A 72,089-nucleotide genomic window follows, 5' to 3' on the forward strand; every position below is an offset into this window, starting at 1 on the left:
AACTGATAAGTTTGTGCTAATTGTAGTTGATTAGCAAAAGGCGGTAAACTAATTTTTAATGAATTCAAAAAAATTGCTTATGTAAATAGTTCCTTAAAACTTCATATGTTTTTGTATTGATGGTTATAAACACGCAACCGCAAGTACCTTCATCAAGCTTAACTCATATAATCAAATGAATTGTTAAGCTGCTAACTTATCCATTATTAAATTATATAAAATGACAATTAAAAACACATATTAGCAATGAAGTAAATGGATTCTTGTGATTTTTCAACGAAGATAACAATAACAGATGCATAAATTAATCAATTTCATAGAGTGGCATCAAAATTCACTATCAACAGCAACACCTCATTTGCTTCCATTTTAATAAAAAAAGTTTATTTATAATTATCAATTCTACTATCATTTATTAAAACAAGAGAATGCGCAGCATATAGTAGCAAATAGAGAGCAGGTGTGGACAAATCCATGAAGAATGAAAACATAATGGAAATTTAAAACAACCAGGACACGGTTTAAGTAGCAATTCAGGTCCGGCCACCGACCGTCGGAGCTTTGGAAAGAAGAGATTATCCCCCGATTTCTATGATTTTCATAAACTTCAAATCTCTCACACCAATAAATAAAAAACTTCAATTCAATTAATAATCAACATCAACAAATCAATTACAAAATTGAAATCAATTTCAATCTATTAATTGGAATTTTGAAATCAACCACTTTGTACCGATCTAGATAATATTAACCTGTAATGTTGAAATCGACCACCAGCTGCACCATCTCGATCACCGGCAGTCCGATCATTGCCGCTCGAACCCAGTGGCCCAACCACCAACCAACCACACATATACACCAACCCAAACTCTAATCATTAAGAATAGATTATATAAGGACTAGAAACATGAGAAAGAGGACAACCAAACAATAATAGAATCACAACAGCTCGCCGACCAACTATTGCCGACCATGAATGGATGTACAGTGCCGTCCATAGTAGGCTTTCAGAGGAGAAAAAAAGGAATTGATTGTGTGTATTACACAAACAATGGTAATATACAAGTGAGGGATAAAATAGGAATAAAAATATAAAAAGGTAGACATGAAAAGAATATTTTAAAATTGGAGAATTTTTGCAAGAAAAAAAAAAGTTGAGTCACTAACGTAAACTTTTGAGATTTTGAGGGATATGGTGTAATTTTCTCAAAAATAATTCAAGGAGTTAGTTGTACAAAAATAAAAATTTAATAACCATAATATAAAAAACAAAAACATTAAAGAATAACTTTATCAAATAATGAGAGAGGCAGTTGTCTGTTCAACTCAAAGGACGGGGCCCATCCGAAATGTAGCATTCTATTTTTTTAAGAATATGTTTCAGTCGATATCAGACAACAATAAGTGATGAGATATCATGGTCAGAAAATAAAAATAAAATTTTGTAAATAAAAAAAAATTGAACATTTTGAGCAATAAATCAAAACATAAGGTAAATAGTGGTACAACTCAGAATTTTAACTCTGAATAATTGCCAAATTCTGCCGACACCATCTAAACATTCTGGTTTTTGTCATATCAAAGATGGGTCTTCCAGCTTGAATAACCAATATTAACATTTATAAAATCATACAAAATCTTCCGGAAAATTGATGATCATAAACAGTCTAAATAATATTAATTTATCTTTCTGGTACGCACTAAAACTGGTAATCCGCCATTAAAAGTTGCAGTTAAATTAGAGGAGAATTTTGGTGTTTGATGAGACAGTTCTAATTCAAAATCAAATCGTCTAAGCAATGAAATAGCAACACATTTAACTTCTAATAGAGGCATTTCTTTACCTAAACAAACCCTTAAATCTGCTTGAAAAATTGGATATTTGAAAGGGTTTCATTAAAAAATATACCATTTCTCAACCATCTTTCTGGCTTGAATTCCGAGCAATCCTCGCCCCATAATTCTTCCATTCGTCCCATTGCATACGTACGGATGATATGTAACCCTAGTTCCTTTCTTTACCAAATTTCCATCCAGTAACACATCATCTTCTTCACAAAACTTTGAATCAAATTGAATTGGTGGGTACAGTCTCATACTTTCATAAACTGTTGCTTGTAGATAACGAAGGAACTGAATTCATATTCAATAAGCTAGCCCGGGCAACCTCAAATTCTGATCGTAATTTCATCAAAAATTAATCTCTCCTACTATCTTCATGAACCTCTTGAAGACCGATTAAGGCCCCCTTTGGTGCTTTAGAATAGATAATACCAGAACATTCGCTCCACAAATAAAGAAATCTAGAATAATATTACTAGATAGATAGATTGCCTTGATTATAGTTACTAATCTCAAATTCAAGTTGAAAGCGGCGTGCCGTATTATCTTGATGATATACGCGCTTCAGATAATTCTACATATCTTGAGCTGTTTCAAAGGAGCGTAAATTGTTTCCCATATGACTTTCAACTGATGCTAAAAACCAAGAGATGATCCGAGCATCTGTTGCCTCCCATTGATTTAGTTCATTCGAATCTTTAGGAGCAAAAGACGACCCATCAATTTGACTCCAAAATTTTTTTCCTTTTAAAAACATTCTGAATTGAAATTCCTATGCGGCATAGTTCTTTCCTGTAAACATGATAGCCAAATTCTCACCAGAAGTTCTTCCAAAATTATTTTCGGTAGACATTCTCAAAAAGAATGAGAAATTTAAATAAAAAATGTTGATCCAAAGATTAATCAACCTAAAAGAAACAAATTTAAAAGAAACCGAAAATCTCAAAACAAAAATGTTGATTAATGATAATTAACGCAAAATCTAGAACAAAAATTAAAATCAAAACTACTAATTTTATGAAGTAGGTTCTGATACCATAACAAAGTTTGTGTGATTGAATGAATAATTTCATTTCATCAAGTGTAGAGAATTTATAATCACGCATTGGAGTAATGGCCAAATATAAAACTTGAAGTAGTGGCCAAGTATAAGATTTGGAGTAGTGTGGCCAAGTAAATATCTATACTAATAATTACAAGATCTATACTAATAATTACAATTTATAACAAACTAATTAAATATTATATTTATTCTTAATATTAGTGATAGTGGGACAAAAGAAATTTGATGGGTGCATAAGTAATACTCCATTTATTTTGAAATAGTTGTCGCTTTAGCAATTTTCACACAAATTAAGAAATCAATATATATGTCTAAAATTATAAGTATCTTTACTAAATGGCTTAATTACTTAAAAAACCTCCACCTTGTAATATTTTTTCGTTTATACCATGACCTAGGAAAAAGTTCATTTGTACCCTTTTTTTTTGTTTTCAACTCTACCCTAAAGCACTAAATTGAACTTTTTTTATCTAGAAAAAGCTTAAAATAATCCTTCATATTTTTACTTATTTGTATTTTTTCAAATAGAAAAAAGATGATATAACCCTTCTATTTAATTATTTTTAATATTTTCATTCTATAATTAATTAAATTGTTAAAAAAAAATTTTGGGGTGCAATTGAAAACGAAAAATCAAAAAAGGGGTACAAATGAACTTTTTCCTAGGTCAGGGTATAAATAAAAAATTGTTTTAAGGTGGGGTTTTTTTAAGTAATTAGGCCTTACTAAATTAACCCTTCTTGAAACTTGTTAACATTAATTAGTATGACTCTTTATTTGTATTTTTATATTCTTTCAATGAATTGATGAGGGATATATGTGGAAAAATAGCAATAAATGTTTTTTTGGTATTTTAAAGTGACAAGTATTATGGAACAAAAAAATCTCTCAAAGCGATAACTATTTTAGAATGGAGGGAGTATAAAGTTTAGTGCAATCTGCGTGTCGGTCAACTATGCTGATTATTACAGGCAACAGTTGCATAATTTTCTTGTTTTTATAATAAATCTATGAATATTTATGATAGAAAATACTTCATATTTGTTTAAATTTTTATCATTAAAATTCTTTGTAAAATACAAATGCATCATTAGTTGGGGTGTGCATGGACCGTTAACCGATCCATGAAAGTAATTTGTAAACCGGTACATAGTAGTACGTTTTTTAAACTTAAAAACTTAAACCTAAAATTTTAAACGGTTAATCATTTAAAACGGTTTGGTTTTTTGGTTTTGCGGATTTTAACGATGTAAACATTAGAAAAATTAGATATGAAAAAAATAAAATTTTAAATATAGTTTAAGACTTAAAATTTAATTCTCATTCGATTTAATCGTAGATTTATATATACATCTTATATATTCCTAATTCAATTAGATAAATATTTTATTAAAAAAGATGAAATTGTTTCAAAGTATTTTATATGTATTTTTCTAAAATAAAAATAAATTCCCAAATAAAATAATTATTAAATATATGTGTGTTTAGTATTTTTATGTGTGTAGATCATAACATGTATGTGATTTGAATCATCAAAAACATATGTGTGTGTGTGTGTATATATATATATAAATTTATAAAAATATATATTATTTATAAACCGGTTAACAACGGTTTTTAAAATTTTAAAACCTAAACTTAAACCATTAACCATAAAAATTAAAAATATAAATCTAAATCTATATTTCTGGACCGGTTAACTATATTTTTCGGTTCAGTATTACGGTTTTAATTTGATTAATCGATTTGACCGATTTTTTTGCTATCCCTAATCATTAGTTTATTGCATAATCAACGTGGTATAACCGGTGTTTTAAATAATTATTAATTTTTATGAACTTTAAATGATGGACTTAAGTGGCAATATGCCCCCTCAACTTATAAGTAATGGGCAATTAACACATAAATTAATTTTGTGGGCAAATTAGTACACGAACTTGGTGATTATTGACAATTTGCCACATTTTGGTAATTTGCCCCCTCAATTTGTAAATTAATTGTCTCTTAAATTGGCAATTTACCCCCTTAACTTGTAAGTTACTTTGTCAAAATGGGTTAATTGTCCATAATCACTAAATTCGTATATTGATTTGCCAATAAAATTAATTTAGGTGTTAATTGTCCATTAATTACAAGTTGAAGGGTCAAATTGCTACTTAAGTGTTAAATGATGCTTCCTATTTTGAGCAACAAATACTAGCTTTGCAAATGTATGGTGGAGATGTACTTTCTAATTATAACTGTACACAATACCATTTATAGGAAGATAGTATATAAAAAATTGGCGCACGTGTTGTATATCAGAAAATGAAAAAAATGTATAGATGAGGTGCAAGATAGGTTTGGGTATATGGCAGCGGCCACATGGTCTATACAGCGTTACATCCTTATCCATTTTCAAAATATTATCATTATCCAATTTTTCATTCAATCATTTATGTAGAGTGATAATAGTATCAGTGCAAGTGAGCCTCGGCCCAGTTGACAACGCTCACATTTCATCTTTCTGAGAGAGCGGGTTCGACCCATCCTTCGGACAGCCAGCATGCTGATTTATATATGAATAATAATGCGGATTCAGTACTAGAGCACTTAACTTATGATGATCAACACATTAAATTAATGAGACACAAAGAAAGACAAACATAACTCACCTACCTGATATTCATCAAAAAAAAAAAAACTCACCTACCTCATATTAATACGTACCATATACAAACTCACCAGTCACCACAACAACAATGAGTGCTCATTTCTAAATTTTTAACAATTAAAAGAGACATATATCCGCAGTCACATTTTATGAAGTTCACATGCCCATTACGAACACCATTCGTTTGTCAACACAGTAGCGATAAATTTGGGGATAAAAATTTGCCAAGTTTTTATTTTATATTCTGAAATTTATATAGTATAATTTATGAAAATGAAATAAAAATTTAATTCCCATATCAAACTAAATTTATGTTGATTATAATCGTTGTATAAGGCGGCGTATCAGATATTAGTTGACATAATAATCGATGTAGCCGGAGCGGAATTAGAAATTCTAGTATCTGGGGTTGAATTATACAAAAAAATTATTCAGGGAGTTAGTTGTACAAAAGTACAAATTTAATAACCATAATATAAAAAACAAATAAATTAAAGAATAATTTTATCAAAAAAGGAGAGGCAGTTGTCTGTTTAACTCAAAGGACCCATCCGAAATGTAGCATTCTATTTTTTTAAGAATATGTTTCAGTCGATATCAAACTACAATAAGTGATGAGATACCATTGTAGAAAATAAAATAAAATTTGTAATATCATTCTGATACAAATTAAAAAAATTAAGCAATAAATCAAAACATAAGGTAAATAGTGGTACCACTCAGAATTTTATCTCTGAAAAACTGCCTAATTCTGCCGACACCATCCTAATATTCTGGTTTTTGGTGTTGGCCAATAAATCATAATAGATATGGGTTTTCCAGCTTGGATAACCAATATCAACATTAATTAAATCATATAAAATCATACAAAATCTTCCGGAAAGTTGATGATTATGAACAGCGTAAGCTTCGGCTCAGTAGAGTGATTCCTCGTCGTCAAAATATTAGTCTACCTTTCTGCTGGTACGCACCAAAACTGGTAACCCGCCGCTAAAAGTTGCAGTCAAACCAGGGGAGAATTTTGGTGTTTGATTCGAAGCTTCTAATTCAAAATCAAATCGTCTAAGCAATGAAATAGCAACACATTTAACTTCTAATAAAGCCATTTCTTTGCCTAAACAAACCCTTAAACCTGCTTGAAAAACTGGATATTTGAAAGGGTTTTCATTAAAAAATATACCATTTTTCAACCATCTTTCTGGCTTGAATTCCAAGCAATCTTCGCCCCATAATTCTTCCATTCGTCCCATTGCATACGGATGATACGTAACCCTAGTTCCTTTCTTCACCAAATTTCCATCCGGTAACACATCATCTTCTTCACAAAATTTTGAGTCAAATTGAATTGGTGGGTACAGTCTCATACTTTCGTAAACTGTTGCTTGTAGATAATGAAGATCTTTCATTAATTCATAGCTTGTGTGTTCTTGATTCGGACCGAGAACTCGCTCTGCCTCCGATAATATGGCTGATCTTACTTCAGGGTGGTTTGCAATTAGCCAGAAGAAGCTTGTTAAGACAGAAGCCACCGTGTCGCGGCCGGCTAAAAGGAAACTTATGACAATATCTCTAAGGTAAGTATCATCGTTAATAGTATGCATAAACCGAGACAAAAGATCTTTTTGTAATACATATCCAATTTTTCTCTTTTGTTTAATCACTTCTTGAGCTAAGGTGTTGATCTTTTGAATAGCTTCTTTCATTTTCTTTTCCGTTCCTATGTTTAATTTCCTTTTGATCTTCCAAACGAGTGGACAAACCGCCATGGCTCTTTCTGCAGATAATTTTGATGCTAAATCAAAAGCAATAGCGAAATCTGAAATCGGTAGAGTGATTTCTAAGCATCTCGGGTCTAATCCGAATGAAAATCGACATATACTATCGAAAGAAAAACGTCGAAAAACGTCTTGTAAATCCAAGATTCGAGCACAATCATCATCTGCAACGGAAGATAGAAGTGGGACAAGACGATCTTCAATCTCGGAATGAAAAATCTCGTATGCGTACGCTTTTATTGAGAATTTATCGAGTTCGAGACTCGCCATTTTTCTCTGAAACCTCCATGAATCGCCATCTACGTTGAATATCCCTTGGCCAAGAAAATCACCCAAGATTGTAGAGAAAGGTTTGCCTTTTGGGAAGTTATGAAATCTTGTTTTGAGAATATACTCAATGTTTTCTTGATTGGCTGTAATAGTATTACCAAGAACATGAATATGAATTGTTTTTGTGGGAGAATTTTTCAAAAGATGAACATACCAATCACAAAGATTAGTAAATTCTTTAGTCCAACTCAAAGTGAGATAAGCTTCGCATATTTCACAGTTGCACCAGAGATTTGACCTTACTGAGTAGAGTAAAAGAAAAACAAGAAGGAAAATGATGATAGCTAGTAAAACAAACCTAACGGTTGCATGCAGAGGTTGCGAGAACCTGCACGAAGCTTCGAGCTCCATTAATGGATATTGATTTGCCATTTAAAAAAGAAAATATCAAAGAGAGAGAATGAGAGATTGACAAGGATCAGGAAGAGGAAGCAGGTGAAACAAAACTAGTGTAGTAAAATGGAGCGAGTATTCTACACAATGGTTAGGCACGTTGTCTTATATCAAGTCAATGAATGTTTGCGATTTAGAAGTATATAATTATTATTTTAATATTATAAACGTTTCATTGGTTTATCGTATAAATTATTTGACACAATTATTGCGTTGAATATTTATTCCGTAAAAAAAGTTTTTATATGTATAAGATTCCATTTGGGTAGAAATGATTCAATTTTGTGTTTCAACAGAATCAAAATAGACTGGCCAATTAAACTTATTTGCCTGACTGAAGGTTTCAATTTTTTTCCCTTTTATATAATGGAATTACAATTCAACCTAATTGAACTGAAAATTCAACCAAAACTGAAATTTTAAAATCCAAACCGATAGAACCATCGTTATATAGTTCAACCAGTAGAATCATTTGTTGAACCATTTAGGTCAAATAAATCTATTTATAATCTTATATAATATATAAAAATATTAATTTTTTATACATATTATATATAACTCTTTTATAATAATGAAAAAAATACAATCAGATTTTACATATAAAATTTTATAATCTTAAAAAAATAAATGATAATAACATTTATAAAAACCACCGATCTTTTATGGGTCAAACAATTCATCAATCAAATGGTCTTTTTCGGTTCAACCTGATTGAACCATTTTTTTTTGGAATAAAGAAGCTATATTATTAACATATCAAAAGCAATTACAGGCGTAAAAAATGCCGGAAAGTTATGAAATCATTCCTGTTGGTCTGACATAGAATGAGAGACTTGCGCTAACAGATGCGCACCTCATTCGAAGACCGTCTTATAAAAATAAAACAAAAATTACTAAATCGCTTCGCTGGAGTAATACACTCATCTAAAAGAGGATCAATTCCGGATTTTAATGGCAAACGTAGGATTGAGATAACGTCCAAAGCATCTGTTGGTCCAAATTGAGCGCAATGTATGGGAGAATACATTCATGAGATCCAGAATGTGAACCATATAACCGTGGGCCGGACACCACATTAAACCCAAAACCCTAAGATAATGGGTTAGGTAGTCCATCCCACTTATATATTCCACATTCTACTCATATCTTTCCAATGTGTGATTTCCATCACACTTAATATTCAACAATCTTCCCCTTAAGTGTGATACCATTCCACATTGGATCGCTCAACTTACCTCGAAACTAGACTCCAACCCTTTCGGGATAGAAGACCAGGAGTCACCAAGTTCCACCCAGCCGAACCGGGCTCTGATACCAATTGTTGGTTCAAGTTGAGCTCAATGTATGGGAGAATACATTCATGAGACCCAGAATGTGAAGCATATAACCGTGGGCCGGACACCACATTAAACCCAAAACCCTAAGGTAATGGGTTAGGTAGTCCATCCCACTTATATATTCCACATTCTACTCATATCTTTCCAATGTGGGATTTCCATCACACTTAATATTCAACAGCATCCGACTCGGCGATAACATTCTTTTTCCCCTTAACCAGTTCAAAGCTTCCTTGATGGCAATTAGCTCAGCTGTTCTAGCAGTCGAAGAACACTAACGCAACTGTCCTTTCTTGGAGCAGTCTACCACCATCGTCTCTGACAACGTATGAAACGCCTATAAGGCTTTCATCTGGAAAAAACAGCAGAGTCAACATTAGCTTTTAGCCACCCTCTAGGAGGAGCTCTCCATACAATCAAACCATCATCTTTCCCAAACTAGAAGACAACTGCTGTCTATTTTTTTTTAAACAAATTGCCACGCAGCTAAATCACTAGCTGCTGAATTAACGATCAGCTCCGGAAAACCCCACTTATCATTCCAGACGACTTTGTTACAGTGCAACCATAATTTCCAGCAAACCATCGCCACATCATTCTTCTCGTTGTTATTTTTGGAACTGAAAGTTTAAAACAGCCACGTTTTTATGTGTCCTCATTATTTTACATTTTAAAATAAGTTTCAAGTAATAATTGTTATTTGATATTAAGGATTATATAATTATTTTCAAAAAATAAATCTAAAACTCTCAACTCATATTACGACCATTATTACACGTATGTTTATACTTACAGGCGAAACTACAAAAAGTCCTGAGGATAAAAAATTTTAATTTTTTTATTTAAAAAATAGACAAAATTTGTGATAAAATTAGGATTAGAAAAGAGGTCAAGCAAGATTCTCCGAAGGCCAAATATAGATTAAATGATCAGATAATATTTAATTAGGATTAAAAAACAATTCAAATTCTGGGACTGCCTGCATTAAACTTTTCTAATAAAGTTGTTCGGTTGTCAAAGCTGGCATTTCCATACTAAAATCTTTTCATATATATTTATGGACCCTTCTTAATTTATATGTATATACACACATCATATGTATTAATGGATGTTATTTTGTAAAGTATATGGTCCCCTTCGTCATGGCATGTTAAGGATCCTGCCAAAATAATTTTTTCATTTAATTTTCTGAAGCAAGATGATCTCTATCTACCCCAAATCGCACGTGTATATTTTTTTTATCTCTAACTAGCCTGCACTTATTTCTTCGTATGTAAAATTTAAAATATAATATAATTTTAAAATGGTCTAATTACTTAAAAAATGTGCACGTTGAATTTTTTTTTATTTATATTCACATGTTAAAAAACCAATGGTACCTATTTTTGAAATTTTATGTTTCATCCCCAAAAACATTAAATATACTTTTTTCATTTGAAAAAAATTTAAAATAATTCTTCAGTTTTAATTTATATACTAATTACATGTAAATATTATTAATTATACAAACACACCTTCTTCCTTCTAACAAAAATAATTGTTTAATTTATATTAAAAATACAATTTACATAAAATTATATATTTTTTTATTGGTTTCTTCTTTGAAGGAGGAGACCGAGCTGCACCTCCTTCATGGGAGGAGCAGCATCATATGCTCCTCCTTCGTGGGAGGAAGAGTAGATCGTGCTCCTCCTTCCATGGAGGTGGAGCAGATTGCGCTTCTCCTTCCATGGAGGAGGAGCAGATAGATAGATAGAAGAGCTCGTACTCCTTCCATGAAGGAGAAGGAGAATGAGAATCGGAAAAAAAAAATTAATTTTCTATAAAGATGGATTCGTTAATCAGAAAATATATAGTGGTGAGTCAAAAGTGTTTTTTAATTTTTTAATAAATGTTTTAAAAGTATCTAATTATTATAATTTATTTGAAGATTTTTAAAGTTGAAGGACTTGTTTGTATTTTTTTCAAATAGAAAAATATATGATAGAACCCTTCGATTTAATAGTTTTTAATGTTTTCATCCTTAAATTAATTAAATTGTTAATTGTATCCTTGTTGTGGGTAGAGAATGTGATATTCCGTAAAATTTTGAAATTTAAGTTGCGAGTTCCGGTAACATTTTAGTAGTTTACGTAATTTAATCTTGTTTTGTGATTGGATTTGAAAATGGGTTAATTCTAGTCCGGGTTTCGAAAAGGGTTAATTGAAGTCCGGGTTTCGAAAATATATAAAAAAAAAAGTCCGGGTTGAATTTCGGTCCAACCAGAATTGGTTGGATCAGGTCTTGAACCGAGACCTGGTCTCATACGAGAATGCAGGTCCCGTACGAGACCCGCAGGTCTCGTACGAGACCTGTTCTTATTAGGAGACCTGCTAACGAGAAGCAAGGGGGCAGTTTTGCCCCCTGATTTCTCGGGATCCTTTCGGTTTTTGAACTCAAATCCTAAATCATATATCTACACCACACTTTGAAGTAAACCCTAGCCGAATTATTTTGCTCTCAAGACCCTCACATCTTCTCCATTCTTCCTCTCATTCCATCGCAAAAATTCAAGTAAGTTGCTAAGATTATTTCAGTTTTGTTAGAAATCGACCTCTCCGTATTTTGATCCGTACGTAATCATTTCAGATCCAAATTCAGTTTCGAAACGTTCCGGTGGAAGAAGACTCACGTATCTACAAATCCCAATTTTTGTTTCGTAAAACGGTATGCTATATTCCTCGTATTAGCTGCCGCCGTGTTACCGTTTTCTGGATATATTCTGTTTTGGTTCTAAATCGACCTCTTTGAATTTCAATCCGTTTGACAGCCGTTCAGAGATCGAAATCAATTCCGTTCGTTTTCCGTGAAAGTAGACTCGCGCATCTACGTTTCTACACCTTTCGTTCGTCAAACGGTATGTAAACGAACCCGTAGTAATCGCCGCCGTCTTACCGTATTGTTTTGTTTAAAACTGTGAATATATTAAAGAAGCTACTACCGAATGATTGTTTCCTCTAGGGTGATGTCTATTGCTTCTAAGGGTTATAGATTCATGTTTTTGGTTGCCTAAATCATTGATCTCGAACCATTGAATTTCTAGTTTGTGATCTTCGTTGTTTGTTTAGATCGGTTTCTACGTTCTTAAAAAAAACTTGATATTGATTTTCCTTGTTTTGGATTTGATTAAGTTATGGATTCATTAATGTTAGGATAAAAGCTAGTAAAAGAAAAGTGAGATAGATTAACATGGAGTTGAATGGTGAGGCTTGGATTCGATATTTTGAGTTCTGCATATTTGAAATGTATGGTTGGGTTTGATATTGGGTGAGGAATTGAAGAAGATGATGAGGTGTTCTTATCCTATTGGCCCATTTGAATTTGTTTTGGCTAAATGGTGACTTTGGTCACTAAAATTTTGTGTCTTAAATATAATGATTCCTAAGCTTGTTTTGGTAACTAATTGATATTGATTTTTGATTTCAATTTACGAAATTGGTTTCGACTTGTTAATTAGCTTTTTAAATAATAATATTATTTATAAATTGAAATTACTTTGGGATTTAATATTTTTAAATTTAATTAATATTAAACTTATTATGGATTATATATGATTTTATAATTGACTATATTAAATAAGAATTTGGGGATTTCATTTGATTTTAAAGTTGTCAAAATTAGTTATATTATTTTAAGACCTAAAGATAATATTCGTGTTATTTAAAAATTAAATTAATTATTATTATTAATTATCATTTAATTGTTAAATTGATATTTTTGGCTTAGAATGCCTTTGGAATTAAATTTATATTTTTGCTTTATTTTGTTATTTAATTATTTGATATATTTGCCGGTAATATTTAATTACTTGGGTTTCAAGCTATTGAGTTCTATTTTGATATTAATTAATATTTTATTTAATAATAATTATAAACTGTGGTTTATAACTCTGGTTTTATGGTTGGGTCGGTTTGGACTTGCGTCACCGACATGTGGGTTTAGCTTGGTAGTTTTGAAAAACTCGGCTAACTCTCACTATTTGAGGAATTGATTTTATTTATCAATTAAATATTATTTTAATAATATTTTCGGATTGGATTTAAATGCGAACTCAATAGTCTTGAATTAATTACGGCATTCAATTTATTTGAGAATTATGTTTCTCAGTGATTTATCTGGTTATTTAATTGTGCTAGTCCTACGTGGTGTCTAGTGATCTTAGAGTTAGGGGTCGTACGAATATTAACCTATTTATTATTTTCGACCCGTCGACTGCTCGTGTTTCGGAGTCTACGCAGGGTTAGCTGTTTGCCAAGATCACGTAGATAAGCAAGCAGTGAGTTTGTAGTGCTATTTACCGCTTTATTAAGTACCGCATCATATTTTAATATTATAAATGTTTGTGAACTGTTTTTTACGGATTATGGATCTGGATTGAAACGAGCTACTCGATAGGCTTATATCGAGACTGTGTGCACCGGTAAGTACTCTGGGAAACGGCAGATTAAAGTCTTGCTTACGCTGGTATATATATATATGACGAGGATTTGTTCCCGTCCACTCTGGGTTTATCGGTATGCTATGTCATACTTACGCTGGGATCATTTCAATACTGTTTTCCATAATCATACTATATTAGTATAAACTGTTTTGATTTAAGAGTTTTAAACTTAATAAATGTAAATAGTATTGCGAACTCATCTCAGTATATCTGACCCCGTTGTTTTCCCAAATTTTCCAGGTTTATGATTTGAAAGCTGGTCCACTCTGATTATTTTGATTCCTCGGAGGTTTTTGTGTTATTAAACTAGTTTTCGTTTTCGAACTCTTAAACCGCATTAGAACTAGTTTATATATTACATTTGTTATTACATTTGGGATTGTCGATTATACCGATTATTTATTATTAGCATGTTCACACTGGAATATTTTATTATTATTTTTAAGGCATGCTGTGGAATATTTCAGATACTTAAGTTATTTATACTAGAACTGTATTATAGATTGCTAGACTTAGGTTGGAGTCTCGGTTGCCCCCGAACAGTTTTCTGCAGGTTTAAATGTTTATTTGATTTCCGCGAGGCTTGCTACGGGTTTTTGTACAACCATACCCATACTCTAGCGCCGGTCACGATTCATGAAATTGGGTCGTGACAGAGAAGAAACCTAAAAATTCAAAAATGGGTACAATTGATTTTTTTCAACGTGTGGGTATAAACGAAAAAACAAAGTTTAACGTGTGTAATTTTTAAGTAATTAAGTCTTTTAAAAAAATATAAATAGTTTCAAGAAATTAAAACATTATAATTAGTAAAATAATAAAATAAAATAATTTTAAAATGCATATTCCAATAATTTTACTAATTAATTTTTAAAATTAAAATGTATTCCAATAACCTTTTAATTTTTACAATTATATCCAAATTGAAACCTTTTTTTGCAATTATGATCAAAACTTTTAATTCTATATGTAAATCCAAACCCTTTTAAATTTTTTTATCAAATGCGACCGAACATTTATATGAACTTTTTTTACAGGTCAAATAATTTTTTAAATATTTGATCGTAATTGATAAAAGATGTAAATGTTTTTTATTTAAAAATTGAAACTCAAAGTTTTGATTACAATTGTAAAAAAATGGTTTCATATTAAACATAATTATAAAAATTAAGATATTTGATCGTAATTAATATAAGATGTATATTTAGATTTAAAAAATGATAGATCTTAATAAAAAATTTAAAGTATTTTTTTTGGTAAATGATAGATATATTAGCACAATCACAAAGGCGTGATTGGCAAAAACCTTAAAAAGGCAAAGAGAGTTAATAAATATTACAAAAGAAAAGTAAATTTCGATATACAGTCGACCCTCTGATAATTAATATACATGGTGGACTAAAATTTTATTAATAATTAGAATTATTAATTTATTGAATACTTTATAAGACGTAATATTCAAATTGGTTCCCTAAAATTTTATTAATTATTAGGATTATTAATTTATAGAGTATTAATTATCAGAGAGTTTACTGTACATCATTTTCTGTATAGACAAAACCATGATTGTTGTCCTTGTAAAATTCCACCGCTTTGCAAATCGCTCTGAACACCAGAGAATCCACCTCTACAAACTCATTATTGAAAACCCTTTTAATTCTGCCTTTCCAAATATCCCAAACGCAAAAAGACCATATCGTTTGCCATAAATGTCGATATCTCTTCAAAGAAAGTGAACTCCAAAAATGAAAGAACTCTATCAAGATAGGAGGCGTTACCAATTGAATATTGCACATCCGCAGCAAATTATTCCAGATTAACCCAGCATAACGACAATGTATCATAATGTGGACGTTGGTTTCATCACAAGAGCAAAACGAGCAACCAATTTTGCCGAAGGAAGGATACCTCCTCTGATCACAAGAACCTTATTAGAAGATAATCTGTCTCTTGCACAAATTTTTGCCCAAGTACACTTGCGCCGCCATTCTCCTCCGCCTTCACAAGCTCTCCTCGTCAACTCTCTAGCTTCAGCAGCTCTCCAGTGTCAGTTTCGTGGCTGTTCCGTCGCATTTCCTCGTGTTCACAACAATTATCGTCTCATTAACCGAATCTCTGCTCTGATTGATTGCTTGAGGGAAATTTTAATTTAATTTCTGCTTAACCTTATTCGTTGATACATGTTCCCTTCTCTGTCTTTTTCGATTGATTGGCGGATCTGCTCTAGTATTTCAATTTTAATTTAATCGCAATTGTTTTTACGACTTTGATTAAAAATCAATTACATTGAATCGAATTGACTCGTCCCTTATATGATAACTTTTGGCAACATATTCCGGTAGACTGGTTTATATTTTAGCTTGTGGAATTTGGTTTTTCCTTCACCATTCGCATTGCTATTATATGTATGGATATGTGGAGAAACAAGTTATAGAAATCAAGAAGGGGGTTACAGCTGTTGAAGGTGTTAAAGCTAAATTATAGCAGTTAAGTGTACTTTTCGGGTTTTTTTCCAACAAATTGCCCCATTAATACTTAATTCCCTAACAGTGCCTATGCATTGAATCCGCAACTATGAGTTGCGGATTCATCATAGTTGCGGATTCAATGAAAATCCCTTAATCACCTGATTAAAAGGTGATTAAGGGATGTTATCAATCATTGGGAGAAAACTTTTGTCTCCCAATTATTGATGTAATCATTGGGTTAATGATTGGGCACCGTTGGTGTAATTTGTTGAGGTGGAAGTTATTTTTAGACCAATGAATGAGTGCCACCTCAGCACCGTGCATGCATTTGAGAAAAAAATGGTAGTTCGTGCATAAAAATGAGAATATTTAAACTGCATAATTAAAATGAGAAAACGTGTAAAGTTTGTGATTTTTTTGACATTAACCCTTTAAAAAAAGAGTTGTTTGTGCAAATTCCTCTTTTCTGAAAAAAAAACTTTTCAAGTATAAGTGAATTAGCTCAAAGTTGTCCATTTAAGTGTTAAAAACTAAAATTATTTACTTGACAGTAAAAATAAATATGAAACAGTAATGCTAAAATATTTATCTTTTTTATATTTTAAATTCAAAACTTACAAATTAAAGTTCTATCAATTCCATTGAAAAATTTAAGCTTAATGATCAAAAAATCACCTATCATTTAGCGTTTTTTCAACTTTACCCTAACATTATAGTTTCTTAAATTGCATCCAAATTCACATCTTTATTAGACTTTAATTCCACCTTCAAAATCAAATTGGGTTCTTCTCCACTCAGAAAAATTTATTAAAACTCTTATAAAGTATTCATTTGAACTATTTTTTACTCAAAAAATTAAAAATGAATAACTTATTTGAATTTAAGAAAAATCAATTTAGTTCTTGATGGTGAAATCGAAGCTTAAAGGTGTGAATTTAGGTGCAATTGACGAAATTGCAACGTCATGATGGAATTGAAAAGGGGCTAAAATGTTAGTGGTTTTCCGGTCAATAGGCCAAAATTTAATAAGTTCATATGCTTTCTATTTATTAATGTTTATTATATTTTAAAACTTATATTTATATAATTATTTGTTATAGTTTTATTTACTAACTTATAATTAAATCTATATATATTTTTATTATTGGCCTAATATTTTAAAAAAACTCTGACCTTTCATCCCCTTTTCAATCCTACCCTGACGTTGCAAATCAGTCAATTTTACCCTATTTTGTATTTTTTTATTTCAATTGTGCCCTAAAACATAAAATTGACCTTTTTTTATTTGGCAAAAATTCTCTAAATTGATCCTTTTTGCATTAAATTAACTTTTTATATTAAATTGATCATTTTTGAAGAATTCTTTTGAAATTTTGTCAAATAAATAAAGATCAATTTTATGCTTCAGGGTATAATTGATTGAAAAAATATAAAATGGGATAAAATTGTCAAATTTTTAACGTCAGGGTAAAATTGAAAAGGGGATGAAAGGTCAGGGATTTTTAAGACATTAAGCCTTTATTATTTAGTGAATTATGTTAAAATATTTTCCAATAAAACAAGATATATCAAATTGAATCTAGTATTTTTTTAATTTTTCAATTATCTAACTCGATATATGACAATTATAAAGAAAATATTTATTTTAGTAATATTATAATACTTATATATTTTATTTCAAATTATAATTGAAATATTTAATATATATTTGGACCCCATCATATGTCGAAGTCCTGAATCTGTCACTGCTATTTTTGATTCAAACACTTCTTTTACAATTAATAATTGTGAATCAATCTCGTTTTGGAATGACTTTTGAATGAATGATGGAGTGAATTCCTTGATGTTCCCTCGTCTATTCAATCTTTCAAGACAAAAAATGGTAACTATTTTTGAGATCAAAAATACGAGTTGGATTTGGCGTCACCGATTTCGTCTTAATGAGAAATCGGACCATTTAGTGCTTCAAAATTCCCTACATCAGCAGCACTTAAATGTTTCAAGAACGGCCTGCATTTTCTGGAAATCGCAGAACCAACAGTTCACATTAAAAAGCTTTCCAAAGCTTACTAGACCAGCAAAGATTCCCAACTCCACATTCACTTTGGTTTAATATGGATCTTACCGACGAACCTTGATTCTTTCTATAGCCAATGGTCATATATGATTCCTACTTACTCTTACAAACATTTATTGATTGTTTTAGCTAATTTGGTGCTCTGACAGATTTAGATAAATTGAAAATCTCGGATATTTAACGAAAGGCAACATAATATCAGAGATTTCATTCATAATTACTTCATTAGAGCGGCTTTTTTGCATAGATGCTCAGATCCAACTTTTTCTTATTCTTGTCTAGATTTTTCCGAGTTCCGGAATGTATTTTATTTTATGTTTTTTACAATGTTGTTAAAATCGGACCGAATTAACCGTGAACCAGTCATATGCCCGGTCTGGCTAGCTACCAAAAATTGGATGAGTAGAAAACCGGTTAAAACCAAATTAAACCCATAAATCTGATTTTTAGTCAAAACGGATGCAACCGGTTTTTTGAATTGTTTGCATAAATCTGTATCGTTAAGTTTAACCTGACAGTGCCAGTCCCATCAACGTGGGATTCAGGTGAAGATAATTCCTCTGATGCTCTTTTAAAAGCCTTCTCTTTTTAATATGCCTCAGATGGAGTGCAACTTATTTGATGATTGATAGTGCTTTACTTTGTCAAAATGCTTTTGTCCATCTTCAATTAAGTGATTCTACTTTCAAGCATTATCCATCAATTGATGAATGGAAAAAGATAGAAAAGATTTATAAGTTTATACGAGTGTTTAATGATATTACTTGTCTCTTTTCAGGAACAAAATATCCTACATCAAATATGTATTTTCTTTTGGTATTTTTAGCTCATTTGACATTGAATGAGGGTGTTTCTAGTGAAGATGTATATATTAAATCAATGGCGGAGAAAATGCTTATTAAATTCAATAAGTATTGGGCTGAATATAGTAGAATTTTAGCTATTGCCGTGATTTTAGATCCTAGGTACAAGTTGAGTTTTGTCCAGTGATGTTATAAGAAGACATATGGTGATGAGGAGTTAATTGAGACTAAAAAAATTAGAGATTTATTTTGTTCATATTCCGAATATATAAATATTGTGAATACATGTCACATGAATTATGACACGAGTAGCGGAACGTCTAGCACCAAATTCATGCAAAGAATGGAGGACGATGCAAATTATTCTTATGGAGTTAGAGATATTTAAGGTATTTTTATTAACTCTAATATTATTTATAAATATTGCTCTTTTTTGTTAATTTTGTTTAAGGTATAAGCAGTGATGTTTCTTAATTTAATTTTTTTTGTTATATATAGAAGCTTGCTGCTTTATTTGTTATGTCCCAAATACTATGTTTTTTGGCCATATATATGTGTGGCCTGTGGCTGCTTGTTTAATCAGTAAAGTTCATATTAATATTGAATATTTCTAAAGACATTAATAATTTAGAAACAACATATTAACTAATAATATGGCTTAATTGCATAAAACATTACCAACTTTCGCGTGTTTATAATATTTAATAAAAAAGATTTTGGCATAAAAATTACCAACTTTCATATTTTGACAAACACGAGATGTCAAAACGACGTCGTTTTTAATGTAAAACGGCGAGATTTTGCACTAAAACGGCGTCGTTTTTATGTGATCGATTATGCCAAAAAATAAAAATTGATGATTTATATGCCAAGAAAAACGATTATGTTAAATACCAAAAACACGCGAAAGTTGGTAATTTTTGGTGCAATTAAGTCTAATATTTATATATGGTTGTCGTACTAGTTAATTAGTTATATCATAAATTAAATTTTAGTCATTTATTTTTTTAGATTTTTTGAGATCAATTCATTTTATTTATGAAAATATATTTTATGTTGTACGAAGATGATTCTTTGGAGTTCGATGAACTTACTCCTTAAAATACTGAATTGGAATTTTATCTTGAAGAGTTAAAGATGGATCGAAAGATCAAATTAGATACATTGACATATATTCGAAAAAAAATCAATATCGATATCCTCATGTTGCAGCCATGGATCGTGATGTTTTAGTTATTCCAGTTACTATAGTGGCTTCTGAAAATACATTTAGTAATAGTGGAAGGGTCCTTAATCAATATCGGAGTGTATTAAAACCCGAAGTTGTTGAACTTTGGTATGCAGTAGAGATTGGTTACTTGGAAATCAAGGTGTAACATGATTTTAGAAATTTCGATAATAATATTTTTGAAAAATTAATTTCTATTCTAATATTTTACTGCTACAGATATATACAATATTGTTGGAAGTAGAAGAACTCACAAAAAAAAATATGGAGCTTAATTTGGAGTCGGACTTTAAAAAAAAATTATATGCCCTCTTTCATCAAGTTCTAGAAATTAAGTGATAGATATATTTTTAGGAGATATTAGAACTTACTTTTTGGTGAGACATATTTAATTTATGCTTATATTTGGTTTATCTTAAAAATAAGATGTTTGTTTAAAATTTGAGATATTTGAATTTGGATTATAATTTGAGTATGGACTGGTAAATTTGAGTGTAAAATTATGTTTTGTATATTTTTAAATTTTTTACAGGTTAAACGGGTCGTGTTGTCGTGTCGTTTAATCGTGTAACCTGTTTATCATAACGTGTTAGGCGTGTCGTGTCACTCGTTTAAATTCCGTGTCGTGTTAGAATTGAGTTTTAAACACGATTAGTTAAATGGGTCGTGTTCGTGTTAACCTTTATCGTGTCATCAGAGTGGATCGACACGACACGAACACGACCCACCAACCAATTTTGACACCCTTATAAGATTAGTAGCTATTATTTTTTTTATTACATGCTTATATAGTAGTACTAGAGTAACAACACTTAAAATAAATTTAATCTAATTGAAAAAAATATTAAATTTAACGTTGATTTTTTATGTAAATAAATTATAGCTATATTGTTACTTCTTTTACATATTTAATAAAATTAATTATTAGTACTTTAAAAAACTATAAAGTTATTGAAGACTTAATTGTAATTTTTAATAAAATAGATTATAAACATTAATCAATAAATTATATATTTATTAATGAATAAATATAATATAATATATATATAATGCATTAAATATAAATTTTAAATAAATATAAATTTAATTCAAAAAGAATATTCATATTTTTTTTGGTCAAAGATAGCCTACTTTAATTGTTAGCGAGGGTTAACGGGAGTTAATGTTAGACATTTTTTAAATAGGCACACTGCCTGTGAGTGTTGAAGGGCGAACCCTCAACCTCACACATATCATTAGAGATTGACCAACTGAGCCAAGCCTTCAAGTGTAAAAGAATATTCATATTCAATCATGAATTTTATTTAAATGTACTATTATTTTTAATCAATTATAATTATATTTCACATATTAAACAATTAGTTTTATTTCAATATATCATTCTACTTCTATTTATAAACTTTTATTATATTTTTATTTAATAATTATTTTAAAAATAAACACTAATAAATTACTAATTTAAATATTTTATCATATTTTCAATTATATAATATTATATATTTTTAATTTAAAAAATTATATTTTAGAGAAAATTAGGTAAAACACTCTATTTTCTAAAATAATAGTAAATTATACCTCAATAAGGAAAACATAAAAAAAATACCTCACCTTTTTAGCATTTTTATTTTTTTACTCTATAGTCTTTTTTTATTATAATAATACTTATTTCTTATTATTTTTTACTCTAAATGTTTTATTTTTACTCTAACATGTATATCTTTTTTTTTTTCAGATTTACTTCCCTCTCTCTCTCTCTTTCTCTATCTTTCTCTGTGTTTCTTCTTTTTCTTCTTCTTCTCCATTTTTTCTTCTTCTTCATTTTCTTCTTTTTCTTTATTTTTTTTCTTTATCATGCCGTCGTCGTTCCTTCAACGATCCGCCATCACTCCGTCGTTGCTCCGCCTTCGCTTCATCTTTGCTCCGCCGTCGATTCACCGTTCTTCCATATTTTAGCAATTTTTTTCTTAACTCGTGGTGATTATTATAATTTATTTTAACTCTCAGATCTAAAAAAATTGTTCTTTAATTTTTCCAGTTTAAGATCTGAAAATCTGCATTAAAAACGATTTTCTGATGAAAAAAACGATTTTCTGCAGAAAAAATAGTTTTTGTGCAGAAAACAACGTCTGATTATCATATCGTTATCACTATGACGTTATCATATAATTATCATAACACTGTAGAGAAAAATAATTTTCTGTCAAGAAAAGTGTTTGATTATCATATCGGTATCATTAACGTTAGCATGTTTGTATCATATAACGTTATCATATCAGTATCATAATATTATACGATTATGATAATAGTATGATAAGGTTTATGATAATAGTATGATAAGGTTATGATATAGTTATGATAAAGTACGTTATGATAATGTTATGATAATATTTTATGATATTGTTATGATAAAGTTTATTATGCTAATGTTATGATAATAGTATGATAAGGTTAATGATAAAAGGTTACGATATAGCTATGATAAAATATGTCATGATAATCTTATGATAATATTTTATGATACTGTTATGATAAATTATATTATGATAATGTTATGATAATTTTTATAAAAATAGATGATAATAGTATGACAAAGTTAACGATAATAGTATGATAACATACGAAAAATAATTTTTTATAGAAACATTATGATACCGAGATGATAATGTCACTGCTGCTTTTATGATAATATTATGAAAAAAAATTGTGATACCGATATGATAATATCACTGCTGCTTTTTTAGATCTAGATCTGAAAGATGAAATTGCGAGATAAAAAATAATGATACATAAATAATTGGAAAATTTTAAAATAAAATTACAAGATTGAAGATGACGGAAAATTGAAAATAAGTGAAAGTGAAAAATGCAGGAAGTGGAAGAAGAGGGAAAAAAAGGAAGAAAGAAAAAGAAGAAAAGTGGAAGAAGAGAAAGAAAAAAAGAAAAGAAGTGGAAAGAGAAAGAAAGTGTCAGATCATGCATTCCATATGTTAGAGTAAAATCATTAACTTTTTGCCACGTAGAGTAACAATACAATATCTAGAAAGTTGTGATGTATTTTTAATAATTTTTTTTTATTGAGGTATATTATCCTATTATTCTTGTTTTTTAGGTAAATTTGTAAAGAGCCCTATATTTTATTAAAATTAAAAAATCCAATCCAACCCGGTTGAACCGATTGAAATATGAGCCCCCAACAAAGCCAGTTTCCGTTCCGGTTTTTAAAACATTGATTCTTTGTATCTCCTTACTCAGACTCGTAGCCTCGATTGTGCGTAAGCTCTTACATAATGGAGTTTTTTTTACCATTTCTAGTGGCTTTAATAGAAATTTTGGATTCATATAAAAGAAAGTAACAATACACCAGCAATAGAGGGCAACCATAGGTCATAAATTTCAATCTTGCATCTTAGTAACTGATGGAGAATCACGTTATAAAAATTAAAAATCTGAAATTAAGGTACTGGGTTTACAAATTGACAAAAATCTGTTTTGCATCTTTTTTCATTGTTATCTATATTGCTGATTTTATTGGACTATATCTGCGTTTATAGTTTTCTGATTCATATGCATTCATCCCAACAAGAATTATAGTTATACCCGCATCAATCAAGTTGCAAAAAATGTATTGAAAATGAATCATATAAAATTGTCCTTTCATAAAAATGTACTGAAAATGAATCATATAAAATTGTCCTTTCATAAAATAAAACAATATCCAATCAACAAAGTTGCTATCAAAACTAATAATGTGTACAGTAATGAAAGAATATTAAAACAAAGAAACAATCAGTCCATGTCAAACCAAACATGTTGGTTGTTGCTGCAGCCTGAATAATGATGAGGGATAGGGTTGTTCCGGCGAGTGAACAAGCGTCGCATAGGAGTATCCGTTTGAGTTGGCTCATCGTTTTCCATTTCAACATTTTTTGTTTCAGCGTTTTTTTTCCCGTGCAATATAGCATATAGTACAAACAATATTCTACTAGATTTGTATAAACACTTTGTAATTTTATATGAAGGATTGAACTGCTGAGGAGGTAGTGACTAGGCTCGACAGAAGGCCGACAATGACTGCACTGTTATAAGTGCTTGGTTCGCCTTGCATTGAGTTGTTCCGAGAATCAACATACGATTGATTTAGGTAGGGCCCACCGACAAGTGCTCCATAAGCTATGTTAGGGTTGGGGTCCTTTGAATCGAGCCATTCCCACCCATCTTTGCAACCAGTGGTTGCATCGGCTGGGATTGAAGCTCCCCTATGGTGCACAAATTGTGGGTAATTATCGCCGTATCCGACGAGATAGCTCATTTTCATTGGATTGTTGCCCAAAACATAATCAGCCTGGATCATGGTACTCAGTATTATCACATTTGGAAGGTATAAGGCTTCAAGATAAAGTAATCTAGTGAATTCTGATAAGTTAAAGCCAAGCCAATAGAATGTGACTTGTTTACCTGGGATTTGGCAAATTTACGAAGATCTGCCGGTCTGAATGAAGTTCCATCACAAGATAACTTTGCAGTCCTCGATGTAAGCATATAATCGCTATAAAGAGCAGCTAAAAATGCAGAAGCAACAGGATGTTGCAGAGCATTCCATTCACTGACCCATATAAGGCCACCTGAATCAAACAAGAATTTAACAATGTAAAGATGCAAACAACAATTGTTTATCATCTGAGCATGATTCTGATCTTTTATAAATGTGCAGTATAGCAAAATGCTCTCTAATATCTGCATCTGTTATCAAAATCTAGTAAACTTTTTTGAATGTCTTGACAGAGACTAAAGTTCGTTATTTTTGACCAAAACTACAAGGCATTAGTAATGACCAATTTCCTATAAAGCAGAACACTGTATTGTTTACTAAATTAGTTACACAGGTGACCGATTACTCATCCTCCTCAAGAATAAGTTTCTCCAAAATTCATTTATCTGATCCTTTAACTAATTCGTCCTGAAAGCACATTGTAAATGAATTGAGTTAAAGCAAGCAGCGCTCGGGAGGAATAAGAGATATGTTTACAGTAATGTGCCACAAATCACAATAATATATAGAAGAAGAAGCAAAGCCACCATTGTCCAAAATCGGAAAAATACATTTTCCTTCGGGAAGTGTTCACTTAGTCCAGAGCGACAGATTGTAAAAATGTCTGATGTATCAAGTTCAGACATGCACCGATAGGATGCAAAAGATAAAAAAAAACAGTTTATTTGAAACTATAAAAGGTAAGATGGACTTGATCAAAATAAAAACTTCAAAAAGATTATTTCTAATTGATGCATGCTAAAGAACCTACTTTTTGTCACTAAGGAAAGACATACCGTCATTTTTGCTGGTTGTGACTGTTGGAGATTTTGGTAAAAGGCCACACATCACAGCTTCAGCTGTTTGCCTATACATTTGAAGGTCCGAGTTTGAGGTGTCTTTCTCATCAAAAAACATCAATCTGGACAATAAAACCTGCATCAGAATCAATTAGTTATCCTCTCAAGAAGCCGATGTAGTGAAAAGGAGCATTTTAAGACAAAGTTTCAATATTTAAAGAGCTGGAATCCAGAGAACTGTATTTATGTAATATTTTATGAGGAGAGAACACATTGAATTCACAGTTTATGCCTTGAGCACAAGAAAAATCAGAGCTTTTTATGCAGATGTTAGCTCAGATGTCATGCATCTCAATATTGCAGACAAATTCAATTACCAGCCAAGTATAGGTGTACAAAGCATGGCCTTCTGTCACGGCCAAAAGCAAATAACATCCCGATAATAGGTTTTCTCCCGTTGTATGAAAGATAACTTTAGGCAAAAAAGGAAGGAATGTGTCGGTTTTCTCAAATAATTGTAACGTCTTTGTTTAAATTGCACCATTTTGTCTGTTGCTTTCCTATCCTAATTCTTACTCTTGTAATTGCTTTGGCATGTCTCAGTTTCCAATCGTTTTGTTTACAAGTTCCATAATTTTCAGCATTGTATGATGAAACTCAACTACTTGCAGATTTCACTCTACCCTTTACTAAAGGAGCAACCAACATTGTTCTTAAAATTGGTAAAAAAATAGAAGAGAACTAATTGTACTTTTTAAAAGTAACTTCTTCCACATGCATTGACAGACTCGCGTTGATGTTTAGGAGGAGCATCTCTAGAAAACATCAATTCACAACATATTTCATTGGCTATGCCATAACAACATAAAAATGAACTGCGTAGAAATATAATACATTATTGCAGACATCACATAACAAAATGTCTTTTAAAAAATTTCATGCTCACAAGAATCGAACCCATCAAATGCTAAAAGAAATAAATGCAGTATCTCATATATACCTGTGTTCCAGCTAGCTTATTATCCCAGCTAAACCATGTCGGACTTCCCCAATTTGCAAAAGATTTTCCGTTACTTCCAGTCACATATTGGATATATGATTTATCCTTTGTTGCATGATAAAGCCAACTAGCTGCCCATAAGAGCTCATCCCCATATCCGGTTGAATTATAATAGTTTTGTACGTCAGGGATGCTCTCGCTATAAGAACCCCTATACTTATCAGCAAAACTAAACAGCTGTACAGCATGCTTAAGCAAGGTGCTCGAATAAGTTGGATCAGTTTTCTTAAAGACCAGAGACGCAGACGCCAAAGCTGCAGCAGTTTCAGCTGCAACATCTGACCCTGGAGCCGATTCATTCACCTGAGTAAGAGGTCTTTTCTCAGTCATCACCTCAGGTCTGTCCCAACAACCATGGTCCACCTTCGGATCACCAACCTGTTATGCATTTCATAGGCTTCGAGTTACATTCCTTAATGATCAAACTATGAAACAAAGCTACAACTATTGAATATACAAATGCTTAAAAGACTATATTTGACCTGAACGTAAAGCACATTATCCGAAACATGAGCATTTACGAGATAATCAGTGGTCCATTTAAGCGAATCTTGAGCTGGTTTTAACTGATCAACAACATCCATTTGATCACCATATTCAAGAATAGCCCAGGACAACACTGTTGCAGTAAAAGCCATGGGCAAACCAAACTTCATATGGTCTCCAGCGTCATACATTCCTTTGGACAGGTCGATTTTCGCTTGACTCCCGTCATTAAGACCCGAATCGCCTCTCCATGATATACTATCATCACCCAACTTACCAGCTGCATTTTAACAACAATAATTATATTAAAAAACTAGACATTAATTTCAATAAAAACCAATACAGAAAACAATTCAAAGGGTTAAAAGGAAATTACATTTTTGGACGTCAAAGAATTTCATAGCGACTTTAAGAGCGTCGGCGTATTTCTTTTCTATAGCGCCGGGAGGGCCTGGAACCGGACTAGGCCCACCACCGTCGGATTTATCATTGATTTTCTTTCTAACTGTGTAAACTACGGCGACAACCACCACTGCTAACACCACAGCCACTATAAACCAACCGCAACAGCCTCTTGACCTCGATTTTTCTCCCATTTCCAGCCAATGTGAGCTTTTAAATCGTTCAAAAATCCTATAACCAGCACTCTATATTGTCTAGATCTAATAATTGTACATATCAAAATGCGCAAGAAATAAATTATTGATTAGAAAATAAAATTAGAGATTGAAATATAATCTCTAATCGCTTGCATTAAGCAATACAGATACAAATTGAGTGAATGCCTTTAATTAGAAGTAGAAGATATAGATTGAGTTAAAATTAAATATATTAGGACTTGAAATTGACAAAAGAAAAAGGAAGAAGACAAAGGGTAATGGAGGCCGCTGTTTATATCAGTTATAAAGAATAGCTTTAGCAACTAACAATTCTAATTAAGGAATAGATTTAGCAACTAACAATCTAATTAAGGAATAGCTTTGTTCAGTTGGATCTGGGTCAACCCGGATGACATAACCTTTTTTTTTGTTAGTATATGATTGCTGGATATTTTACTGCACCGACAAAATTATCAGTGTTTTTCATACTATTTTCCCGGTCTTTTTGAAGTTAAAATGACAGATATGCCCCTTAAATTATAATTATTGGGCCTGCCCCAATGAATTTGGGTCTTATAGCCCAAAGTCCAAACACGACCCGTATTGCAGTTTGGGTGTCCATTCCATGATCTGGACCCACTTGTTTTAATTGAATTTGGTAAGTGGACCCCTTTTTTTTGGTAGATTAATAATTAGGTTGGATATGATATTACTACACTTAAAAGGTTTATGAACAGATTTGAACCTTGTTTTTAACTAATCAAAAATAAATTTTCTTTATTGCATCTAATGCAACAATTAGATGACAAATATTTTTAATATTGTTCATATAATCAATGAAAGAATGACCTATATTAAAAAAAATATAAACAACTCTTCATTCTAAAACTGAGTATAATAAATTCAAAAGAATTGAAAAAATATGTTATTTAACATGCAAATTTAATATATTATTTTATCAAATAACTTAAACGATAAATTAATTAAAAGTTAATCAATTTAGTGTAAAAAAGTCGGTATACTAGTGAGTTTTTTTGAAATCAACTCGAAAAACTTGTATCTATCTCAAACTCAAACTACTTGAATTTCACCTCCCGAACTCATATAACCGATATCATACTTGTCTACTTTCGTGTAGAGAAAAAAAGGACAGATTAATTCAAAGCATTGCTAATCCATGGAAAGAAAATATTCATTTGTTCTTCTAGTACAAGAAACCATATTTTCCACTGTATGGCATGATTCAATTGACTATACAAATATACAGTTCACTCTCATTCAAAATTTAGACTTGAAGTGTACACACAAAATGTCTGCTCTAGTCAGCTAAAGCACAAATCTTTTCTCTAGCAACTTAAAAGAGCAGTAGAGGCCCGTAGAAATGCAATTGATGTCGGAATCCGATGTATCCGGAAAAAGGCTACAAAACCATAAATAAGCAGTAAGCGTAAAGTTAAACTGAATGACGGTAAGCAATTTGCAACTTTTTCATGTCAATGCGATATGAGAAATTGACACGGCCAGTTTTACTTGCTAGCTTTGTATGTTTTTCTTCAAAACTGTCGCGCGCTTCTGTTGTCTTTTTGGTCCAGGCTATCCCTTTCAAGTAAATGATTAAGAGATAAATAAGCCCCAAATTTTGAAAATGTGGAGCTGCACAAAGGACAACAACAGGAAGATCTCTGGACACATACCTGGACAAGGATTCCAATGAAGGTTGCTTCACTTTTATATCTATAGAGGCCAAAAGCAGTAATTTGATCAGAATTCCACATCAGATATAACCAACAAGAAATTGCTGATACACACTCAACATCCCGTAAAAGTGAAAAGAAACTGTCTTTTGTTTATAGAGGTTCAAGTCTAGGGGCGTTTTCACTAGTATTATAATTTCACTGTAAATAAGTGTAAAGGTATCACGTATGAAACGAAAGTAATGCAAAAATGACAAACTCACCCAAATCCAAGATCACGATTTTTCTTAATCCTCTCGTAAAAGCTATCAGGTCTCGAAGTATCAGTGAAAAAGGGAATCGAAACCATATCGATACAATTGCAATCCACAAACGCCAACAGCATTCATAACAGATGCATTGTGCTCTACTTGGACATCAATTCCTAATGTCTTGGCTCGAACAATAAGAACAGTATGTGTTGTAGCTCTGCAATTACTTTTTTGTATTTTTATTAGAATTTTCATGGATTGGAATTCCCTCAAGTTCATTTTCAACTTGAAAGGGTCATGTTCAGATCTACACCGTTCATTATAAAATGAACGGTGTAGATCAAAAAGATACAATTTTAATTAAATTAATCTACGCCGTTGATTTAAGCTCTTAAATTAAGATTTTTTAAATCAAGATTTTAAATCGATATTAGAGTCAAGTTATGTTTTAAGCTCTTGTTGATTTTATAAATTTTAAATCAATATAATTTTTTAAAATTGTAGAAAATAAGGAAAACAATATAAATATTTTTGCAAAACAACATTCTATCTATCAACCCAAACACAAAATTGTTGCATGATGAACTGCCTAGTGTACACAAGGTGTCCCATTGCTTTTCTTTGCAGAATCAACGGATTCTTATTTCATAAAGCTGCAACTAGCTGCTAAATATTCTTGTCCCACTCAAAATGTAACCTCCAAATGAACTCATCTGCATGCATGGATGAGATCTCGAAGGTAGAACCTGCATGATTTAAATATTACCAAAATCAGAACAAACCACAAAACATACAGCCTCATGACATCTAAATTCCAATTTCTGGGATCATTGAAAGGATAAAACACTGCTTTTCGATGAATAGACCTAAACCTGATATTCACGTAACCATGGTTCTGAAATTTGTAAGCCAATTGCCATTTTCTCAAGCTGTAGATTGTGCATGCAAGTTGCAAGAGGCTGCAATAATAAGGATGGAGTTAATGATCCCTGCTATGCAATAAGCTTATTGCAACAACAAACTCTTTTCTCAAGTAACAACATAATAAACGCAAAAATATTTAAATGATGTTAACCAGCAAAACTGCAAGTAAACGCAAACTGAACCTTTCTTTTATTTTCTACCAAGCACAATTGATTACGGTGCGGTTTCCACCATACCTAAGCCCATATGATGTTTAGGCATGTTTAATTCGGTTTTCTCAGGAAAATAGTTCCATTGGGTAATTGTATCACCGTGAAACACATATACTATTACCTCCGACTCTCAAAAAGTATGGACAAATAAAAAAAAACAGCTGAACTGCTAATAGAAAATATGGTTAAATTAACAGCCAGAGAAAGAGAGAAAGGAATGCAGAAGCATACCCCAATTATTACTCGTAATTTTAAATGTCACCTGAAGATACTGGTGGTATATAGCAAATGGGGCTGAATATGATAGAAGAGGCAGCATATCTTTGACCAATCTCCATGGGTCCAGATCTGGAGCTGCGATAATTAGGCTGCAAGCAGTTCAAAGCTAAAGTTACTGATTTTAATCAATGTATAAAGAGCGTCTGAAACAAACAGAAAAGTGTATATTATTAGAACACCAATTATTCATGTCTAGCAACCTTGAAAATCCATTTTCCTTCCACAATTTCAATGTTTCTTCTGATGCCCTCTCTCCAGGTTTGGAGGCTTTGTTAATTTTGTTCATGGGAGAAACAGTACCATTGTGATCTACAGCTGCAACCTGATTCTCGTATGGCTCTGGAATTTCTACAATACTGATTGATGAAGTTTGATCCTGAACGCATTATGTTCGAAAACATTTATGAGACCATAGAAAAATAAAACTAATACAAGCAGAAAAGAGAACTATCAAATTACATTTGACCCCACACTTGGGGTATCTTCATGCACACCAATTTGTTTAGAAGTTTCACCGAGGTCATTCAAAGAGGCGCACACAATCCTGAACAAGAAAATATCAGAAAAGAAATTAATACTACTTATTTTCACACAACCTCATAGAAAGGTGACAATTCATGTTATCATACAATAAAGCCATAAAAAAATCAAAATATGAAAAGTAAATCTACGAGTAGTTAAAGTTTCATCACTTGTGCATATGATAAAAACAAAGGAGATATACCTTCTACAAGTGTCACTATTGAAGTTGAACATTCTCACTATCTCGGTGGAATATGGGGTAGCTCCAATAAATGCATTGCATACATAGCCAGTACCTATTAAACACACAATATACAGCAACCATCTAAGGATATATCATTATACTGTAACCATTTAAGGATGGCAGCACAAATCTATTTAGAAGCTTCACATAACAACTACTATTAAATACGAAAGGTGCTTTTAGACAAACCTCCTAAACGCTCAGCTACAGCACCAGTAAGCAGGCCACCAACCATATCAGCTACAAGAATATCGGAGTTTGCAGTAACATTTGCCATCGACAGTAATAGAGACAACGTGTCTACTCGCATGAATCTGTAACAGCGCAAGGAAGTCAATGCTTCAGGAGAATATAAATGTAAAAACTCAAAACCACGCAGCTAACTATTTCGCATCATATCATCTATCGGAGAATGAGCACCTTATCCTATTTGTTAATGTAAAGCACATTCAAAGGTTCCTATAAACTGAAGTTAAGATAGATAAATTATGGACTAGTTAAAACGTTTGGTCTATTATTCTTAATCTCATGGCGAAGATTCAAAAAATCAGCAAGGACTATTTACAAGATAACACTTAGCAGATCAGAAAGTCAAAGTTAACATCAAATATTCACTGAGCAAACAGTAAAATTTGTGCAACTTCATAAAAACCCCTTTTTTCCCTAGAGAGTAGAGGAATTGACTTCTCAAGACATCCACAGTTAAACACAAAAAGGGTAAGCAAAAGAGGGGGATAATATTTTCTCTTGTTTTCATTTGGTAGTTCGATAAAACAAGCTGAATAGGTCGTTTGTGCAATTGGGTTTCCAGAACAGAAAATTTTGAAATTCCAGAAATAACAGCCCAAGAATTATAATCACCAAGATATACAAACATCATTCACAAGGTGCATATATAAACTTACCCAATTCTTGTAGGATATTTTTTGAAGTAAGCTTCACATATGCTGAGATAAGTAAAAAAAGAAATTAGGTTAGAATTAATATATCAGGTGAATATGATAATAGATACCAACAAAATAGAAATATCTTAACTCACTTGTTTGTATTTCTATAAATATTACAAAGCTATTCCGAAAAGCATTCATCAAATTTTGAGTTTACATCTTTTTAGTGGTGAATTTAGGCTTCCCTAATATACCTTGTACCTATAATATCTTTATAAATGAATCCAGCTTGCGTTTCCCATAGCTACTAACAACCTTAGATGCAATCAAAATAATATGAATAAAAAAAATCAAGCCTGCAATGCCCATGAGATCTACAATCCATCCTTTAATAGCTTACTAATACCTCTGACATGAACAAGAATCAAATAATTCAAAAGGTCTCAACTGCAGAAAGTGCTACGCTAAATCCCTCTCTGCATGAACTTTGTGGGATTAACCAATAAAAGGACAAGAACCAATACTTTTCTAAAAAAACAAAAATTGACATGTATGTGTTATATTAAGTTTTCCATGTTAATACATTTAGACTATACAAAAAAAAAATGTTATTTTTCTGAAAAATTATGAGATGAATGCCAAAATTCAAATTACAATAGAACATGAAAAAAAATTAGGGCTTATCATCATAATATAAAACAGTGTTCAACTTAAAAGTAATTCAAGAAAATTAAATCAATTGAACTTTACTCTATGTTTCAAAACAATATCACTGCAGCTGAAGTAGGGGCATACCTTCGAGTAAATGGTCGCCGTAGAAGTACTCTAGGTGCATACTTTTTTTGTTTTTTAACCCTATATTTCTCCTGCAAAAACATTAAGCATCAGCTAATCTTCAAAATAAAACACGTCAAAATATCACAACCACCCACAAACTCACTTGTGAAAACAATGTTTTCTTCTCAAATGTTGAGCTATTAGCAATGAGAGCTTCAATTATTTCATCACCTTTTGCGCCATGTCTGCGTCAATAGAGCCACGGTGTTCAAGATTATCTTAAAGAGTAAAATAAATTGCACGTTACCATGCATAATAGCTTACTACCTTTCTTTAAGAACATCTTAAAAAGTAAAACAACTTACTAGTACTGATTAAAGAAAATGTTTATGAATAGAAAAAGCTCCTAGAAAACATTAGGCAAAATACAAAGTGCCAAAGTGGTAAAAGATATTCATCTATCCTCACCTCCGCATTTCATCTATGACTTCACCGGTTAGACTTTGAGCTTTATTATTATCAATTAAAGCTCGATTGTCTCTCAATTCCTCACTTATTTCACAGTTGTCATTTTCTTCAATATTATTACCTAATAACAAAGAACAAAAACAATACATTGTTGAAATTAGGGCACCGAGAAACACAATTAAGCGAGCAACAACATTACTAATTAAAAGCTGAAATTCAAACCTTCTGCAGCGGGAACAAACCGAGATAAATAAGGACCTTCATTTCCGTTATCAATTTGAAACAAAGAACCAAACGGACAGCCTATCAACGGCCGCAAAGAGTAGTTTTTATTGCCAATTTTCAAAGTCCTGCGAATTTCATCAAGCATTAATTAATCTATAATTAAGTCACTCCAAATTATCAAATTGAGTCTAAAATGTGTTATGCACAAAAATTAGAGACAATGAACTCACGAGCCTGGAGTGAGACGGGCAAAAACTAGACGGTCGCCGTCGTTGATGTCGAGCAAGACGTTGCAACCTTCCCATGTCACTCTAGGGTTTTGAATTGAATTAGATTCAATAATTTGGGACATGATTTGGCCTTTATAAATTAGTTAGAAAAGAACAAATATTAGTACAGCAGAAATAATCAACAGAGAGTTATTACACTCCGTTACTGGAAAATTAAGCTAGGGTTCTGCAACAGCAAGTAAATGGACATATTTGCGCTTTCAAATCAATAAGCCATAAACCCCAAATTTTGAGGGTTTAATCGTTTTGTAGGTTTGTGAAACGACGACGTTACAATCGAAACATTTAAATTTGTCCCAAGCCCGTATCGCTGCTCAAAACAGACCTTATCACAAGGCCTTTTTTGGCCCACAACGTTTATTCATACTTTGGCCCGTTAAGTTTAGGATAATTGTTACATTCAGTCCCTGAACAAATATGCTATTCTCCTGAGTACTAAAAATAAGATGAATTTCACATATAAATATATGATGACTTGTAATAATAATAATTTCTATATGTCTATACTTGGATGTTTGGGTTATTGTAATATTAATATAATATGAAAATGATTTGCAAATATGCAGTAAAATTCAGATTGAATCAACAACTCTTGTTCAGATGCCCGAAGCATGTCATACAAACGCTGGGCTTCTAAATTTGGACTCTCTTCTGTTGAATGGGGAACTTCAGAAGGACCAATAACATCTTGCATCATTGATTTGAAGAAATCACCATGATTATTTGTTTCAGTTTGAGTGGGTGCAAATGTCTCTCTATGACAATACCAGCAATAGTAGTTTTTCATGAATCCGTACTTTCCAAGATGATACTTCACTGTATCCTCCTCAAGATAACCCTTGTTTCTAAATATTTTTTATCACATGGACATCTTATTTTCTCCCCATTCATGCAATCAGGATGTTGTTTTGAAAATTCCACAAATTTCTCCACCCCTACTATAAACCGTGGATGCAAATATCCTCCTTGATATCCAACATACATCCATTCTCGATTCATACTCATAATCTGTAAATATGTGCCAACGTGAAAATTATACATGTTACTACACCAATAAGGTTATTGCTGGATTTGCAATAAATATTACACATGTTATTGCACCAAACATATAAAAACAAATAAGCTCCTGAACATAACTCCAATCAATAAAATCAGACAAAAATCATAATTTCATCAATATCATCATATACCACGCCTATTTAGGTTATTGCACCAAACATATAAGTGATAATGTCTATGCAACAATGGAATAAAAATAAGAAAAACTGAAATACTAAAAAGCATATTATAAATACCTCAAGTTATGAAGCTCCTTCTAATACTGATCAAAGCTAAGATAATAACTCTATAACACCAAATTGTCTGATATATAGCTGTTTTGAGTCTCTCAGTCCTCTTTGTTTGTACTTAGTCAACAAAATCAACAAGACAAATATGAGATCGTATTCTTCTACATACGTTATAACATACTCAATGTCTTCAACCGAACTAAAATTCGAGTTAAAATCGACAGAATAAAACTTATTAAATTGAACTAAAATTTGGAGTTTAATTTAGTTTGATTGATATTATATTGTTGGAAACTTTGGTTTAATCGAACCGACAAAATTTAACTTATTTAAAAAAAAATGATTAATTTGTTTGTTTGACCCTTTTCATTGTAATTAATAAAATACTCAACTAGGAGTGGGACAAGATTGATGAGCTCTCTTGATCCACTGACAACATCAAGAATCAAACAAATACCACATGACAATTTCAGGTCTAAATCTAGTTTGACTTGATAATGGATATGTATAATATACTTAAATAGTAAAGTAAGATTGCTATTTGTCAATTTAAATATTAGCATAAAAGAATAATTAATCGAATGTGTGGTGTGGCTAATGGGTATCATTCTGCTGCTGCTATTGTCCCTACTACCAATACTTTTGAGTCAAGTGATGTTTAGTAGGTAATTAGGCAACTAATCATTTCTCATTTGTTCTTTTATTCATCTTATTAACTTATTAATTAATTATTTCCAATCAAAACTTACTGTTCAAAATTTGTATTGTATTATGTTGTATTCAAATTCGAGATGAAACAGATGATAACTCTATATTCTCATCAACCAAACACACATAGACAGAGAGTATATCAGTTTATCAATCCAAATCAGCACCAAAAAAAATTGAGAACAAAAATGCCAATCTCGTCATTCCCTTATTTCAAAAATTCTTTGACAAAATAAACAGGGAAAAAAAAACACTAAACTATATCAACTAAGCTTAAAAAATTACTTATCGATATTGTACTTGTCAAACTACTAACTAACCAATCCAGTCAAGCTAACAAAACAGCTAAACCAAACATTTAACAAACTAAATACATGATTTTTTCTTTTATTTTCATTTTTCACTGAAATTTTCTCGGCAACCAAAAAACATCTACAGTAATAATAGAAGATACAACAAAAAAAAGTAAAATCTCTAAATAAAAACTCTTGAAATTTCCGCAATGGGTCATTTAAGTATTGAAGAGATTACTAACTATATTACAGTATACATACAGATATAAAGCAGCAGAGCAGTAGACAATAATCTGGCTCCTTAAACATCAACACATTCCTTTAAAAAATGGCTTATTCTTGACTTCTCTCAGCCAAAATCTACAACAAGAAACCAAGCATTCATCCGATAGAATCAGATTCCTGTTGGTGTTCCAATTAAAGTCTAAAATAGATTCTTGTTGGTGTTCTAATTAAAGTCTAAAATAGAATCAGATTCCTGTTGGTGCTCATCCAGTCATTTATTGCTACTTACTCATATCTCTCTTTAACTAACCTATAACATACACATTCTAAAAAAAACTCTGAATTCTCTCTGAAAATGGAGAACACAGTTTATTTCACATAAACTTCAAACCTTACTCATTTTTCTATCCGGGCTTTTCTTTACTTTTGCAAACTGTTAATTCTTAAGCAAACCCAAGTGAAGATGCACCAATAATGTTTGCACTCAAGAAAACTCTCAATGTACCCGCTTCACTTCAACAGCTTAAACTAGCAAGCTTCACTTAGAATTAACTAGCAAACTTCAATTTAAACTAACCAACCTATTAACGAAATAAAATACATTAAAAGATCTTGAACAACTTAATGTTAGTCCTAATTAAGTTCAATTAAAACTAATTAAATGAAGAAGAAAAACATGAAACATACTCAGCGAGATCGCCTAATTGACGCAAGATCCCGACGAGACCAGCAACAACTGTCAAGAACAGCTTTAGGATCTTCACGATTCGCTTCTTTATACACTTCTGATTTCCAGAATCAATTAAAATCGGCTAGGTCCCTTGAATCCTTCACTTCTTTTAACACATACTTTAATTCCCCATGGATATATTTCCCAATGTAGAACCACTATGCAATATCTGCAATGAAATTCAAGATTTAGTAACTGAAAAAAGGAAATCACTACAAACAGCATATGCTTCAATCAACCCAATCAAGCACCGTCAACGGTTTGAACTGCTTAAACATGATTATCACAATGCAAGCAATAATTTACAAACACGACATTAAAATACAATTAAAAACTAGCTTAAACATGATTATCTTCTAGTTTATTGAAAAAATCAATACGTTGATCTATAAAGAACAGATAGAACTACAAAATTAAAGTAACAAAGTAAATTAAGTGCAGTCAACACATAATATTACGAAAAACTAAAATGCAGAACAGAAATCGAGCTAATTAAAAGAAAAAAAAGCAAACAAACATGGTAGGAAACTGAAAATTCACGATTAAAAACCCTAGAAATCGCAGCTGTTGATAATACTAAAGATGCTACTGCTTCTACTTCTCGGGGCCCCGACGAGCAACCAGAGTCCGTACCTGAAGAAGAAGAGGCAGCTTTGGAAAAGTTGGAGTTAGAAGCGAAGGAAACGGCAAAGAGTACAGAGCTTGTTTTAGCAGAGCTTCATCAATGGATTTGAAAGAGGCACGAATCTCTCTTACTAGGCTAAACAATCCTTCAAGGCATGGTTGAAACGCCTTGCCGTTTTCTTTTATGCTTTGGTTTTGTTTACTATTATTCAATTAATTTTAAAGAGTAATCTTATAATTAACAGGCCTTTGTGACAGACACCAAAATTAAAGCTAATATGTACATCTAAATAAATAAATAAATCCCTGGAACAATTAAACATAAATTTAATTATTATTTCTTCTCTGTCACTATAATCAACAAAATATAATTTTTAAAATATCAAAAAAATATTATGCATATCCATCCGCTTAAAAATAAAAAAATAATTTTATTTGAAAAAATATTTTAGAAACCTGAATGGCCGAACCATGTAACAATTGTTTCATAATTGAATCATTAAAATACATTAATATATTCGTAGTTTGATATAATATATATTTATAAAACTTGACTGATGAATTGCTACATAAAATTTGATTAATGGCACCAATTCTTAAATTGTTGTATAAAATTTGACTAATAGCAGTAACTTTTTAAATTGTTGCATAAATCTTTACTAATGGCAGCAATTTCTTAAATTGTTGCACAAAATTTGACTAATAATAGCAACTTTTCAAATTGTTGCATAAAACTTGACTAATTGGCAGCAACTTGTTAAAATGTTGTATAAAACTTGACTAATTGGCAGCAACTTTCTAAAATGTTGCATTATAAAACTTGATTTATGGCAGCAATTTCTAAAATTGCTGCATAAAATTTGACTAATGGCGGCAATTTTCTAAAATGATCCTGTAAAATGCTTTTTAGCAGCAAAATTAATTTAGCTGTAAAATTATCGCTGCTAATTATAGTATTTCTTGTCGTGTAAGAAAACGATTGAGTAGAGAGCTTAATTAACATGCGAAAGAAAAAAGAAATTCAAGCAAAAGTGTTGTGCTTACCATGTGCTCTTGTAGAGAATATATAACAGTACAAACTTACATTTAATAAGGTTGATTAGAATGATTAGCTAATGGTTTTGGTCTTCAATCCTTGACAGCCAGACATAAGCAACTTCCAATTACTTGTTTTTTCCTCTGCCTCTTATTTCAGTTTCTTAGACAGAGAGGATCTAAAAAAAAGAAATTTCTCACTAAATTTTAGCTATATTAACTAATTAATCGAACAAAACAGCCAAACTAACATTTAACAAACTAAATACATAATTTCTTCGTGTACATAAAACAGCCAAACTAGACCTTCGAATCGTTAGTTCACTGCAATTAAAATCAAAAATTAGATTTCAAAAAAACAGTTTCAAAAATTAAGGTTATGTCTTTCGAGACAATCTTGAATGCGCTAACTCGTTAATGAGTTTTACCGGCTTATACCCTTGTCTGATAATGCGAGCACGATAGTTAGTTAGTTGCCGTAAATGTTGGATTGCTTGTGTCATTCACATAAAACATTCTGCAAGTGAAAAGATAACAATTCAGGTGAATTGTCTCATTTAAAGATAAATGGCAGCCACATTATATTAATAATTGAATTGACAATAATAAACAAAAATCAAGTTTATAATTAATACTAACGCTACATAAAACAGCAAATCATGAAATCTCATGAGCAAAGCAAATCATAACTAAAATATAAGCTATAGACGATCTTACCAATTCAGCAAATCATGAAATCTCATGTCCACTATGTTCTTTCGTTTGGACATGTTTGTCAACAAATAGCAATAGATGAATATGATACAAAAGGCCGGTGTGATGGTAAAATCTCTGCCATATGAGTAATGAATATGCAAAAACACTAAAATGGCAGGAAATTGTATACCTTCACTTGGCCGTTATAATGTCTTATTTTTTATCAGATGCAAACTGAACTAGCCTGTATAATTGAGGATTTGCCTCAACTCTCAATACACCAGCAACAGAGGGCAACTTCTAAAAAATAAATTATGACCAGGACATAAATTTCAGTTTTGCATCTTAATAACGGATGGAGATCCATGTTGTGAAAATTAAAAATCTCAAGTTAAGGAACTGGCCGGTTTGCATTTTTTCATTATGATCTATATATATTGCTGATTTTATTGGACTATATATGCGTTCACAGTTTTCTGATTCATATGCGTTTATCCCAACAAGAGTTAAATTTAAAACTGCATCAATCAATTTGCAAAAAATGAATCATATAAAATTATTCTTTCATAAAATAAATATATATCAAAGCAACAAAGTTGCTGTCGGAAAGACAAAACTAATAATATGTGAAGTAATGCAAGAAAATAAAAAGAAAGAAACAATCAGTCCACGTCAAACGTCAAACCAAACATGTTGGTTGTTCTTGCAGCCTGAATAATGATGAGGGATAGGGTTGTTCCGGCGAGTGAACAAGTGTCGCATAGGAGCACCCCTTTGAGTCGGCTTACGGATGTCGGAAAAATATAAATGACCATATCTAACAATGTAGATGCGCGGTTCCCCTTTAGCCAGAACGGGGGAGAGAGTACATCCTATGCACCATGACGTATCCTTAATATCAGTCTCGGACAGTATCTCCCACTGCATCTTCTCCTCGTTTAATCTGTACAATGTGAAGTCCATTATGTACTTTCGTTTGGTTACGTTTGTCAATAAATCACAACATGAGATGTCCAGTCGACGGATCTCTTTATCATCGTATTCTGCAATTTTTGTCATAAGGCGGATGTTTTCGTCATAATTTGATGGTATCTCCATACCCTTTTTCACCCAATCCATCCTTTTCATATCGTATATTATTACCCAACCTGTTTCATCAACACAGTATATAGACTCTCCGGCTACACATAGAGTCAATCTTGATTTATTGAAGTGGAGATTAGTGCTAAAGTGGCCGATGATTGTCCAAGAATTATCTCCCGGACGCCATCTTCGTAGAATAAGTACTTTTTCTTGATCACCTCTCCGATACAGATTAGCAAGTAGAACAAATTTGGGTCTACCGTCCACAACTGAAAAAGTACATCGGTTAAGTACGGCGATTTCAGGCAGCGAGATTTTCTCCTTGGTAATAGGATTAAGTAAAAACAGAGAATTCAAGTCCTTCTCCACCAGTAACCACCCCTTTTTAGAGCATAAAGGAGTATCAGATTGATGATGGAATCTGTTATCAATGGGGATATTGAGCACCGTTGGAGTTGAAACTCGAATGAACTTGAGATGATCATCGCTGCTGGTGACGCTTCTGTTCATCATCAAAATCCACGGCACTGCGTCGCTACGGTGGTTGAGCTTGGTGGGCAGAGCCATGCAAGCATGTCTCCAATCTTTGCAAACCGCCGCTAATCGAATATTATCTATCAAGTGTAATTTCTCCATAATCAACCAAATAATTTCCGCTGGTACTTCTTTCCACCCATCAAAATTATTCTTAGCATCCATTACAAGTTTTGTTTTTCTTTTTCTCTTGAAAAACTTGCAGCGCCTTGATCATCTATATATAGGCATAAGAAAACTTCTTTCCCTTAAGCAGTTGGTTTGTATAATCCAAAAAGGACTTGGTAATCCTAATATAGTAGATATATAGATACGTACCACGTTACTTTATTTTTACTTTTTTCATTTATTTGTTTGGCAGTGATAGCAGAGGCGGAGGTAAGGTAGGGCCAGGCTGTGCCTGGGCCCTACCTCACATCAAAAGAAAAATATTTCATAGCCTAATAATTTAAGTTTTTGGGTTAATTACACTTCTTCATTGTGCACAATAGTAAAAGCAACATAACATTTAATACATTACTTGGATTTGATAGAAAAATCATTAAATTTTGTAGCAAAATATTATATAATAAAGTCTAATATGCAATTTAGATCAATCTAAAATAATATTAAAATTAGGAAGTGTATATCGAAGCCTAATTATCATATAAATTAACATAATTTTTTTTTTCATATTGCATAAGCCTTATTGGAATTAAACTCTCATTTTAATTTTTCAATGTATTTCTATTCAAAAAATACCTTAATTTTTTAATTTTTTTTTCAAATATAGTAAATTTTAATGCGTTTTTTTACTTTTTTCATTTATTTGTTTGGCAGTGATAGAATATTAGCTTCATCTTGATTCCAATTTCTATTTTCTAATTTCAACTAACTCCCGGTTATATTCTTAACAATAATATAGTACCTGATGCATATATTTGGGTTGAGTCAGGATTGTTTGTTTCACAATATTTATATGTTTAGAATTATTTGCTTAAGATATATTCAGTAGTTATACTGTAAGTTTTTTCAATTTTGTATATATATATATATATATATATATATAAATATATATATGCCAATAAATGCTTTTATCTTAATTCTTTTTCGAGGGTCAAAGTACTGCTTTTTCTTTATTAGAAGACAAAACATTGATATATATGACTATGATTCAGCCATATCCTTTGCCCTCCAAATTCTTTTTATAGGGGTAATGGCTAATGACTAATTCGTGACTTCCTAATTCTTTTTTATGATTTCTATTTTTACATTATATTTGTGTAATTTTTATGTTAAATAATATATTTTACTATTTGATTCTGTTTTAATTTAGAGATATTTACTTGGCTTCGATTAAAGTTAAATTATCTAATTATGTACTAAATCTAAAGTTTAATCATACTGAAATATTATATTAATTAATTAAATTATAGAGAAACAAGAAGATCAAATTGAGAAATTATCTTCTGAAATTTCATTGAAAATGTCTTGTGATTCAATGACACCACTATTTTTCTGATTTTTTTTCTTAAGTGATAATTTTTTTTTTAGAATATAAAATAATAATGTTTAATTATATATAGCAGAGAGAAAATGAGATTGGGCGTGGGAGGCTGGAGAAATCTTTGGAAATTGCACTGAGAGATTAGCTGAAGATTCAATCGTATATATATAATATAATATTTTTTTATTTTATTTTTGTAACCTAAATTACTAATTCTGATATATACATATACACAATAGAAGGCAAGGGAAAAGTGAGAAGAACAAAAATGGAAAAATCTTTGGATATTGCAATGCGGTTGCATCAATATGTGACATGTATTTTATTTTATTTTAAATGATTTTCTATATATTTAATTACTATGGCACGTACTAAATATATTTATGTGTATCATGTAATTTTTTTTTAAAGGAAAAGACAAAATTTGAATAAAATATTGGTACGCTGCCACGCTGCAGGAAGAGGTTTTTATCAGTGAACTCGAAGAACAAATCGGTGGGGAAGTGAAAGAGGGAGCTGTGAAACAAGTAAGAATCAGTGATCTCGGAGACCGAATCGTCAGGCTAGGAAAAGAGGTGGCTGTAAAACAAGGAAGAATCAGTGAACTCAAAAACCGAATCGACGGGCTAAAAAAAGAGATGACAGTGAAACAAACAAGAATCGTTGAACTCGAAAACCATTTTCACGTGCGTAGTGCGTGTCGAAACGCTAGATTTATCAATTAAAAAATTACAAAGTTATGTACAAGACTGATTCTAATAAAAATTATACTAAATAAATATTATAATAAAAATAATTTAAATAGGATAATACAAATTATAAGAGTCTAACTTCAATAAGGAAAAGAAGTTTGATTTTAATAGGAGTCATTGTTGTATAGTTAAAACGCGATAAGTAAAAGAAATTTAATTTGAATAGGAGGCGTTGTATTTAAACTGATAAATTAAATAGTTTACATAGACTCAAAGCTATCTTTATTTTGTTAATATAAGAATGTTATTCATTTGTACTATATGGTTTCATTACCTAATTCGTAAATTTATGTTAAATTATAATGCATGCATCAACGATGTATACAAAATAATATAATATGACTAAAGATTATAAGTTAACTCTTAAATTTCAATAAAAAATATAAAAAATATTAGCTTTAATTAAAATAAAAACACAATTATTTCATGTATAATTGAGTAGCAATTATTTTATGTACAATAATTTATCAATGATAATTGAGTAGCGATAATAATTTTTATATTTTGGTATATTCTTAAGTTTTAGTGATCGGCCAAATCAAATTAAATAAACTGTGAATCATAATAAATTAATATTATAATAACGGGTCATATTGATATTAAAAACGTGATATAATTTCAATTTAAATAAAAATAATTTATAAAAGTTTATTTAAAAATAAAATATTACCTTTAACATTTTAATTAATATTAAATTTAAATAACGGGTTATATAACTATCACACACGTGCGTAGCACGTGGCGAAAAGCTAGTACTGTATATATATTTTAGTTGCTTGATAACACATGTGATCACCATATAAAGAATTAATTAAATTTCCACAAGAATCACAAGCCAAATAATCCAAATACACAGAGGGTATTAAAAAATCGAACAACATCTGAATAAAAGGCTGTTCAAATCCAAATAGAAATCAAGCCATTTCAATTGACAGAATTGATGAGATCTTCGTGAATTCATCGATTGATTCAATTGATCCGTCGACACTCCTCACCGATTGAAGATATAAGCTTACTGATTGTAAATCGATGCTGAAACTTGACGATTCTTTGAGTTTGACGAAGAAATTTGAGCTAAGGGATGAGTGATTTGAGTTGAAGATGAACCTAGGGTTTTCAATTGCTGATGCTCTGACTTGATCTTAAGTCCCAAATTCTTTTTTTTATATTCTAAATGGCTAAAAGCCTATATAAGTCCTACCAAAATTTTACCTTTACTCATTCACTCAATTAATTAATACTTAAAATTGGAAATTGAATTTAGATATCAGTTTCTGAAATAAACTCCAAAATTATTATTTGAACTTTTTGGTTCATTTTTTTGAATATCTCTTACTAATAAAATATTTTATCCTTGCTGCGTGTCTGACGGAAATGTTCCTTTTCCAGTCAATGAACTTGTAACAGTTATTATCTAATAAAGTGCAAATCTGATTCTCAAAAAAAAAAAAAATTATCCTTGCCTTCTGCGATTTATATTTTTAATTCAATTTCCTGATATTTTGGGCTTTCGAATAATTTTTCATATTTCCTAAATCAATTCCAATGTGTATCATTTTTAATTTGATGTTATAATTCTGTTAAATCTTTCTCAGTCCAATTTAATATTTGATTTTACTTTTCCAATTAAAATATAGCGTGCATAATAAAACCGACACTTTAAATTTACGGGGTATTATAGAATTTGTTTAAAGTACCCTCTAAGAGTATGTAAAACAAATTCAAGTAGTGCAAATAAACAAGTGATGAGAGAAGACATTACCGGAGACAACTAAAGTTATCCAGTCTGTAGAAAAGCCATTTTTTAGTGGCACTAGGCTGCGACTCTATTTTTAAACAAACCATTTTTTGCTTAAGAAGTCAGCCGTAAGTTTGGGTGAGCGGTCTCTCCAAACCCCCGCGCCTCTCACACATAGCATCTTCATGGAAAAGCATTGTCTGAAAGGCCCAGTGAAAAACAATTAATAGTGAATACATGAATGTTACATTTTAAATTAAATCAAAGTTAAGTGTGTAAAAGTGCAAAATCTTCTCATTCAAATGGATACCAATTTGGTCCAACAAAAAGTTCAAGGTCATATGCTTTCAAGTTTTGTCCACTAAAAAAATAAATTTATAACAAAATATAAAACATATAACATAAATAAAAATATAAATATTAACAACAAAAATTAAAATGAACTAAACAAAAGTGAAGTTGTTTAAAGTACTCTCTAAGAGTATTTAAAATAACATCAAGTAGTGAAAATAAACAAGTGATGAGAAAAGACATTATCGAAAGCGACTAAGGTTATTCGGTCGGTAGAAAAGGCATTTTCTAGTTAAGTTAGATGACGATTTCATTTTTAAAAAATCATTTCCAGTTAAAGAAGTCAGCCATAAGTCTGGGCAAGCACCTTCCAAACCCCCGCTCTTCTCACACACAACATCTTCATGGAAAAACACTGTCTGGAAGGCCTAGTGAAAAATAATTAATACTGAATACATGATTGGTACATTTTAATTAAATCAATGTTAAGTCTGTACGAGTTCCAATTTTCTCATTCAAATGGATCCCAGTTTGCTCCCACATGAAGTTCAAAGTCTTATATTTTCATGTTTTGTCCACCAAAAATATTAAAACAACAAAAATATCTAAAAATTTAAGAACTTAATAGGACAAACAATTATGTGGCTCTGATCTAGCAATGTTAACCAAAATATTTAAAATCTGTAAGAATTCACACGTATGAACATAAATAAAACAACAAAATCTCAAAAAAATTATTACCAGTTAAAAGTTTGTATATTCAAATGACTGATCTAGTAGGAGAGGTGACTTTTCATGATCATCCATTTTAGAACCATGATTTCAAAAACTTACATATAAAAAAACAAGAATTCAAGAACCATTACATTTTCTCTCAAATTTACTTTTCTTAAATATTAGCGAGGCTTAATAATTGATTTAATCTATGACCTACATGTTTCTTCTAACTAAACATTTTGTTAACTAAAGAGGTGAATCTATAACAAAACATAAAACATATAACATAAATAAAAATAAAAATAAAAATATTAATAATAAAGATTGACCTAAATGTATTAAACCAAATTTAATAGGTTTAAAGTACCATCTAAGAATATCTAAACAAATTTAAGTAGTGCAAATAAACAAGTGATGAAAGAAGACATTATCGGAGGATTAAGGTTATTCAGTCGGTAAAAAAGACATTTCGTAGTTGAACTAGGTGGCGGCTACATTTTTCAAACCATTTGCAGATTAAAAGTCAGCCGTAAACCTAGGTGAGCGGCCACCGAACCTCGCTCCACTCAAAGTGTGTACCATTGCAAAATCTTTTCCTTCAAATGGATCCTAGTTCGCTCCAACAGAAATTTCAAGGTCTTTTGCTTTCAAGTTTTGTCTGCATCTATTACTTAAGTTTTTATAGCATCTCTTAACAACTATATCTTCTGATCTTGTAGTTAAGCAAGTGTATGTGCATTACAGGATCGTGCAAAATAACAAGTGTCTTCGTTTCATCATACACATATAGTCAACTGGTATTCAAATCCCTCAATTCATAATTTGTCGTCTTATCTGGTCTCAATAGCAGGCACGGAAGATCCTTCGGTAATAGTCTGTCTTTGTCTTTGCTCTTCTACTCCTGAATTCTGGAAGACAAGCATTGGTTGGCCCAAATTGTGAGCCAGGCACAGGGGCATCTCCACTGAAATCATATTTCAGACGAGAAGGAATTGCAGTAGAAAATTGTAATTTTATTCCTGTTTCGTCCTCTACGTCCTTGCCTCTCGAGCTGGGGACCTTCTTGGAAAAGTAGTGTCTGCAAGTCCCAGTAAAACACATTTAATATTAACCAATTAATATCACAAATATGATTATTGCATTTCAAATAAACTAAACTTAAGCATATACCAGTCCAAAGCTTCCTCCAGCAAACGGATCTCCCTTTTGTCCATCAGATGCAACTATGACCTGAGAAGCCCAAGAAAACTAAAAATATTAAAGAACTAACACATAATAAAGATTAAAACAAACAAAAAGCTCAAAAAATTGATCATTCTAACAAATGTAACAACCAGCGAAAGTCAGCCATAATCTTAGGCGAGCGGCCACCGAACCCCGCTCCGTTCATACTGTGTATCAGTGCAAAATCTTCTCCTTCAAATGGATCCCAGTTCGCTCCAACAGAAAATTCAAGGTCTTCTGCTTTCAAGTTTTGTCCATCAAAAAGGTGAATTTATAACAAAATATATGGCACAAATAAAAAGTTTTCTTCTTTAAATGGACCCCAATTTTGTCCATCAGAGAGTCCAAAAACTTTTGGTTCAAATTTATGAGGATGGAGATGGATCTATAACACTACGTAGATGAAAAAAAAATCAAAAACAAATCACTATGAAAAAAATCATAAATATACAGCACAAATGCAACTGTGTACCAAGCCTAAAAAAACTAAAATAATTAACAATTAAACATCTTAAAGAACCAATATAGAAAAATAATAATTAAAACAACAAAAAATTAAAAAATTTAAGAATTTAATAGGACAAAAAATTCTATGGCTCTGATCTGGCAGTGGTAACCAAAATCTTTAAAATCTTTAAATTTTCAAACGTATGAACATAAATAAAACAACAAAACTCAAAAAAATTCTTACCAGTTAGAAGTTTGCATGTTCAAATGACTGATCTAGTAGGGGAGGTGACTTTTCATGATCATTCATTTTAGAACCATGATTTCAAGAACTTACATATAAAAAAACAAGAATTCAAGAACCATTACTTTCTCTCTCAAATTTACGTTTCTTAAATATTAGCGAGGCTTAATAACTGATTTAATCTATGACCTACATGTTTCTTCTAACTAAACATTTCGATAAGTGCTTTCAATAATATCCCTAGCCATCAACTTGATATAAATGATTGTGGCCGTTAGATAAATTTGTTAGAGTTAATTAAGAAAAGGTGTGTGAATAGAGCGTGGTTCGGGGGCAGCTCACCCAAGGTTTATGGCTGACTTCTTGTCACGACCCAAATTCATGGATCGCGACCGGCGTTAGGGTATGCGTAATTTAGTACCAAAATCCGTAGCTAGCCTTGCAGATAACATACAAACACACAAACCTACAAGAAACTCACTGCTCGGAGGCAACCAGAACTCCAACCTAATTTTAGCAGTTTATAAAATTCCATAATTAGTTAATAAATAAATGCTCGGCAAACTTGTCACGACCCGAAATATCGAGCTGATATCGGCGCTAGGGAATGGGAGTGGTAGCTCTGAGACCCGTAGCAAGCCTAAAATCATAAATAATTTTTCGCAAACACACATACGTCATGCATGACAAACACAAACACGTGTCATACTGTAAACATGGCAGGCCACACATGGCCAACCGGCACCAACCAAACGGTTACAGTGCATGAAACATATCGTATACATACTTTTAACTATCAGAATTAAATATATAAGTAAAATACTGTTTCTCTACATACTCCAAAATATCGGACTTCTGGAACAAGGATAGAAGTCCGCTGCTTCAAAAACTTCTTTCACCTGAGAGGGAAAGCTGTAAGGGGTCAGTATATGGGAATATACTGAGTGAGTTCATATATTTACTAATAAGTATTCATATAAAACGTAAAACAATGCAATAGCGTTTAAATCACGTATAGCCAAGTACAAGATCCGATTAAAACCCTAATCCTCGAACATACCAAACATATATTCTCAAATCAAAACTCATCCAATAGTCCGACCCGGGAGTGTTCACACTCAACCACGTCAGTCGCGACAATCCTATTAATTTCAATGGTGGGTCCAACTAGGGGTGAGCAAGAACCGAACCAAATCGAAAAACCGAACCGAACCGAATTTTGATGTTTGGTTCAGTTTTTCGGTGAAAACGGTTTGGTTCGGTTTCTACTCTAGGTAAAGTTTGGTGTTCGGTGTTCGGTTTGGTTTGAGTGTTTTGAAAACCGAACCGACCGAAAAACCAAATTAACCGAACTTTAATATAAAATATATATATTTTTTAAAAATAATATACATATATACTTATATTTATTTGTTTTTTGTATTTATATCTTAATTATTGTTGATATATAAGTTAATAATTGTTATTTAAACATATATGGAAGTTTATTATACTCTAATTATTTAATATTTCAATTAATTTTAATATAAAAAAATTTTATAAAATAAAAAGTGGTGAAATTCGGTTTTAACCGAACCGAACCGTACCGAACCGAAATTTTGGGTTTGGTTCGGTTCGGTTTTTTCACCTCCAAACTAAAAGTTCGGTTCGGTTCGGTTTGGGAATTTTCCAAACCGAAAACCGAAAAAACCGAAAAATTTCCAACCGAACCGACCGATGCTCACCCCTAGGTCCAACCCACTGGTAGGTCCAACCTACTAGATACGGGGCTCAAGTTACTCTAACCGAGTTCACTCTCGTATCGCATTCGTATATCCAACTTCGAAATTCGTATTCACAACTGTATCAAATCAAAACTGGTGATCACGCAGTCCTATTGCCGCTCAATAGGTAGCACGTTCCATCAGATCAATACTGGTTTCAAATCATACGTATATGCAATTCATATAGAGATTTCGCATTGCAAACATGCAAATCAAACATAAAGCATATAAGATAATTTCTTGAGTAAATACTTTAAAAGTAAACTTATATAAACTCACAAAATCGGTGTCTCTCCAAAAGCGTATGCTCCTGTTAGCCCACTAGTCAAACACCCTGGTATTCTGACTTTGCAGATCGACACTCGTCGCATCTAGCTGAATTCAAACGTCAATATACACTTAGACTTCGAATTTCTAACCTTAATCCTATCGTAAAACAATAGACTTTAAATAATTAATCTCAATATTGAACTTCTCGTTCAATATATAATACCACTCTTGGTATGAACTTATAATCTTTTTTTTAACATTAATCACTTTAATTAATGTAGGGCTTTATTAAAACATTACATCGTTTTAATAACCCGACTATCCTCAAACGTCTAAATTCTTTAAAATCTTATAAACATCATAATCCATTTTTTAATAGTCCACGTAAATCCTTTTCGGATCGATTAGAATGACAGGGATAGAATCAAACCAATTGAATCGAACCAATTGGATCGAACTCATTTAATCAAACCGGATCGAATCGAACCATTTTCTGTAAAATGTCCAAATTAGTCCGCTCGGCTAACCCACTATGCATCCGCACAGTCTATTGTGCGTTCGCACAGTTTAGCTATTGTGCGTACAGCCACAGAACTCCCGTTCCGGACCTCACCGACCTATTTCTAAACTCGAATTTCAATCTGAACATCACAATGACATCTAATATAACTCAAATCCGCAATTTAAACTTTAAACCGATACGAATTCGATACGGTCGACGATATAATATTTATTATAATCCAAATTAACAATAATCGAATTCAAATTAACGATTATTACCTCAAATATGTGCGGATTATCAAAAAAATCGAAGTCGAAATCGTAAAACGGATCGAAAACTATTTAGATCTAAGTTTGCCGTGCACTGGACAAAGGAAGCAGCTCACTTTTTCATTCAAATTTGAAGAAATGAGTTTCTGTGCTTCCAAAATCAAGTGAGATGTATATATATATATATATATAATATATATATATATATATAATTGGCTAAAAGTTAATTTGATTCCTTGTACTTTAATCCAAATTTCTAATTATCGTCCGTACCTAATTATAAAACAAGTTTATAAATTTGTGAAACTTTATCTAAAAATCTAATAGAATATAAAACGAATAAAAATATAATTTTTATTCGATTCCGTCTTATATTTTATTTTTAATAAATTCCGGAAGATTTATTAGGTCCGAATCAGTCCCTCTTAAATAAAATTATTACGTCCAAATTTCATAAAAATTTGACGGTAGCTTCGTCAAATTATTTCGCGAATAATAATATCAAAATTATTCGCTCGGGACGTATAAATTATTTTACATTAATTTGAACTAACTAATAATATTTATTAGTTAATAGATTGGAAAGTAATTAAAATAAAGTTTAAGGATGAAAATGACCTTTTTTCTTTACTTGATTCCTACTTCTCACCGCCTCACCATTTCTTCTTATCCTTCTTAATCTTTCTTTTTTTATTTTTTTTTATTTTTTTAATTCTTATATATATATATCTTAATTTATTTGTTTTATTTACTTGTCGAAACTTCTGAGTTTCGACATTTTAACTTCGAGGTTTTATTCGAAATAATGAACTCTCCAATTAGAGTGGTATATTGATATACTTATTATCAATATATTTTTATATACAACGTCCAATCATATTTTCTGTTCTATTAGTACCGTTCATATCTCTTTATTAAAATTTAAATTCCCGATTTAAATTTTAAACTCTTATTATTACGATATACCTTCAGGAATATAATTAAATAAAATTTAATTTAATTTACGAATTCCCGGCTAATAAAATCTTTACACGTGGCTTATACAAATACGGGTATTACATTCTCCCCTTCTTATAAAAATTCCTCCTTGAATTTAAAATCTTAGCCACATAACTTTATTAACCCTTAATATCTTTTACACCTCGATCCTTATACTTTACGTAGTATAAGTTTGTTTCTAAGGCGAAGGTCTTAAGTTAACCCTAACAACCTTCATTCTACAAGTGTACACGAACGCTTATTACAACCCTAGTTCATCCATCGACAAAGTGTGTCTTCTCACACTATTTCATTGTATATATTTACACAATTTGTGTATTCTATAATCTCTCTTTCTTTCACTTCTCTTAACACAAAGGAGATCAACTGTTTTGATCTCATAATGCTTTCTCATAGCATTATTCTATGATCTTTTATTATCGGTTAGGTTAACCTTAACTCCATAGTCTTTTATACATTTGGGACGTGTATAATCTTACTACGGGGTTTACCCTTTTAAGTCGTTTGTTACTTATGGACAACAAACGATACTATCTTCAAATCGTTGATCTAAAACTTCTCACAAGTTTTAGTCATTCATAGACTTCATCATTATCGTTTAAACCCGCATCAACTCGCTGTTGTACGTAAAGTCTTGAGAGTATGGAACGTATAATCTTTATCATATCGTCCATAACCACTTATACTGAGTCAAAAATTTCCTAATGCTTAGGTATTTTGACTACAACCCCTTTGTCATCTTCTTTCATTTCCATTCTAGTTCTGGCAATAGTTGCCAAACTCAGTATAGTTACTGGCATTCCAGTTTAACTAACTAATCCTTTGGACACTTTACTATTATCCTATTTTTTTATCGTTCTATCGATACACTTCTATGATGTCATAGTACCTATTTGTGGTACTAAAACAAAACATTTTATAGTGATACTCAGACTATACATGTCTGGTTCACACAATCTACCGTTTTGTTTTAGTATTTTATCAATAATACTGAAATCACAAACTTTTCTTTGCGTATCAATACTCATCACATACTCTAATTGTGTACTTCTAACTTATACTCTCTTTGAGTTAATTATTTCATATTGGTCTCATACTTGGCTGAGCCAATAGAATTCTAAGGTTTAATACCTTTCGTCTAACACTAGATCATACTTGGAATGATCGTTAGCACAGTAGTGTAGTATGCATATAATTTCTGCAAACCTCCACACTTTCACTGCGCTATTGATAGGTGTAGAATTACACCTATTATGCGGGTCTATTTTGATGTAATTATGCCATGTTTAGTGTCCATTTAAGTGGCTTTATTGCTCATTTTCATGTCGAAGTGTTTCAGGTACATATTGACGAGAATCCGGCAATTTGGAGCGTAATTGGAGCAATCAAGACTAGAGGAAGCAGAAGTGATCAAGTCAGAGCTTGTTTCTATCAAAACTCCCTCAGAAACCTCCTCAGAAACGTCTGTCTCGATCGAGACAGATTGGTTTCTATCGAGATCTCCTCAGAAACCATGTCAGAAATGCATTCAGTGAGCTTTTCACCTAAGCCTGTTTCTATAGAAACCATTTCATTTCGATAGAAACAGCTCATTAATGAAGATACGTGATTTGGAGCTAAAAAGGCACATGTGGACAATTTTGTGATCTATTTTGATTGGCTACCTCATTTAGACTTGACATATAGTGTATTTTTATTCCCTTTTTGTCCTTGAACTATAAAAGGATCCCTTCTTTTCTATTTTTAGGGTTATGCACTCAATTTTAGATTTGTAGCCCCCATTTCACTTACTATTCTCAGCTTTTTGAATTACACTTGTTCTTAGTGATATTTTGAGTTTTTGTTATGAATTGAAGATTATTATTATTAATAGAAGATTATTGGTTCCTTATTATTGTCTTCATTATCTCTTTTATGCTTTGGGTCTTCAATTATTACAAGGTAATTAATCTCTACACTATGTTTATTCTTATTTCTTACTTATTAGTTATTGTTAATATGTTTGTGATTAGTAGTTAAACCCCTTGTTTAGGGGTTGTTAATGAAGGTTGATTGTGATTAGTTGATTAGGGTTTGTTTGGGTATAAGGGTTTGTAGTGATTTGTGTGCGTTATGCCTAGGATAGATTGATCTCCTAATCCTAGGTCAAAAGGGTAATTAATTAGGCGAGAGTCATTTAATAACCCGGAATTAGCAAATCATTTAATTAGGGCTTAATCACGCGAGAGCGGTTTAGGACTTAATTGGTTATAGGTTAGCTTCGCGATTGGATTCAATTGATATAATCGAAATCTAATTACGCGAGAGCGATTTAGATTTCGGTGTATTAATTAAATTACAATTAGCTCTAATTGCGGACTCGAAAGAGCGGATTAGGCATTTTAGAAAAACTTGACCCGAACCAAATACTAAATCAACCCCGGTTAGCTAGAACGTTTCAACCCTAATTAGCAACCTCTAAGCGTTTCTCTCTATTGATTAAATCTTGTGTTAATTAGCGATTGCCTAGTTAATTGTTTAATTTAAGTAACGATTTAATTGCTTGCTTAGTAGTTAATTGTTGATTTTATTGATTTTAAAGTCCCGAAGTTATTACTTCAAATCAATTTACTTGTTGCTTTCCGAATTGAATTTTAAAATCCGTGTTCGTTCACTTTAAACCTCTTGTCTTCGTGGGATCGATTCCGTACTTCCGGATTATTACAAGTTAGTATTTTTGCTAACAAGTTAGAAACAGTGAACCAGAAAACAAATAGTGCAGAAATGAAAAATGCCTGTTTCTATCGAAACAGACCTGTCTCGATCGAGACAGACGTTTCTGAGGAGGTTTCTGAGGGAGTGTCGATAGAAACAAGCTCTGACTTGATCACTTCTGCTTCCTCTAGTCTTGATTGCTCCAATTACGCTCCAAATTGCCGGATTCTCGTCAATATGTACCTGAAACACTTCGACATGAAAATGAGCAATAAAGCCACTTAAATGGACACTAAACATGGCATAATTACATCAAAATAGACCCGCATAATAGGTGTAATTCTACACCTATCAGCTATTCTGATTCACAATTCAACAACTATTCTCTATACAGTTAGGTTGTAGGATCCTTATCTGATTTTCTTATATCATAATTCTAACTTTTCTGACTTTTGATTCGTAGGCAACTTACTCCTTGTATAATACAAGCAGTGCCTCTTGACTCCTATTACAATATCTCTTATTCTTGTAAATAGTTTGCACTTCGTATCACACTACTACAGTCTTTCGAATTTCAATACGACTATAGCTATTGTCAATCTCTAATTCATGCATTGACAATTTATCTCGTGCTTTCTCGGCCATCGAGGAACATTTTCTTTTATCTCAATCATGTTATATCATAACATATCTCTACTTGGCTCTTTCAATATTTTATGAATAGTGCTAATGCTTGCACTATTTATAGTCAATCATTCCTTCTAAATCTCCACATCCTACCTTGCGTTGATTTGCCAAATCAACTTTTACACTTTCTTGATTGAATTTCATTGCTAAGGCAAAGATTATTGAAAATCTTGCAAGCAATGTTCACAGTATTCTGTGAATCTCAAGAAATTTATAATTTCTTTAACCATACATGTTACTTCCACTTGTTAACCACTTGAATCTTTCTCAAATTAACTAGATATCATCTAAGATTCTAGTGTTTCCAAATTGTCACTTACATTTGAAAATCTTAACTTAATTCTGACGTTCTCTCAAAATTTACAACACTAGTCGCACACATTGTTGCGTTTCCTTTCTTTATTAGTCACAGAAACTCATTGTCCATTAACACCACTTTGAGAAATAATCTAGGAGTACCTTAACTCCTTGTTCTTATATATCTCATAAGAATAACTAAAGTGTTTACTCACTTCATATCCACATTAGAACTAGTAGTACTCATACTACATTTTGCAAATCCACTTATCGGATTTGACTTATGATACCTTCACGGTAGGTTGTATCATAACCTCTCTCGTGTCCACGTTTTACAAACGTGTGAAACATATTTTTATTATACTTCTCTATCTCTCTTCGTGCAATACTCGTTTGCACTCTTATAATTATGTCTACTACTGACACCTTCACTGTCAGTGTACCTTATCTCAATCTCAATTGAGTTTACATTAGTGACTTTACTTACACCATAGCCAGGTAAAGTCAAACTAACAATCATGCATATCGATAAAATGTTTTCATATTTTTCTTAATATCGATACACACTAATCGCAACTTATGTTTTCTCTTCTTATTCTGCAATTACAGCTTATATGATTCTTTAACATAAGCTCTTAGACATAATACTTCTTCTCCATATACTTTCTCTTTTAATGTAATAAGCGATTTACCTTTCACTCGTACGCCTATTTTTATCGTAACTCGTTACATACGACGTTACTTTCTATGTCTCCTATCTCTCCTCATATACCTTTACTATCGGCTATGTCCCTTCACGGGTCTACACTCTCTTTTCTTTCATTATCACAGAGCTCTTGACCAGATATCTCTACTTTTAAAATATTATTTATCTCAAACTATGGCATACTCAGAATATTTCATTCATTCTGATGCATAACCTTCAGACCATACTTTTTTTTAGTCTGATAATGGCTAAGTATTACCTCTTAGCTTTCTATCTATAGCCTTCATCGCTCACAGCTAAGAGTCATTCTCAATACTCCATAGCTGTTACTACATTTAATTAACTGACTATCAATTTCTAACTCCGTTTTTCAAAACATTTCATATTAAAAATAAAACATATGTTTCACATTTTCCACTTTTGGTTGGCCATACTTTACACATTTATGGCCCGATATTCGAAATACATGTACTCTACATGTATATTCTGTCACCAGCCAGCCAAGACTTCATAGTCACAAGGCCCGGATCTCGGAATTTTCACATTTTGAAACTACTGTTTCACAATAGTTTTCAAATTCATTTACATATACATGGAGCTTACATTGATAATCCCAAGTTAATTAAACTCTATACTTTGTACTTTTATCACTTGCACTTGTGGCTCACTGCCAAAATTCACACAGGTTTCCCATCGTTACTCTCAAAAACAGCCATCGTCTAACTCTCCGTTTGACGATCGCAACGGTTAATCTCTAGATAACCGTCTTAGGAACATCATATTCTAAAATTAAACCGATCCAACAGTTCAATTAAAAGTTATCAGGGTTTTACTACACCCTGCCAGTTTTTCAGACATCATATGAAACTCGCTTCATCAATACACTATCTCTATGTCACGACCCATTTTCATGAATCGTGACCGGCGCTAGGGTATGGGTATGGTTGTACCAAAACCCATAGCTAGCCTTACGGATAACCAACTTAAACAGTTAAAACAATGTACCTGCAGAAAACCACATGCTTGGAGGCAACCGAGACTTCAGCCTAGTCTAGCAGTACATATAAGCAATATATATTTAAATTAAGCTTATCTCAAATAATCTCCAACAGCATGGCAATATATAAAATACCATAAATACTGTAATCATGCCAAAGCTGATAAAATAATAGTTGGACCTATCCAACAAACAATAGTCTAAAATATAAGTAAAAGACTAAGACATAAATAATTTGATACTACTACTGCGGTCTAAGAGTTTAAAACAGTTCGACTCTTTATTTCTGAAAATAAAATAAAGAACCTCCGAGAATGAAGAAACGGAGATCGACCAATGCTCAAATCATAAACCTGGAAAATTTGGAAAAACAACGGGGTCAGATTTACTGAGTAGAGTTTATATAACCATTTACATTTATTAAGTTAAAAACCTTTAAAACGTTTAATAAAACATTTTCATTATGGATTATCAATGAAACCCTAAACCACAATTCTAAATCCATTGTCGTGTCGGTGAGACGTATCTCAATAACCGATCCTCGACTATCACTTAATAAATAGTGAGCTCAGGAGACGTATCTTCCACCGGTTCCCTCACTAAGGTGAGACGTATCTCAAACCTACCTCAATACCATAATCATTACCGGTGCGCACGCAGTCCCGATGATGCCCATCGAGTAGCACGTTCCAAATCAAATCCACAATGCCGAAAAACAGTTCAAAAGCTGCTTATACATATCTATATACAAAAATATAATAATTTCTTAATAAAGAGGTAAATAGAGATATAAACTCACAGCTTTCTATTCCACGTGAAACTTGACAAGCAATCTAACTCTGGTTCGCCTCAGAAGTACGAACAGTCGACGGGTCTAAATAAAATATTAAAATCATAATTAAAATAAGGCCCTAACTCTAAAGAGTACTAGACACCACATAGGACTAGCACAACACAATACCAAGTCACATTTAATAACACCTATATTAAATGCATTCCAAAAAAAATAATTCAAGTTACAGAGTACAAATCATATAAACATATTTAAAATGATTCGTAAAATAATTTAAATAAACCCGAGTTAAAATCCATATTAGTGAGTCAGCCGAGTTATTTAAAACTACCAAGTTTCTTCCCACTTGTCGGGCGACCACAGTCTAACCCAAAATAGAACTTATTAAATTTATAAACCCGAGTTTATAAATTACAATAATTTAATAAAATAATTATCCATTTTAGAATGGAATTTAATATCATGCAAATTACGTAACCTAAGTTACAAATCAAAACTTGATCAAATAAGTCTCATAAAGTTTTAGAGACTAAACTATACTTTAGCCAATTAGAGACTAAATTGTACTTTAGCCAATTAGGGACTAAACTGTACTTTAGCCAATTAGGGACTAAACTGTACTTTAGCCAATTTGATACTCGAAATCAAATTAATTACTTTTGTTATAATTAAAACAAAGTATAAAGTTACTAACCCAAAAACTTACTTAATTAAGTTATAAAAACGTTTAGGGGTTAAATTGTAATTTAGCCAAATTCATGACAATTCGATATTCGAAATTAATCTAATTGCTTGTCCTTAGTTTATTAAATTATAAATCACTAAGTCCAAAAATTTATCTTATAGATAAAATTTAATTGAATAAGCTCTTATAAACTTTAGGGGCTAAATTGTAAATTTGCCAAAATAACATTTAAATCAAAATTAAATATAATCGCCCGTGTAATTATACTAATTTAGATTATAAACTAATTATCGTTTTCAAGTTGTCAAATTAAAATCAAAATGAAATCCAAACGTTAAAAACAAACAACTATAGTTCAATTGATTTAAACTAACAATTTGGTGCCTAATATGGCCATTTAGCCATCTTCCCCATTTCAAATCAATTCCATGACGCCAACCCTCTACTGCAAACATTCAAAGATTTAAAGCTAAAACTAAACCTAGGTCTTGTGTTTTCTTTTAAATAATCACAAGTAACCATCCTTAGAACATCACGTATTTATCAAGAATGAGATCAAGAACATGTCATAGTCAATGGCAATTCCACGGTGACGACAGATTTTTATGGCCGAATCCGACGACCACAAGTTTAACCCGATTACTAACTACTAATACACCACGAGATACAAACAGAAGCATTCATAGTAAATCATCAAAAAGGATCAGCCATAACAGACCCAAGGAACGGCAGTTAAAGCATGAACAAACCGACATCGAAACGGCGACAAACGGGGGAAATTTTACGTACCGTATATGATTCCGAAACGTAGGGATCGAAGAGAACGTCGAGTCGATGTGAATCGTCAAAGAACTTTTGGATTAGAAGCTAAAACAATAAGCTAGAATCAAGAACCGTAAATTTACGATATCGAAAACAATGAAGAAACTTAGAGAACCACTTACCAGGTTAATGAAACGGACGAAGGTAATAAATTGATGATGAAGTTTTGGTTTTTTGTTTAAGGAGTAATGGCGGCTGAATTTTGTTATTTGATGAGGAAAATATTAGGTTAGAAGGAGCAAGAAACGTGAAGTCGCACGTTTAAATAGAGGAGAAGAAAAACAGAGCTGAGGCATGAATGTGCCTTAGCAAAAACCAAAGGGTCTCGTACGAGACACTTAGTCTCGTACGAAAAAGCCCTAAATTACAAAGGGTCTCGTACGAGACCCTTGGTCTCGTACGAGACCTCAGTTTTGTGTTAAGGGTCTCGTTTGAGACCCTTAAGCAAAACAAGAAGTATTTATTTTTTTTCCTTTTTTATTTAAAATTAAACAAACCAATTTAAAATTTTAACCAATCCAAATTTAATCGGACAACAAACGAAAACACCGAAATCGAAAACGAATCGGATTTGTACTAAAAATTCATCGGAAAATTTTAGACATTTTTACGGGGTATTACACTCTATCTACTACACCTTGATTCGTGTGTCTTCCACTTACCTTGAGTCTTCCTAAACTCAAGTTATACTATTGCTGGTGAGAAATTGCGTATTTCTAACGCCTTAATCAACTAGTCGATTAGTAGGTTTATCTTTCCTTTCTTACTCCTAGTGTCTCAGGGTATAATGCCATAAACATCTTATTTAAGGATATTCTTATCCTTAACTGTCGTATCTCGGAATATATATCTATCAGATACAAGTTGTAATTTGTTTAACTACAACTAGTTTTGTGCTTTCCTGTCCATAACTTTTATTCTTCAACTTCCATTCTCATATGCCTTTGTTGGCCCCTCGAGAATCGCTTACTACTTGATCTCGAGTATTTACTTTTGTTACAGAGTTCTGGTCTAGGTATCCTTACAAGAAAACAAATTTGTTTGAAATAATTCAATCACTTATGGCGCCTTTTTAAAACAATTTGTTTTAAAAGTCACTTTTAAAACATTTGCATAGTTGTGCATAGGGTGATGACGTCTCATGTCTAGGCACAATTGATATTAACAACAATAGAAATTTCAAATACTCATTTGAAAATATTGAAATTCAATATAAAAATTAATAATACGGATATATGATATAGAATCAAATAATTCATATTAAATGAATCAAACAAGTCACATTAAATTAGTCATATAAAATTCAAAACACAAATATAATACTATTCTTATAATTTGAAAGGGATTAAACCTGTTAATTAAATGTCTAACCGGAAGAGTGTAAAGTATGGCTACTAAAAGTTGAAAATATGAGAAATATACATTTTATTTTAATTCGAAATGTTTTGAAAACGGAGCGAGAAGTTCATAATCGGTTAATTAAATGTAGTGGAGGCAATAGAACCTTGAGAAGGACTTTTAAATGCAAATAAGGAAACTATAGCTTCACACCTCATAGGTAGATCCTATGAAAGTAATGATCATAAGAAGGGAAAGTCACCTTAGGAGTTGTTGGTAAAAATTCGCAAGCGTACTTATGCCAACTTGTAATACAGATTGCGAAGTCCGAATATCGTACACACAGAGAAAGTAACTAAAGACAACCAGTTAAGAGACTCGATTTTGATAGTCGAAAAGATAGTTTTGTTTGTTGTGTAAATATAAAGACAAAATTTAATAATTGTAAGTTAAAGTAAACTAAAGCTGTAATTAAAATGGTGTTTTAACAATAATGGGAAAAACAGAGATTATTAACATTTGTTATGCTGTTTACTTGATTCGGGTTATGGATTGTATTGTTCTCAAAAGGTTCGGACTAATAGAAGGCACCTAAAATCCTCTCTCGAGCAATTGCAGGTAAAAGCATAAAACTAACTGATAATAGGTTAATTATTCACTCTTGCACAATGATTAAACTAAGTATTAATTAATTAAATGATTATGAAGCGAATCTCAAGAACACGCACTCGTTAATTCACTCTCGCACAATCAACTCATACGTTCTTAATTATGTTGTTCGATTCAAATTTTACTCTCTCGAGCTAAAACTAAAACATATGGCATAGGCTAAGTGATCAGTTTAGGCTAAGCATTAGGCACAATAATTAAGACGTATCGAGAACAAAAAACCCATAAATCCAATTCAATTAAACAGACATAATTCCAAAATAATCCTCAACGAAGGGTTCAGCTACGCATAATACTAGATAAAACCAACAAAGGAATAAACGAATTCATTCTGAAATTAAATTGAATATTGAATATGAAATAATAATCAATTGTACCTTGTTCGAGAACACACTAATAATAATCGACAAAATAATACTGAAATTAATCCGAGAACGGATAGTAGAAAAGCTAAAATCTAAGAACTAGGGTTTATGTGATTACAAACTACGCAAACCATTGTTCGATGTTGAAACTCACTATTTATACGGCTTCCAACTTCAAAATCTGATATTAGGTCGAGCTAAATGAAAACCCAGAAGTGCCCCTTGAGTTTCGTGAAATTCAGAGTTAAAAACGGGCATTTTTGTCTTTTTTATATCGTGGCCTCAGCAAAGTGCACGACCGTGTACTACTTGACTTAGCCATTTCTTCCAAACCTTCTTAGCTTCTCCAAAAACAGGCCTTTCGGCAATAATGCACGACCGTGCACTTCAGTACTAAAGAGAAGTGCACGTTTGTGTACCTTCATACTCTTCATACTTAACCAAAATCTTTGCTTCCTTTCCAATCAATTCCTTTCGCAAAAAGTGCAAGATCGTGCACTTTAGTGATAAATGAAAGTGCATTTCGTGCACTACCTTACTTATCCAAAATCCTTGCTTTTCTTTCAGCTTCTCAAAACAACACCTTCGGCAGACATACACGTTCGTGTACCCATCAATATGTACGTTCGCGCACTCTCCACTTTAGCTGAAATCCTCTGTTTTCGCTTCCCGATTCTTCTCTGACCCATTCCAACGTCTGGCAATCTCTGAGTAACATCAAAACCACTCCAATTTACGCCATACTTGCACATTTTCCTGAAACACTCAAAATAATAATAAATGTCCGAATAAGCCTAAAAATCAATACAAATATGCAAATACCGTAACAAAAGCACACCTAAATATAGGAGTATTTCTAATCCTATCAGGAGTAACAGGTGTAACGATGGTCAAGGAATATGATCGATATAGATGATGGGCATGACGATGTGAATTCGCAATATGCGAACACATAGGCCCTAAGGAAGGATATAAGTATAGATGATGACACTTAGGAAAGTGAACAAAAGAGACAAATCGATGAGGCAAGTAAGCCAGATAGACATGAAAGGATGTAACGGGATAAAGAGAAGAGACTCAATAAAGGAGTTGAGCTATAGGACGAGGATGTTATCCTATAGATCAAGATAGGAAATATAAAAGTTTGAAGTAAGACGCCTATAAGAGGGACATTCAAGTATAAAGAAGTATAAGGAGTTGTATAAAAACAATAGGTGAACAAAGAATGCAGAGGGATCGACTTTAGATAGCCGACATAGAGGAGGTTTAAACAACCTAAGTATAAGGAATAACACTCAATAAAGGTAATCAAGGAAAAGAAACGAGAACGTTACTTGGAAAGTAACCAAAGGAATCAGCTTCTGTGTAGCCATAAGACACATACAAACGAGAAGGATAGAGTTGGCACAAGTATAAAACCAACTTAATAACAAATAGGGTATTAGTGAGAACATAATAGGTGGACGCGCCCACAATCAAGAGTGCGACACGTTAGCAAGTTTGAGAGGAACAACCCTCAACCTCATATTCAAGAATAAGGTTGGAGATATTGGAATAAGAGTATGGGATGATCGAGAAACGTGATAAGATAAATATAAGGAATTCATAGGGCACTGGTAAGGGAATACTACCAGTCTGATGTTGAAAAACCAGAATTAAAGGATAAAGGACTAAGGTATATCATGGAAAAAGACTCGATAAATGTCGAGCAATGCCAAGTAGGCATTTAACTTCATGAGACTCATAAAGCCATGATGTATGTGGTGAGTACCTAAGGAAAAAAGACATTCTTAAATACCAGAAGAACTGGTAAGGCTATAGGACGCAAATTCGTATAAGTCTAAACTGCAAAGACAGCTAAGGAGTAAATGATCAGAGTGTCGCAGTGAAAGCGAAGGAGGAAAAGACAATCACACATGTGGTGATTGGATATGAGAAATAAGAGAAACATCAAGGAAGAGGACGTCGGACATCGGACATCGGTAAACTCAAAAGTCCATAAGGAGTAAAGATGGAATAGAAGTTCTTTAAAAAGGTAATACTACCTAACAAGAAGGAGTTAGGGTAAGACTTCAAAAGGAAATCGAAGGGAAACAGATGGAACTATTATGAAATAATAGTTCATTATAGATAATAAACTAAGCACCACCTAACGACGAGTTAGGGCAAAGATTAAGGTCTCAAGAGACAATCAAAAAGAGATCGATAGAACTATTATGGAATAATAGGTCATCCTGTATGTTGAAAAAAATAGGAGGCAAGACTATATAAGATAAGGAAAGATTCAACTTAAGAATAAGAAACATATGTTAAGTAATAACAAATCACGAGATAAGAATCTAAGGGAGAAAGAGCCTCGAGATAAGTTAAGGAATAAATTAACCTTATACTCGATAAAAAAGGATAAGTACAAATGAGTACTTGAAAGCATTAAGAAGATGTCAAAACAAGTTCGAATCTAAACAAAAGTATCGGACAAGAAGATGAAGTATAAGAATACGGAATGTAATTCAGATAAGGATTGTCTGAATGCTTAGTTCATAGACAAAAAGAATAGTCTATGCAAGTAGTAACGATAGCCCTAGAAAACGACTTCCGGGCCAATTTTTGACGCCTTCGAGTTTCGATCTCAACTGAAATTTAAATAGAAATTGTAAAGGATGTTGTAAACTATACGAATACTAATTTCGTATAGTAAGAAAATGCTTTCGAATAAGTAAGTTGGATAGCTAAAGTGAGCTAGAGAGACAAGTTTTGGACCAAGTTTAATAAAACTTGGAATGTATAAGATAAGTTTATGCCTAAAGTTAGTAGGCATAAATTAATGTTGATAATCAAAGGTGGTATCTATCAACAAGAAAGGTTCAAAGTTGAAAATCAAAGTTGGTAGCAAGGTTCATATCAACCCTTATGATATTAAGGAATAAACGATCAAGGATGGAGTTATCAACGATAAGGAGAAAAAAAAACGAGCCTATTTAGGCCAGAAGTTAGAAGACGACGGGATTAAAATCCCAACGCGACAGCAGATGTTGTCCCACCACTACGAGAACCACATATGGAACAACTAAGCGCGAACTAGAAGAGTTCACGAAGAGATCGGTCATCTCTTTTATAACAGACATTACGTATCGACGTACGCTTGACTAAGCGACGAAAGAACGTAAGAGAAAGACTAACTATCATTGAAAAGATGATAGCAACTATCTTAAGACGAAACAAAAGACATGATAACACAGATAGTTACCCAAGATTGCCAACAAAGAAAGATAAGAGATACACCTAGGAAAGGTGTAGTTCAATTTGGACATAAGGGGGAAACATTATACTCAAGGTATGTTGGTCCATACTAGGTAGTAGACGTATAAATGGAGATCGAAAGTTGGAATCAAAATTCTCTTCTGTGAATCAACCACAGACTGTAGAAGTAACCAAAGAAAGGATAGTAAAGGTTGTAGATATGCAAACAAACTAAAAAGATTTCGACGATGAGAATCTTTTGGACAAAGGACCACTCTAGCAAGAAGAGTGTACAAAATAAGTAGAAGTAAATCTGCAACCATTGCAGACTCCTAAATATTTATTCGGAGTAAGTGGCAAAAGATGAATTTGAGGACGAATCCATTATAAGGAGGAATGATTGCATAACCCGTAAATTATTAAGATAATGTTAAGAGAATAGGACGTGTCACATATCCGAAACTAAGAAAGTTAGGACAAGAAGGTCGGAAGTAAGAATCGAGTTAAGAAATATAGTTAGAGCAATTATTAACGGGGCTAAATAAAAGACTAAGGAAATTCATATAAAATAAGATATAAGTCCCGAGCTAATGATTTTCACGCCAGTGCCAAAAACTTGTTGGTGAAAATACGCAAGCGTACGTATGCCAACTTGTAATACAGACTGTGAAGTCCGAATATCGTACCCACAGAGAAAACTACTAAAGACAACCAGTTAGAAGACTCGATTTGGATAGTTAAAAGATAATTTGAATGTTGTTACTAAACTAAATAAACTGAAATAATAATTATGGCTAAAATTAACTAAAGCTGTAATGAAAATAAAGTTTAAACAATAATGGAAAAGCAGGGATTATTAATTTTCATTATGCTGTTTAATCATATTGGAATATGGATTTGGTTGTTTTCCTAAGGTTCAGGCTAATCGTAAGCACCTATAATTCTCTCTCGAGCAATTGCAGGAAAAAACATACAAAGAACTAAAATCAGGCTAATTACTCACTCTCGCACAATGATCAACCTAATTACTAATCAATTGATGTTTATGAAGCAAACCCTAAGAACACGTACTCGTTAATTCACTCTCGCGCAGTTAACTCATACGTTCTTAATTATGTTGGTCTATTCGAGTTTTACTCTCTCAAGATAAAACCAAAACACAGAGCAATGAATAAATTGGCCAAATAAATTCAAGCGTTAAGAACAATAATTAAAACGTAGTAACAACACCGATTCACAAATCCAATCAACCTAAACAGACATAAATCCAATTAATAATCCCCATGATGGATTTAGCTACTCATAATCATGAAAAACACAACAATAATATAAATAGGATTCATAGTTTTAAAAGTACAAACAATAGTTGATCTCTCTAATATTGATGTGTCCTTCGTTGCTAGTATCCGTCTTCAATTTCGATGTGAGAATCCAGAAAATAAACTAGAAAACGATGAACAAAACTAATGCTAAGCTAATTCTAAAGTCTAGGTCTAAAAACAATTGAGCGACCCCCTAATTATGTTGTATAAAGTGCTATATATACGTCCTCCGCCTCAGCTACTGACATTAGGTCGAGTTTTAATGAAAACCCAGAAGCGCCCTTGAATTTGGTGGAGATCGGTGACATGTCGGGGCATTTTTGTCCAATTTTCGTGATTTTTTCCGTCTCGTGCGTCCGCATACATGTCTCATGCGCTCGCATACAAGGTTTATGCGCCCGCATACACTGCTTCTGCTGCACACCATCAACTTTAAAATGTCATAACTCGATGTAGAAACGTCGGAATGAGTCGATTCTTGATTCTATGGAAAGCTTAGGATGGCTAATTTATTTCTTGTGAAGAACACAAAGTCAATTGAAGTCTCTAAGTATTCCAAAATCTTTAATCAATAAAGAGGGGTCAATTTCACAAGTAGAAACTTGTTCTCTCAGCGTCTATTTTCATCGGATCTTCGCACAACTTTCCTCGAAACTTCAATTATGGTCCCAATGGCTTCCAAATGGCTTGAATATCATGTTAAACTCCCACATTATGCCTGGAATACTCAAACACAAAAATGAGTGCAAAGAAGCTCAAAACCAACGGCAAATGCACAATATATGGCATATAAAACACACAGAATATAGGAATATTTCTACTCCTATCAAACATCTTCACACTTACCTTTTGCTTGTCCTCAAGCAAATACAGAACAACGCCACACTACCAATCATCAAACCTTGCCAGAATTCATGAAACTAAAGGATTTTCATAACCCCCTAAATAATGAATCGATCAAAAATATACCTTTGAGCTAAACAACAATGAAAGAATAACGTCAAATAACAATGCCTAATGCCAAATCATGAATCAATAACACCGAAACTACACAGATACACTTATTAAAATATGATTTCGACATCACATTGATCATAAAGGAAATCCAATCAATTCAAAAACAACAAGCGAAACTCGAGCAAATGAGCAAAATCACAAGTCTGTATAATGAAATCACCAAATAACTCCTCACAAAGTAGTCTCTCGCACACAATTGTAAAAGGTGTAAAAATTAAGCTCTCACATCCATACATGTAATCTTGCCATAAGCGTGCCTATAATCCACAATTCCACTGCTAAGTTAAGTCAAACAATAAGAATTAAAATGGACTTTTAAAGGGTTGTAATGGGGTCTAGGTTAGGGTGTGGGAAAAGATAGACGACATGGTGAAAAATGACTTGACAAATCAAAACATGAACTAGAAACTATTTAAATAAAAACTTTAGCTCTTTCTTTATATCAATCTCTTTTTTCCTTTACTTTTCATGCCTTGAGTTCTTATTTTTAGATTTGTATCTTTTAAGCTCAACTTCTCTATTTTTATTTATTTATTTTTTTGCTTTCTTTTTCAATCTCTCTTTTATTTTCCGTTCTTTTTCTGAACTTCAAGAGGCAACACTAATCATAACAAACAAGAGATCATCAATCAAAAATCATCACCTGAGGATGTTATACATCCTCACACTAGTTTCCTGCATATACATCAATCTGTCAAGTCAAAATAAGGTAGAAAAGAGGAAGATAAGAAAAGGTAAAGTGTGTAAAATGTGTGTAAATCAACAAAAAATATGGCTAAGGCTCAAATAGGTTGAACTAAGAGAAAATGGGCAGGCTATTTAAAGTGGTCTAAAGAATAGATTATCCTAATTGCCATTTATCACTTTCAAATTATTCAACCTACAATGCAATTTTATCGTGGACGCAAGGCAAGTTCTAGAAAATCAACATGTATCGTCTCACACCACAATAAAAAGGAGACATAAAAAGTATGCTCGATAAAGCTAAAAAATCTCTCTAAATTGGGTAAACACAAGGTGATTTAAAATACAAACATGTTTAATTGCTCAAAATTTCAGAATTTACACAAGTGCTCCTGTCAAGATTGTCATGCCAAAATTCATAATATTCAGAAGAAAGAACATGTTTTTTAAAGTGCAAAATTTCACCTCAATCCTATTAATTCATGTTGGCTAACTAGGCAAAAATTATTAACTATCATTTTTACAATGTTGTTTAAACACAAAAGCAATAATTAACCAATTCATTAAATAGGGGGAACAAAACACTAAAATTTCAACAATTCTGACATAGCATCAATCATGGCATAAGCGACAAAATGACAAAGCAAAGCGGTAAGTGCAATTAGCATATCATACAACATAACATAGCATAAATACACCCCACGGGTTCACCACATAAAACTAAACACACTCTTAACAAAAACAAACACCAAGCTAAAAAAAACATAAAACATAATGTTTTCCCCACCCTCACACTATTTCATGCATTGTTCTCAATGCAATGAAATAAAAATAAAATAGAACTGAATCATAAAAATGTAAATGGTGAAAGGAAAGATATCCTTGAGATTGCCTCCCAAGAGCGCTTTAGTTAGAGTCCAAAGCTAGACTCTTCGCGTAAGGTTGTTATAAATACAACCTAACATGAGGAAGCCGTCTTGATAGCATCTTCTCCCTCTTTTCCTTTGTTGGATCCTTCAAATAAAAATCAGGTGATACAGAGTATGCATTGTCTCTATAATAAAAGACAAGAGGAGTGTTAAGGATATGCATATGTTTGATATTATTTCCATCATACTTGGAATCAAACCCTTCTAAGAATGGATCCTTGTAGTCAAAGGTTTTGTTGATTTCCTCATAGAGTAATGTAATACCAAAGTTCTCCCCACGTTTATCATTGAAGCTCATAGAAAAAGTAAGTGGGTCGGTAACTGAAGCTTCAAGTTCATTACCCTCACACTGTTCTTCCTCGTCCTCTGAAGACACCTTTTGTGGAATGATGTTCCACTAATGCCTTATCACTTACCAACTCCAACTCCATGTCCATGGATTGTTCTTTTAGATTTACCTCAGTAGTGGATGGTAAACCCCCTTGATTTCGAGTCTGCAGTGCTTGGGCCATCTACTGATTCTGCAACTTAAGATTGTGGATAGTGGCAACATGATTCCTTAATGTTTGTTGCGTCTCAGCATCATTCTTCATCATCATCTCCATCATTTTATCAAACTTGCTATGGAGAGATTCTACCTGCTCTTTCTGCTGTTCAGTCTCATATGAATACTGCAGTTCATCGCCAAAGTTGAAATTAGAGTTCCATTGGTCTTGATATGTTTGGAAGTTCCCCCGATTGTTGTTCCATCCATAATTTTGATGGTTGTCCCACCCCAGATTGTATATGTTGGATTAGAGATCACTAGCTTGACATTGACCACCCACAAATTTGACATGTTCATTTGAAGTTGGATAAATTATTGGACATTCAGCCTCAGTGTGATAGAAACTCCCACAAACCACGCAATTCTGATTCCAGGCCATTACACTTCTTTAAATAAGTACACCATAGAAGAAGCACCTGGAGATAAATAAACAAAACCCACGCGTAAAACAAGAAAATAAAGACTAAAATAAGCCAAGCAATCCTAACTTAGTTGTTAAATATACGTTTTCCCCGGCAACGGCGCCAAAAACTTGTTGGTAAAAATACGCAAGCGTACGTATGCCAACTTGTAATACAGACTGCGAAGTCCGGATATCAAACCCACAGAGAAAGCTACTAAAGGCAACCAGTTAGGAGACTCGATTTGGATAGTCAAAAGATAATATGAATGTTGTTACTAAACTAAATAAACTGAAATAATAATTATGGATAAAATTAACTAAAGCTGTAATGAAAATAAAGTTTAAACAATAATGGAAAAGCAGGGATTACTAATTTTCATTATGCTGTTTAATCATATTAGAATATGGATTTGGTTATTTTACTAAGGTTCAGGCTAATCGTAAGCACCTATAATTCTCTCTCGAGCAATTGCAGGCAAAAACATACAAAGAACTAAAATCAGGCTAATTACTCACTCTCGCACAATGATCAACCTAATTACTAATCAATTGATGTTTATGAAGCAAACCCTAAGAACACGTACTCGTTAATTCACTCTCGCGCAATTAACTCATACGTTCTTAATTATGTTGGTCTATTCGAGTTTTACTCTCTCAAGCTAAAACCGAAACACGGATCATGAATAAATTGGCTAAATAAATTCAAGCGTTAAGAACAATAATTAAAACGTAGTAACAACACCGATTCACAAATCCAATCAACCTAAACAAAGATAAATCCACGGGTTTAGCTACTCATAATCATGAAAAACACAACAATAATATAAATAGGATTCATAGTTTTAGAAGTACAAACAATAGTTGATCTCTCTAATATTGATGTGTCCTTCGTTGCTAGAATCTGTCTTCAATTTTGATGTGAGAATCCAGAAAATAAAGTAGAAAACGATGAACAAAACTAATGCTAAGCTAATTTTAAAGTCTAGGTCTAAAAACAATTGAGCGACCCCTAGTTATGATGCATAAAGTGCTATATATACGTCCTCCGCCTCAGCTACTGACTTTAGGTCGAGTTTTAATGAAAACCCAGAAGCGCCCTTGAATTTGGTAGATATCGGTGACATGTCGGGGCATTTTTGTCCAATTTTCGTGAATTTTTGTCGTCTCGTGCGTCCGCATAGATGTCTCGTGCGCCCGCATACTCAGTGCCCGCATACAAGGTTTATGCGCCCGCATACACTGCTTCTGCTGCACACCATAAACCTTAAAATGTCATAAC

General features: G+C 32.1%; 5 protein-coding genes across 8 annotated transcripts; all 5 read right to left on the reverse strand.

Moving 5' to 3' along the window:
• Nucleotides 1-6,183: 6,183 nt before the first annotated feature.
• Nucleotides 6,184-8,127, reverse strand: LOC126676373 (cytochrome P450 94C1-like). The gene has a single exon (XM_050370563.2). The coding sequence runs from the start codon at nucleotides 8,033-8,035 to the stop codon at nucleotides 6,503-6,505; it is 1,533 nt and encodes a 510-aa protein (XP_050226520.1). The 5' UTR covers nucleotides 8,036-8,127; the 3' UTR covers nucleotides 6,184-6,502.
• Nucleotides 8,128-24,115: 15,988 nt separating this feature from the next.
• LOC126678130 (endoglucanase 10-like) lies at nucleotides 24,116-28,256 on the reverse strand. Its single transcript, XM_050373011.2, has 6 exons — nucleotides 27,701-28,256; nucleotides 27,321-27,604; nucleotides 26,779-27,216; nucleotides 25,776-25,914; nucleotides 24,906-25,072; nucleotides 24,116-24,792 (listed from the first exon to the last, which is right to left on the reverse strand). The coding sequence occupies exons 1-6, from the start codon at nucleotides 27,918-27,920 to the stop codon at nucleotides 24,460-24,462; spliced, it is 1,581 nt and encodes a 526-aa protein (XP_050228968.1). The 5' UTR covers nucleotides 27,921-28,256; the 3' UTR covers nucleotides 24,116-24,459.
• Nucleotides 28,257-29,376: 1,120 nt separating this feature from the next.
• Nucleotides 29,377-30,147, reverse strand: LOC126678414 (uncharacterized). Its single transcript, XM_050373313.1, has 2 exons — nucleotides 29,964-30,147; nucleotides 29,377-29,657 (listed from the first exon to the last, which is right to left on the reverse strand). Exons 1-2 carry the CDS (start codon nucleotides 30,145-30,147, stop codon nucleotides 29,377-29,379), a joined length of 465 nt encoding a protein of 154 aa, XP_050229270.1.
• A 162-nt stretch (nucleotides 30,148-30,309) lies between these two features.
• LOC126677556 (uncharacterized) lies at nucleotides 30,310-38,722 on the reverse strand. 4 transcript variants are annotated; one of them, XM_050372233.1, is made up of 15 exons: nucleotides 38,575-38,722; nucleotides 37,899-38,110; nucleotides 34,637-34,766; nucleotides 34,404-34,531; nucleotides 34,182-34,302; nucleotides 33,877-33,958; nucleotides 33,732-33,802; nucleotides 32,955-32,996; nucleotides 32,239-32,363; nucleotides 32,008-32,101; nucleotides 31,743-31,827; nucleotides 31,484-31,659; nucleotides 31,267-31,372; nucleotides 30,741-30,827; nucleotides 30,310-30,614 (listed from the first exon to the last, which is right to left on the reverse strand). In XM_050372233.1, exons 3-15 carry the CDS (start codon nucleotides 34,756-34,758, stop codon nucleotides 30,528-30,530), a joined length of 1,326 nt encoding a protein of 441 aa, XP_050228190.1. In that variant the 5' UTR covers nucleotides 34,759-34,766; nucleotides 37,899-38,110; nucleotides 38,575-38,722; the 3' UTR covers nucleotides 30,310-30,527. The 4 variants fall into 4 exon arrangements, with proteins under 4 accessions (XP_050228190.1, XP_050228188.1, XP_050228191.1 ...); XM_050372231.1 differs by having other exon boundaries at nucleotides 34,637-35,704; XM_050372234.1 differs by lacking the exons at nucleotides 37,899-38,110; nucleotides 38,575-38,722 and adding an exon at nucleotides 35,992-36,100 and having other exon boundaries at nucleotides 34,637-35,704.
• Nucleotides 38,723-40,521: 1,799 nt separating this feature from the next.
• Nucleotides 40,522-42,222, reverse strand: LOC126678131 (F-box/kelch-repeat protein At1g57790-like). The gene has a single exon (XM_050373012.2). The coding sequence runs from the start codon at nucleotides 42,076-42,078 to the stop codon at nucleotides 40,969-40,971; it is 1,110 nt and encodes a 369-aa protein (XP_050228969.1). The 5' UTR covers nucleotides 42,079-42,222; the 3' UTR covers nucleotides 40,522-40,968.
• Between the last annotated feature and the right edge of the window lie 29,867 nt (nucleotides 42,223-72,089).

The sequence above is a fragment of the Mercurialis annua genome, linkage group LG4, assembly GCF_937616625.2.
Source record: "Mercurialis annua linkage group LG4, ddMerAnnu1.2, whole genome shotgun sequence".
Lineage (NCBI taxonomy): Eukaryota > Viridiplantae > Streptophyta > Magnoliopsida > Malpighiales > Euphorbiaceae > Mercurialis > Mercurialis annua.

What these genes read in the sequence shown, in the direction of transcription:
- LOC126676373 (XM_050370563.2), bottom strand. Translation starts at nt 8,035, where the DNA reads ATGGCAAATCAATATCCATTAATGGAGCTCGAAGCTTCGTGCAGGTTC.
- LOC126678130 (XM_050373011.2), bottom strand. Translation starts at nt 27,920, where the DNA reads ATGGGAGAAAAATCGAGGTCAAGAGGCTGTTGCGGTTGGTTTATAGTG. An exon ending in ATAAGCTAGCTGGAACACAG is followed by an intron (nt 25,915 to 26,778) that starts GTATATATGAGA and finishes ATTCTGATGCAG; the next exon opens with GTTTTATTGTCCAGATTGAT. An exon ending in GTAAATTTGCCAAATCCCAG is followed by an intron (nt 24,793 to 24,905) that starts GTAAACAAGTCA and finishes ACCATGATCCAG; the next exon opens with GCTGATTATGTTTTGGGCAA.
- LOC126678414 (XM_050373313.1), bottom strand. Translation starts at nt 30,147, where the DNA reads ATGAACTTGAGGGAATTCCAATCCATGAAAATTCTAATAAAAATACAA. An exon ending in ATTGCAATTGTATCGATATG is followed by an intron (nt 29,658 to 29,963) that starts GTTTCGATTCCC and finishes TGGCCTCTATAG; the next exon opens with ATATAAAAGTGAAGCAACCT.
- LOC126677556 (XM_050372233.1), bottom strand. Translation starts at nt 34,758, where the DNA reads ATGTCCCAAATTATTGAATCTAATTCAATTCAAAACCCTAGAGTGACA. An exon ending in AATAGTGACACTTGTAGAAG is followed by an intron (nt 31,828 to 32,007) that starts GTATATCTCCTT and finishes TTTCTTGTTCAG; the next exon opens with GATTGTGTGCGCCTCTTTGA. An exon ending in CCCCAAGTGTGGGGTCAAAT is followed by an intron (nt 31,660 to 31,742) that starts GTAATTTGATAG and finishes TAATGCGTTCAG; the next exon opens with GATCAAACTTCATCAATCAG.
- LOC126678131 (XM_050373012.2), bottom strand. Translation starts at nt 42,078, where the DNA reads ATGGATGCTAAGAATAATTTTGATGGGTGGAAAGAAGTACCAGCGGAA.